Source organism: Oncorhynchus mykiss, chromosome 26, assembly GCF_013265735.2.
Source record: "Oncorhynchus mykiss isolate Arlee chromosome 26, USDA_OmykA_1.1, whole genome shotgun sequence".
Taxonomy (NCBI): Eukaryota; Metazoa; Chordata; class Actinopteri; order Salmoniformes; family Salmonidae; genus Oncorhynchus; species Oncorhynchus mykiss.
In genome coordinates this window covers 50,005,327-50,077,415 of record NC_048590.1, presented here as the reverse complement: position 1 = coordinate 50,077,415, position 72,089 = coordinate 50,005,327, and the positions used below count along the sequence as shown (strand labels likewise).

Below are 72,089 nucleotides of genomic sequence, written 5' to 3'. Positions count from 1 at the left end.
GTATGTAGTGTTCTCATAACATTGAGTCATTTACTGATAGTATATAATCAGTATGTAGTGTTCTCATAACATTGAGTAATTTACTGATAGTACAGTGCCTTGCGAAAGTATTCGGCCCCCTTGAACTTTGCGACCTTTTGCCACATTTCAGGCTTCAAACATAAAGATATAAAACTGTATTTTTTTGTGAAGAATGCACCTGCACTGTGATAGTCTCAGAGGTCCGTTAAAAGCGCAGAGAGCATCATGAAGAACAAGGAACACACCAGGAAGGTCCGAGATACTGTTGTGAAGAAGTTTAAAGCCGTATTTGGATACAAAAATATTTCCCAAGCTTTAAACATCCCAAGGAGCACTGTGCAAGCGATAATATTGAAATGGAAGGAGTATCAGACCACTGCAAATCTACCAAGACCTGGCCGTCCCTCTAAACTTTCAGCTCATACAAGGAGAAGACTGATCAGAGATGCAGCCAAGAGGCCCATGATCACTCTGGATGATCTGCAGAGATCTACAGCTGAGGTGGGAGACTCTGTCCATAGGACAACAATCAGTCGTATATTGCACAAATCTGGCGTTTATGGAAGAGTGGCAAGAAGAAAGCCATTTCTGAAAGATATCCATAAAAAGTGTTGTTTAAAGTTTGCCACAAGCCACCTGGGAGACACATCAAACATGTGGAAGAAGGTGCTCTGGTCAGATGAAACCAAAATTGAACTTTTTGGCAACAATGCAAAACGTTATGTTTGGCGTAAAAGCAACACAGCTGAACACACCATCCCCACTGTCAAACATGGTGGTGGCAGCATCATGGTTTGGGCCTGCTTTTCTTCAGCAGGGACAGGGAAGATGGTTAAAATTGATGGGAAGATGGATGGAGCCAAATACAGGACCATTCTGGAAGAAAACCTGATGGAGTCTGCAAAAGACCTGAGACTGGGACGGAGATTTGTCTTCCAACAAGACAATGATCCAAAACATAAAGCAAAATCTACAATGGAATGGTTCAAAAATCAAATCAAATCAAATCAAATTTTATTTGTCACATACACATGGTTAGCAGATGTTAATGGTCACATACACATGGTTAGCAGATGTTAATGGTCATATACACATGGTTAGCAGATGTTAATGGTCACATACACATGGTTAGCAGATGTTAATGGTCACATACACATGGTTAGCAGATGTTATTGGTCACATACACATGGTTAGCAGATGTTAATGGTCATATACACATGGTTAGCAGATGTTAATGCGAGTGTAGCGAAATGCTTGTGCTTCTAGTTCCGACAATGCAGTAATAACCAACAAGTAATCTAACTAACAATTCCAAAACTACTGTCTTGTACACAGTGTGAGGGGATAAAGAATATGTACATAAGGATATATGAATGAGTGATGGTACAGAGCAGCATAGGTAGATACAGTAGATGGTATCGAGTACAGTATATACATTTGAGATGAGTATGTAAACAAAGTGGCATAGTTAAAGTGGCTAGTGATACATGTATTACATAAGGATACAGTCGATGATATAGAGTACAGTATATACGTATGCATATGAGATGAATAATGTAGGGTAAGTAACAATATATAAGGTAGCATTGTTTAAAGTGGCTAGTGATATATTTACATCATTTCCCATTATTAAAGTGGCTGGAGTTGAGTCAGTGTCAGTGTGTTGGCGACAACCACTCAATGTTAGTGGTGGCTGTTTAACAGTCTGATGGCCTTGAGATAGAAGCTGTTTTTCAGTCTCTCGGTCCCAGCTTTGATGCACCTGTACTGACCTCGCCTTCTGGATGATAGCGGGGTGAACAGGCAGTGGCTCGGGTGGTTGATGTCCTTGATGATCTTTATGGCCTTCCTGTGACATCGGGTGGTGTAGGTGTCCTGGAGGGCAGGTAGTTTGCCCCCGGTGATGCGTTGTGCAGACCTCACTACCCTCTGGAGAGCCTTACGGTTGAGGGCGGAGCAGCAGCTGTGATACAGCCCGCCAGGATGCTCTCGATTGTGCATCTGTAGAAGTTTGTGAGTGCTTTTGGTGACAAGCCAAATTTCTTCAGCCTCCTAAGGTTGAAGAGGCGCTACTGCGCCTTCTTCACGATGCTGTCTGTGTGAGTGGACCAATTCAGTTTGTCTGTGATGTGTATGCCGAGGAACTTAAAACTTACTACCCTCTCCACTACTGTTCCATCGATGTGGATAGGGGGGTGTTCCCTCTGCTGTTTCCTGAAGTCCACAATCATCTCCTTAGTTTTGTTGACGTTGAGTGTGAGGTTATTTTCCTGACACCACACTCCGAGGGCCCTCACCTCCTCCCTGTAGGCCGTCTCATCGTTGTTGGTAATCAAGCCTACCACTGTTGTGTCGTCCGCAAACTTGATGATTGAGTTGGAGGCGTGCGTGGCCACGCAGTCGTGGGTGAACAGGGAGTACAGGAGAGGGCTCAGAACGCACCCTTGTGGGGCCCCAGTGTTGAGGATCAGCGGGGAGGAGATGTTGTTGCCTACCCTCACCACCTGGGGGCGGCCCGTCAGGAAGTCCAGTACCCAGTTGCACAGGGCGGGGTCGAGACCCAGGGTCTCGAGCTTGATGACGAGCTTGGAGGGTACTATGGTGTTGAATGCCGAGCTGTAGTCGATGAACAGCATTCTCACATAGGTATTCCTCTTGTCCAGATGGGTTAGGGCAGTGTGCAGTGTGGTTGAGATTGCATCGTCTGTGGACCTATTTGGGCGGTAAGCAAATTGAAGTGGGTCTAGGGTGTCAGGTAGGGTGGAGGTGATATGGTCCTTGACTAGTCTCTCAAAGCACTTCATGATGACGGATGTGAGTGCTACGGGGCGGTAGTCGTTTAGCTCAGTTACCTTAGCTTTCTTGGGAACAGGAACAATGGTGGCCCTCTTGAAGCATGTGGGAACAGCAGACTGGTATAGGGATTGATTGAATATGTCCGTAAACACACCGGCCAGCTGGTCTGCGCATGCTCTGAGGGCGCGGCTGGGGATGCCGTCTGGGCCTGCAGCCTTGCGAGGGTTAACACGTTTAAATGTCTTACTCATCTCGGCTGCAGTGAAGGAGAGACCGCATGTTTTCGTAGCAGGCCGTGTCAGTGGCACTGTATTGTCCTCAAAGCGGGCGAAAAAGTCATTTAGTCTGCCTGGGAGCAAGACATCCTGGTCCGTGACTGGGCTGGATTTCTTCCTGTAGTCCGTGATTGACTGTAGACCCTGCCACATGCCCCTTGTGTCTGAGCCGTTGAATTGAGATTCTACTTTGTCTCTGTACTGGCGCTTAGCTTGTTTGATAGCCTTGCGGAGGGAATAGCTGCACTGTTTGTATTCGGTCATGTTACCAGACACCTTGCCCTGATTAAAAGCAGTGGTTCGCGCCTTCAGTTTCACACGAATGCTGCCATCAATCCACGGTTTCTGGTTAGGGAATGTTTTAATCGTTGCTATGGGAACAACATCTTCAACGCACGTTCTAATGAACTCGCACACCGAATCAGCGTATTCGTCAATGTTATCTGACGCAGTACGAAACATATCCCAGTCCACGTGATGGAAGCAGTCTTGGAGTGTGGAGTCAGCTTGGTCGGACCAGCGTTGGACAGACCTCAGCGTGGGAGCCTCTTGTTTTAGTTTCTGTCTGTAGGCAGGGATCAACAAAATGGAGTCGTGGTCAGCTTTTCCAAAAGGGGGGCGGGGCAGGGCCTTATATGCGTCGCGGAAGTTAGAGTAACAATGATCCAAGGTCTTTCCACCCCTGGTTGCGCAATCGATATGCTGATAAAATTTAGGGAGTCTTGTTTTCAGATTAGCCTTGTTAAAATCCCCAGCTACAATGAATGCAGCCTCCGGATAAATCGTTTCCAGTTTGCAGAGAGTTAAATAAAGTTTGTTCAGAGCCATCGATGTGTCTGCATGGGGGGGGATATATACGGCTGTGATTATAATCGAAGAGAATTCTCTTGGTAGATAATGCGGTCTACATTTGATTGTGAGGAATTCTAAATCAGGTGAACAGAAGGATTTGAGTTCCTGTATGTTTCTTTCATCACACCATGTCACGTTGGCCATGAGGCATACGCCCCCGCCCCTCTTCTTACCAGAAAGATGTTTGTTTCTGTCAGCGCGATGCGTGGAGAAACCCGTTGGCTGCACAGCTTCGGATAGAGTCTCTCCAGTGAGCCATGTTTCAGTGAAGCAAAGGACGTTACAGTCTCTGATGTCCCTCTGGAATGCTACCCTTGCTCGGATTTCATCAACCTTGTTGTCAAGAGACTGGACATTGGCAAGAAGAATGCTAGGGAGTGGTGCACGATGTGCCCGTCTCCGGAGTCTGACCAGAAGACCGCCTCGTTTCCCTCTCTTTCGGAGTCGTTTTTTTGGGTCGCTGCATAGGGTCCAGTCCGTTGTCCTGTTTGTAAGGCAGAACACAGGATCCGCGTCGCGAAAAACATATTCTTGGTCGTACTGATGGTGAGTTGACGCTGATCTTATATTCAGTAGTTCTTCTCGACTGTATGTAATGAAACCTAAGATGACCTGGGGTACTAATGTAAGAAATAACACGTAAAAAAACAAAAAACTGCATAGTTTCCTAGGAATGGCCGCCTCGCGAAGCGGGTACCCGTGTTGAACTGAGAGACACAGTGGTAATGAACTACCCAGTGTTTGAACTGAGAGACACAGTGGTAATGAACTCCCTATGTTTGAACTGAGAGACACAGTGGCAATGAACTCCCCCATGTTTGAACTGAGAGACACAGTGGCAATGAACTCCCCATGTTTGAACTGAGAGACACAGTGGTAATGAACTCCCCATGTTTGAACTGAGAGACACAGTGGTAATGAACTCCCGTGTTTGAACTGAGAGACACAGTGGTAATGAACTGCCCGTGTTTGAACTGAGAGACACAGTGGTAATGAACTACCCGTGTTTGAACTGAGAGACACAGTGGTAATGAACTACCCGTGTTTAAACTGAGAGACACAGTGGTATTGAACTCCCTATGTTTGAACTGAGAGACACAGTGGTAATGAACTACCCAGTGTTTGAACTGAGAGACACAGTGGTAATGAACTCCCTATGTTTGAACTGAGAGACACAGTGGTAATGAACTACCCGTGAATGAACTGAGAGACACAGTGGTAATGAACTCCCCATGCTTGAACTGAGAGACACAGTGGTAATGAACTTGCCATGTTTGAACTGAGAGACACAGTGGTAATGAACTACCCAGTGTTTGAACTGAGCTTTCTCTGGAACCTCCTCCAGAGAGTCACAAATTCAAACGGAGCATCTTGAGATGTACCACATTCAGATATACTGTATCTAACAAGAGTCACATTGATGGATTTGATATGAGCGCTTTCAGTCATACTTGTGAATAAAGCTTTCCATAGCCTCACATCAATTGCACAAGGAGAGTATAGCAGGTGCTATAGGCAATCGTAGCAGTACTACTAATACATGCCAAAAATGGTTCAAATTGAGTGAGGATAGCTGCTTTTTCAATGACTGACGGACTGGCAGGAGTGTTAGAGGCAGGCCACAGTAATTACAGGTCTGCTGTGCAGTAATGGTCTCCATTTTACCTAGCGTGGTCAAACCACTTTGGTCTCTAGAGGGTCCACCTGACATTGCCCATTGTTACAGACAACGAGCATGACATTTCACCCCGACAAGCTTACAGTGTCTCTGATGCTTTCTGAAACCTTTGGAAAACAACATCTACTATGGTGGTTACAATATTTTTCATATGCATAATGTAGGAATGTCATTTGGGCCAACGGGATCTTTAATGGCGCTGCCAACCATTGAGGCCACTTTTAGTTTGTTTGTGTCACGACTTCCGCCGAAGTTGGTGCCTCTCCTTGTTCGGGCGGCGTTCGGCGGTCGACGTCACCGGCTTTCTAGCTGCCACTGATCTACTTTACTTTGTCCATTTGTTTTGTCTTGATGTCATCTGATGTCCGCGATGTTCGTTTGATATGTTGGGCCCACTACGTCACCCTCCTCTGGTCATCCTGGTATCGGTCGGACAGTGCGCTGTCTTAGTGGGAAGTACTGGTGGCCCACTTTAGCTAAGGACGTGAGGGTTTATGTTTCCTCCTGCTTGGTGTGCGCCCAGTGCAAGGCACCTAGACACCTGCCCAGAGGGAAATTACAACCCCTACCCGTTCCACAACGGCCGTGGTCACACCTATCGGTGGATTTCGTGACGGATCTTCCTCCGTCACAAGGAAACACCACGATCCTGGTCGTTGTGGATCGGTTTTCTAAGTCCTGCCGTCTCCTTCCATTGCCCGGTCTCCCTATGGCCCTACAGACTGTGGAGGCCCTGTTTACACACGTCTTCCGGCACTACGGGGTGCCTGAGGATATAGTGTCTGATCGGGGTCCCCAATTCACATCGAGGGTCTGGAGGGCGTTTATAGAACGTCTGTGGGTCTCGGTCAGCCTTACCTCAGGTTTTCACCCCGAGTGTAATGGGCAGGTGGAGAGAGTTAACCAGGATGTGGGTAGGTTTCTGCGGTCCTATTATCAGGACCGGCCGGGGGAGTGGGCGGCTTTCATCCCCTGGGCAGAGATGGTCCAAAACTCCACTAACCTGTCTCTGTTTCAGTGTGTACTAGGTTATCAGCCGGGCATGGTAGATGAATGGTTTCAGCGCTCGAAGGAGACATGGGACGCTGCCCATGTGCGCCTGCAACGGGCCATCAGGCAGCAGAAGGCGAGCGCCGACCGCCACCGCAGTGAGGCCCCGGTGTATGCACCAGGGGACCGGGTCTGGCTTTCGACCCGAAACCTACCCCTTCGCCTGCCCTGCCGGAAGCTGGGTCCGCGGTTTGTGGGGCCATTTAAAGTCCTGAGGAGAGTGAACAAGGTTTGTTATAGGTTACAGCTCCCCCTGATTACCATATTAACCCCTCGTTCCATGTGTTTTTATTGTTGCAATTAGTCACTGAAATACCCACGCCAGTGTAGGATTCACACAATCAACATTTAGTCACTGAAATATCCACGCCAGTGTAGGATTCACACAATCAACAATTAGTCACTGAAATATCCACGCCAGTGTAGGATTCACACAATCAACAATTAGTCACTGAAATATCCACGCCAGTGCAGGATCTACCTCCACTCATTCATAATTGAAAACTCTGGGCATCGAAAAGCCTCAACTAAACATTTCACATGTTCACCATGGCAACAGGCGTTGTAGCTGGAAGTTACAATGTGCTTTATTTGAGTGAGTGAGACAACTCTGGAGTAGACGTGCCTGCAAAAAGCAAGTCATGTGGGTAGTATAGAGAACTCAGTGGCTCTCGTCATGATTTATTGTATGTTTAAGTGGTCTTAGATGGAAGATCTTGGATTTTGAACTGGTCTTAGATTGAAGATCTTGTATTTTAACTGGTCTTAGATTGAAGATGTTGTATTTTGAACTGGTCTAAGATCTGTCAAATGAAGAATAAGTACAACTACACACCACACGGCTTGACTTACAACAGGTACCACACTACAGTATTTGGTCTATCACACCTCTCTGAACAGTGACTTATGAAGAAATAACATAACTTACTAATACATCAGTCAGCCTGAAGTGTGTGTGTGTGTGTGTGTGTGTATGTGTGTGTGTGTGTGTGTGTGTGTGTGTGTGTGTGTGTGTGTGTGTGAGAGAGAGAAAGGGAGTCTGTGTGTATGTGTGTGTGTGTGTGTGTGTGTGTGTGTCTGATCGTCGTAAACATTAATTTATATCACCATTTGGCCTGTCAGGATGCTTTTACTGAACCTAAAAATCATAAACACATTTACCTCATAATCAATACTTCCCAAAAATATGACACAGCAATGAGTGCTCCTTCTCCCCTGAGGTCTGGATGACAAACCCTTCCACACGACTTACCCATAATTCACTGGCTGAGCGGCACCACTGAGGCTCTGTGGATGCCACGCGTCTCACGCTAGATTTATTAAGCACAGCCAATTAACCTTTCCTGCATTTCTAATCAACTGATCTAATGCATAATTAGTAATGAAGCCAGTCATCAAGGGACTGGTAATGGTTTGAGATTGGGAAATAATCTATGTGGTATTTTGAAAAATAAAAGGTCATAAAAGTCTTGTCTTGATTTCTTGTGGCTGGACAACATATGTGACATTTGATTAACAAATTGTTAGTTGATGATGAATTTGTCAATTTATGTAACTAAATATATATATATTTTTAAAACCATAGGGAGGGACGGCATTCAGCAAGAGGGGAAAATTGGTTTTGGCCACAATGTAGAGGCTAATTGGTTTTGGTCCCAATGTAGAGGCTAATTGGTTTTGGTCCCAATGTAGAGGCTAATTGGTTTTGGTCCCAATGTAGAGGCAAATTGGTTTTGGTCCCAATGTAGAGGCTAATTGGTTTTGGTCCCAATGTAGAGGTTAATTGGTTTTGGTCCCAATGTAGAGGCTAATTGGTTTTGGTCCTAATGTAGAGGCTAATTGGTTTTGGTCGTACCTAGACTGGAGGTTACAACTCCAGCAAACTCACACCGCAGTACTTATGTAGTAACACATTTGTTTCTTCTTGCAAAACCAAATCATTGAGGCGTACTTTGAAACTGTCCTGTTTTCAGAACAAGATACGTGTTTTGGCACAGTTATTGTCATACAGCACAGTAAGAAGTGAATTTGTCCTCCAACAGTGTCATCCATCGGGCCAAGCCTTGGCAGTAGACCAGGAAAACTATGCTGCTCCAAGTCTCCAGTTCACTCTCCATGCAGTACCACCTGGGTGTTCCTACAGCACTTTGTAGAGGTTAGGGGCTCTGAGTCTTCTACTTCTCCCTCATGAAAAAGCAATGAGGTGAGGTGTTGTAAAAAGAGTCTCACTAGAGGTGCTGCACAGCAGACAGAATCTCAGAAGGACTGAATCTGGTTGCATCCAGATTCACTTTCAACCATAAAGGGGAAATCGTTGATTGCTGCATACAATGTTTTGACTTTTAAATTGCTGATATTATACCTCATTGATGCCTCATGAGCTTAGTTCAATTGTCGTACCGCATCAGAACCAAGAATAGAAGCTTGTTTAACGCCATTGTTTGTAAACAAAGTCATTTTAAAGTAACATTGTACTGCCTCAAAACATGGTTAAAATGAAGATGTTGGCATCATGGATGGTCAGTCCTTGCATCCATAGCTGTGTCTATGAATTTTGAAAGTGGTTATATTTCTCCAGGCACATCCCTCTTCGTTTTGTTATTGTTTCAACTGCAGAGTGCCCCTTTAACGTTTAACATGCTCACACTGTTCACAGGATAATTCATTCGGACGCGACACCAGAAAACACCAGGCGCATGACACCACAATTGAGTGTCAAGATGAATATTGTTTCTAACTAAATCCCAGACGACAGTCAGAAGGGCCTATTTGAGGAATGAGAAAATAGGGAAAAGACTGAAGAAAACAGTTTACCCATCTACACAGTAGATATATCATGCCCTTCTATACAGTAGATACACCATACCGTACTATACAGTAGATATACCATACCGTACTATACAGTAGATACACCATACCCTACTATACAGTAGATACACCATCATACCGTACTATACAGTAGATATACCATACCCTACTATACAGTAGATACACCATACCCTACTATACAGTAGAAACACCATACCCTTCTATACAGTAGATATACCATACCCTTCTAAACAGTAGATATACCATACCCTTCTATACAGTAGATACACCATCATACCGTACTATACAGTAGATACACCATACCCTACTATACAGTAGATACACCATACCCTTCTATACAGTAGATACACCATACCCTTCTATACAGTAGATACACCATACCCTACTATACAGTAGATACACCATACCCTACTATACAGTAGATACACCGTACCCTACTATACAGTAGATACACCATACCCTGCTATACAGTAGATACACCATACCCTTCTACACAGTAGATACACCATACCCTTCTATACAGTAGATACACCATACCCTACTATACAGTAGATACACCATACCCTTCTATACAGTAGATACACCATACCCTTCTACACAGTAGATATACCATACCCTTCTACACAGTAGATATACCATACCGTACTATACAGTAGATACACCATACCCTTCTATACAGTAGATACACCATACCCTTCTATACAGTAGATACAGCATACCCTACTATACAGTAGATACACCATACCCTACTATACAGTAGATATACCATACCCTTCTACACAGTAGATATACCATACCCTTCTACACAGTAGATATACCATACCGTACTATACAGTAGATACACCATACCCTACTATACAGTAGATATACCATACCCTTCTACACAGTAGATATACCATACCCTTCTACACAGTAGATATACCATACCGTACTATACAGTAGATACACCATACCCTACTATACAGTAGATACACCATACCCTACTATACAGTAGATATACCATACCCTTCTATACAGTAGATACACCATACCCTACTATACAGTAGATATACCATACCCTTCTATACAGTAGATACACCATACCCTTCTATACAGTAGATACACCATACCCTTCTATACAGTAGATATACCATACCCTTCTACACAGTAGATATACCATACCCTTCTACACAGTAGATATACCATACCGTACTATACAGTAGATACACCATACCCTACTATACAGTAGATACACCATACCCTTCTATACAGTAGATACACCATACCCTACTATACAGTAGATACACCATACCCTACTATACAGTAGATACACCATACCCTACTATACAGTAGATACACCGTACCCTACTATACAGTAGATACACCATACCCTGCTATACAGTAGATACACCATACCCTACTATACAGTAGATACAGCATACCCTACTATACAGTAGATACACCATACCCTACTATACAGTAGATACACCATACCCTTCTATACAGTAGATACACCATACCCTGCTATACAGTAGATACACCATACCCTTCTATACAGTAGATACACCATACCCTACTATACAGTAGATACACCATACCCTACTATACAGTAGATACACCATACCCTTCTATACAGTAGATACACCATACCCTACTATACAGTAGATACATCATGCCCTTCTATACAGTAGATATACCATACCCTTCTATACAGTAGAAACACCATACCCTTCTATACAGTAGATACACCATACCCTACTATACAGTAGATACACCATACCCTTCTATCCAGTAGATACACCTTACCCTACTATACAGTAGATACACCATACCCTACTATACACTAGATACATCATGCCCTTCTATACAGTAGATACAGCATACCCTACTATACAGTAGATACACCATACCCTACTATACAGTAGAAACACCATACCCTTCTATACAGTAGATACACCATACCCTACTATACAGTAGATACACCATACCCTTCTATCCAGTAGATACACCATACCCTACTATACAGTAGATACACCATACCCTACTATACAGTAGATACACCATACCCTTCTATACAGTATTTACACCATACCCTTCTATCCAGTAGACACACCATACCCTACTATACAGTAGATATACCCTCCCCTACTATACAGTAGATACACCATACCCTACTATACAGTAGATATACCCTCCCCTACTATACAGTAGATACACCATACCCTACTACACAGTAGACACACCATACCCTACTATACAGTAGATATACCCTCCCCTACTATACAGTAGATACACCATACCCTACTATACAGTAGATATACCCTCCCCTACTATACAGTAGATACAGTTGTGGCCAAAAGTTTTGAGAATGACACAAATATTAATTTCCACAAAGTTTGCTGCTTCAGTTTATTTAGATATTTTGGTCAGATGTTACTATGGAATACTGAAGTGTAATTACAAGCATTTCATAAGTGTCAATTACATGAAGTTGATGCAAAGAGTCAATATTTGCAGTGTTGACCATTCTTTTTCAAGACCTCTGCAATCCGCCCTGGCATGCTGTCAATTAACTTCTGGGCCACATCCTGACTGATGGCAGCCCTTTCTTGCATAATCAATGCTTGGAGTCAGAATTTGTGGGTTTTGTTTGTCCACCCGCCTCTTGAGGATTGACCACAAGTTCTCAATGGGATTAAGGTCTGGGGAGTTTCCTGGCCATGGACCCAAAATATCGATGTTTTGTTCCCCGAGCCACTTAGTTATCACTTTTGCCTTTTGGCAAGGTGCTCCATCATGCTGGAAAAGGCATTGTTCGTCACCAAACTGTTCCTGGATGGTTGGGAGAAGTTGCTCTCGGAGGATGTGATGGTACCATTCCTTATTCATGGCTGTGTTCTTAGACAAAATTGTGAGTGAGCCCACTCCCTTGGCTGAGAAGCAACCCCACACATGAATGGTCTCAGGATGCTTTACTGTTGGCATGACACAGGACTGATGGTAGCGCTCAACTTGTCTTCTCTGGAGAAGCTTTTTTCCGGATGCCCCAAACAATCGTAAAGGGGATTTATCAGTGAAAATTACTTTACCCCAGTCCTCAGCAGACCAATCCCTGTACCTTTTGCAGAAAATCAGTCTGTCCCTGATGTTTTTCCTGTAGAAAAGTGGCTTCTTTGCTGCCCTTCTTGACACCAAGCCATCCTCCAAAAGTCTTCGCCTCACTGTACGTGCAGATGCACTCACACCTGCCTGCTGCAAATTCCTGAGCAAGCTCTGTGCTGGTGGTGCCCCGATCCTGCAGCTGAATCAACTTTAGGAGACGGTCCTGGTGCTTGCTGGACTTTCTTGGGCGCCATGAAGCCTTCTTCACAACAATTGAACTGCTCTACTTGAAGTTCTTGATGATCCGATAAATGGTTGATTTAGGTGCAATCTTACTGGCAGCAATATCCTTGCCTGTGAAGCCCTTTTTGTGCAAAGCAATGATGAGGGCACGTGTTTCCTTGCAGGTAACCATGGTTGACAGAGGAAGAACAATGATTCCAAGCACCACCCTCCTTTTGAAGCTTCCAGTCTGTTATTCAAACTGAATCAGCATGACAGAGTGATCTCCAGCCTTGTCCTCGTCAACACTCACACCTGTGTTAACGAGATAATCACTGACATGATGTCAGTTAGTCATTTTGTGGCAGGGCTGAAATGCAGTGGAAATGTTTTTTGGGGATTCGGTTCATTTGCATGGCAAAGAGGGACTTTGCAATTATGATAATCTGATTACTCTTCATAACATTCTGGAGTATATGCAAATTGGCATCTTACAAACTGAGGCAGTAGACTTTGAAAATGTAATATTTGTGTCATTCTCAAAACTTTTGGCCACGACGGTACACCATAGCCCACTATACAGTAGATACACCATGCCATTATATGACAAGACAATGAAAGACTATGCCAGACTATGCCAGACTCTGAAAGACTAAGACAAGACTATGCCAAGACTATGATAAGACTATGACAAGACTATGACAGACTATGAAAGACTAAGACAAGACTAAGACAAGACTATGCCAGACTATGACAGACTATGAAAGACTAAGACAAGACTATGACAAGACTATGACAGACTATGAAAGACTATGACAGACTATGAAAGACTAAGACAAGACTATGACAAGACTATGAAAGACTAAGACAAGACTATGACAAGACTAAGACAAGACTATGACAGACTATGAAAGACTAAGACAAGACTATGACAAGACTATGAAAGACTAAGACAAGACTATGACAAGACTATGAAAGACTATGAAAGACTAAGACAAGACTATGACAAGACTATGACAAGACTAAGACAAGACTATAACAGACTATAACAGACTATGAAAGACTATGCCAAGACTATGACAAGACAATGCCAAGACTATGACAAGACTGTGCCAGACTATGCCAGACTATGCCAGACTCTGAAAGACTAAGACAAGACTATGCCAAGACTATGATAAGACTATGACAAGACTATGCCAGACTATGAAAGACTATGAAAGACTATGACAAGACTATGACAAGACTAAGACAAGACTGTGACAAGACTATGACAAGACTAAGACAATACTGTGATAAGACTATGACAAGACTATGCCAGACTATGAAAGACTATGAAAGACTAAGACAAGACTATGACAAGACTATGAAAGACTATGACAGACTATGAAAGACTAAGACAAGACTATGACAAGACTAAGACAAGACTATGAAAAGACTATGAAAGACTAAGACAAGACTATGACAAGACTATGAAAGACTAAGACAGACTATGAAAGACTAAGACAAGACTATGCCAAGACTATGACAAAACTATGACAAAACTATGCCAGACTATTCCAGATTATGCCAGACGATGACAGACTATACCAGACTATGGCAGACTATGCATGACTATGAGAGACTATGCCAGACTATGACAGACTATGCCAGACTTTGACAGGCTATACCAGACTATGGCAGACTATGCATGACTATGACAGACTATGATAACTATGAGAGGCTGTACCAGACTATATCAGACTATGACAGACTATATCAGACTATATCAGACTATATCAGACTATGACAGACTATATCAGACTATGACAAACTATATCAGACTATATCAGACTGTGACAGACTATATCAGACTATGGCAGACTATGAAAGACTATGACAGACTATGCCAGACTATGCCAAGGCTATAAAAGACTATGACAAGACTATGCCAGACTATGACAAGACTATGCCAGACTATGACAAGACTTTGCCAAGACTATGCCAGACTTTGAAAGACTATGAAAGACTATGCCAAGACTATGCCAGACTATGAAAGACTATGAAAGACTATGCCAAGACTATGATAAGACAATGCCAAGACTACGAAAGACTATGACAGACTATGCCAAGACTATGCCAGACTATGCCAGACTATGAAAGACTATTCCAAGACTATGACAAGACTATGACAAGACTATGCCAAGACTATGACAAAACTATGCCAAAACTATGCCAGACTATTCCAGATTATGCCAGACTATGACAGACTATATCCGACTATGGCAGACTATGCATGACTATACAGACTATGCCAAACTATGAGAGGCTGTACCAGACTATACCATACTATGACAGACTATGACAGACTATGCCAGACTATATCAGACTATATCAGACTATGACAGACTATATCAGACTATATCAGACTATATCAGACTATGAAAGACTATGAAAGACTATAACAGACTATATCAGACTGACAGACTATATCAAACTACGACAGACTATGTCAGACTGTGACAGACTATATCAGACTGTGACAGACTATATCAGACTATGACAGACTATATCAGACTATGACAGACTATATCAGACTATATCAGACTGTGACAGACTATATCAGACTGTGACAGACTATGACAGACTATATCAGACTATGACAGACTATATCAGACTATGACAGACTATATCAGACTATGACATAATATATCAGACTATATCAGAATATGACAGACTATATTAGACTATGGCAGACTATATCAGACTATATCAGACTATATTAAAACTATGAGAGACTATATTAGACTATGGCAGACTATATCAGACTATATTAAAACTATGACAGACTATATTAGACTATGGCAGACTATATCAGACTATATCAAACTTTGACAGACTATATTAGACTATGGCAGAATATGACAGACTATATTAGACTATGGCAGACTATGACAGACTATATTAGACTATGGCAGACTATATCAGACTATGACAGACTATATTAGACTATGACAGACTATATTAGACTATGACAGACTATATTAGACTATATCAGACTATGGCAGACTATGACAGACTATATTAGACTATGACAGACTATATTAGACCATATCAGACTATGGCAGACTATGACAGACTATATTAGACTATGGGAGACTATGACAGACTATATTAGACTATATCAGACTATGACAGACTATATCAGACTATATCAGACTATATCAGACTATGAAAGACTATGAAAGACTATAACAGACTATATCAGACTGACAGACTATATCAAACTACGACAGACTATGTCAGACTATGACAGACTATATCAGACTATGACAGACTATATCAGACTATATCAGACTGTGACAGACTATATCAGACTGTGACAGACTATATCAGACTATGACAGACTATATCAGACTATGACAGACTATATCAGACTATATCAGACTGTGACAGACTATATCAGACTGTGACAGACTATGACAGACTATATCAGACTATGACAGACTATATCAGACTATGACAGACTATATCAGACTATGACAGACTATATCAGACTATGACATAATATATCAGACTATATCAGAATATGACAGACTATATTAGACTATGGCAGACTATATCAGACTATATTAGACTATGACAGACTATATCAGACTATATCAGACTATATTAAAACTATGACAGACTATATTAGACTATGGCAGACTATATCAGACTATATTAGACTATGACAGACTATATCAGACTATATCAGACTATATTAAAACTATGACAGACTATATTAGACTATGGCAGACTATATCAAACTTTGACAGACTATATTAGACTATGGCAGAATATGACAGACTATATTAGACTATGGCAGACTATGACAGACTATATTAGACTATGGCAGACTATATCAGACTATGACAGACTATATTAGACTATGACAGACTATATTAGACTATGACAGACTATATTAGACTATATCAGACTATGGCAGACTATGACAGACTATATTACACTATGACAGACTATATTAGACCATATCAGACTATGGCAGACTATGACAGACTATATTAGACTATGGGAGACTATGACAGACTATATTAGACTATATCAGACTATGACAGACTATATCAGACTATGGCAGACTATGACAGACTATATTAGACTATGACAGACTATATTAGACTATATCAGACTATGGCAGACTATATTAGACTATGACAGACTATATCAGACTATGACAGACTATATCAGACTATGACATAATATATCAGACTATATCAGAATATGACAGACTATATTAGACTATGGCAGACTATATTAGACTATATTAGACTATATTAAAACTATGACAGACTATATTAGACTATGGCAGACTATATCAGACTATATCAAACTTTGACAGACTATATTAGACTATGGCAGAATATGACAGACTATATTAGACTATGGCAGACTATGACAGACTATATTAGACTATGGCAGACTATATCAGACTATATTAAAACTATGACAGACTATATTAGACTATGGCAGACTATATCAGACTATATCAAACTTTGACAGACTATATTAGACTATGGCAGAATATGACAGACTATATTAGACTATGGCAGACTATGACAGACTATATTAGACTATGGCAGACTATATCAGACTATGACAGACTATATTAGACTATGACAGACTATATTAGACTATGACAGACTATATTAGACTATATCAGACTATGGCAGACTATGACAGACTATATTAGACTATGACAGACTATATTAGACCATATCAGACTATGGCAGACTATGACAGACTATATTAGACTATGGGAGACTATGACAGACTATATTAGACTATATCAGACTATGACAGACTATATCAGACTATATCAGACTATATCAGACTATGAAAGACTATGAAAGACTATAACAGACTATATCAGACTGACAGACTATATCAAACTACGACAGACTATGTCAGACTATGACAGACTATATCAGACTATGACAGACTATATCAGACTATATCAGACTGTGACAGACTATATCAGACTGTGACAGACTATATCAGACTATGACAGACTATATCAGACTATGACAGACTATATCAGACTATATCAGACTGTGACAGACTATATCAGACTGTGACAGACTATGACAGACTATATCAGACTATGACAGACTATATCAGACTATGACAGACTATATCAGACTATGACATAATATATCAGACTATATCAGAATATGACAGACTATATTAGACTATGGCAGACTATATCAGACTATATTAAAACTATGACAGACTATATTAGACTATGGCAGACTATATCAAACTTTGACAGACTATATTAGACTATGGCAGAATATGACAGACTATATTAGACTATGGCAGACTATGACAGACTATATTAGACTATGGCAGACTATATCAGACTATGACAGACTATATTAGACTATGACAGACTATATTAGACTATGACAGACTATATTAGACTATATCAGACTATGGCAGACTATGACAGACTATATTAGACTATGACAGACTATATTAGACCATATCAGACTATGGCAGACTATGACAGACTATATTAGACTATGGGAGACTATGACAGACTATATTAGACTATATCAGACTATGACAGACTATATCAGACTATGGCAGACTATGACAGACTATATTAGACTATGACAGACTATATTAGACTATATCAGACTATGGCAGACTATATTAGACTATGACAGACTATATTAGAATATATCAGACTATGACAGACTATATCAGACTATGGCAGACTATGGCAGACTATATTAGACTATGACAGACTATATTAGACTATGGCAGACTATATCAGACTATGACATACTATATCAGACTATATCAGACTATGGCAGACTATGACAGACTATATTAGGCTATGGCAGACTAGAGACACACTAAGAGACAAATCAACAGACAGCATCCATGCTGCATAGGAAGGACAACACAGCAGTCTTTCCTGAAGCAACCCAAGGTTCCCTCTGTGCAGTAGGAAGGGTGCGTCACTTGAGTGGGTTGAGTCACAGACGTGATCTTCCGGTCCGGGTTGGAGCCCCCCTCGGGTTTGTGCCGTGGGTGAGATCTTCGTGGGCAATACTCGGCCTTGTCTCAGGGTAGTAGGTTGGTGGTTGAAGATATCTCTCTGGTGGTGTGGGGGCTGTGCTTTGGCAAAGTGGATGGGGTTTTATCCTTCCTGTTTGGCCCTGTCTGGGGATATCGTCGGGGATAGTGTCTCCCGACCCCTCCTGTCTCAGCCTCTAGTTTTTATGCTGCAATAGTTTTTGTTGAGGGGCTAGGGGTAGTCTATTATATATGCAGTATTTATCCTGTCTAATCCTGTGTCCTACGTGACTTTAGGTATGCTCCCTCTAATTCTCTCTCTCTCTTTCTCTCTCTCTTTCTCTCGGAGGACCTAAGCCCTAGGACCATGCCTCAGGACTACCTGTCCTGATGACTCCTTGCTGTCCCCAGTCCACTTGGTCGTGCTGCTGCCCAGTTTCAACTGTTCTGCCTGCGGCTATGGAACCCTGACCTGTTCATTGGACGTGCTACCTGTCCCAGACCTGCTGTTTTTGAATCGCTCTCTACCGCACCTGCTGTCTCTAACTCTGAATGATCGGCTATGAAAAGACAACTGACATTTAGTCCTGAGGTGCTGACCTGTTTCACCCTCTACAACCACTGTGATTATTATTATCTGACCCTGCTGGTCATCTATGAACGTTTGAACATCTTGGCCATGTTCTATTATAGTCTCCACCCGGCACCGTCAGAAGAGGACTGGCCACCCCTCAGAGCCTGGTTCCTCTCTAGGTTTCTTCCTATGTTCCCGCCTTTCTAGGGAGTTTTTCCTAGCCACTGTGCTTCTACATCTGCACTGCTTGCTGTTTGGGCTTTCAGGCTGTGTTTTTGTACAGCACTTTGTGACATCGGCTGATGTAAAAAGGGCTTTATATATACATTTGATTGATTGATTGTCTCCTCTGGGCAGTAGTCTACTCTGGGGAGTAGTCTCCTCTGGGCAGTAGTCTACTCTGGGGAGTAGTCTCAGATATCCCAGACCTTGGAGCAACGTAAACTAGGCAACAGCTGGAGCATTGGTACATCGCCGGAAGCAACCAGACGATATGGGCAGAGACAGAAGGATCTCCTAATACTCTGATGTCTATTTAGTCTGTTCATCATTAGCCAAGGGATAGTCTATGCAGACTGCTCATAATTAGCCAAGAGATAGTCTATGCAGTCTGCTCATCATTATCCAAGGGATAGTCTATGCAGTCTGCTCATCATTATCCAAGGGATAGTCTATGCAGTCTGCTCATCATTAGCCAAGGGATAGTCTATGCAATCTGCTCATCATTATCCAAGGGATAGTCTATGCAGTCTGCTCATCATTAGCCAAGGGATAGTCTATGCAGTCTGCTCATCATTATCCAAGGGACAGTCTATGCAGTCTGCTCATCATTATCCAAGGGATAGTCTATGCAGTCTGCTCATCATTAGCCAAGGGATAGTCTATGCAGTCTGCTCATCATTAGCCAAGGGATAGTCTATGCAGTCTGCTCATCATTAGCCAAGGGATAGTCTATGCAGTCTGCTCATCATTAGCCAAGGGATAGTCTATGCAGTCTGCTCATCATTAGCCAAGGGATAGTCTATGCAGTCTGCTCATCATTAGCCAAGGGATAGTCTATGCAATCTGCTCATCATTAGCCAAGGGATAGTCTGTGCAAGCTGCTCATCATTAGCCAAGGGATAGTCTATGCAGTCTGCTCATCATTAGCCAAGGGATAGTCTATGCAATCTGCTCATCGTTAGCCAAGGGATAGTCTATGCAGTCTGCTCATCATTAGCCAAGGGATAGTCTATGCAATCTGCTCATCATTAGCCAAGGGATAGTCTGTGCAATCTGCTCATCATTAGCCAAGGGATAGTCTGTGCAAGCTGCTCATCATTAGCCAAGGGATAGTCTATGCAGTCTGCTCATCATTAGCCAAGGGATAGTCTATGCAATCTACTCATCATTAGCCAAGGGATAGTCTATGCAGTCTGCTCATCATTAGCCAAGGGATAGTCTATGCAGTCTGCTCATCATTAGCCAAGGGATAGTCTATGCAATCTGCTCATCATTAGCCAAGGGATAGTCTGTGCAAGCTGCTCATCATTAGCCAAGGGATAGTCTATGCAGTCTGCTCATCATTAGCCAAGGGATAGTCTATGCAATCTGCTCATCGTTAGCCAAGGGATAGTCTATGCAGTCTGCTCATCATTAGCCAAGGGATAGTCTATGCAATCTGCTCATCATTAGCCAAGGGATAGTCTGTGCAATCTGCTCATCATTAGCCAAGGGATAGTCTGTGCAAGCTGCTCATCATTAGCCAAGGGATAGTCTATGCAGTCTGCTCATCATTAGCCAAGGGATAGTCTATGCAATCTACTCATCATTAGCCAAGGGATAGTCTATGCAGTCTGCTCATCATTAGCCAAGGGATAGTCTATGCAGTCTGCTCATCATTAGCCAAGGGATAGTCTATGCAGTCTGCTCATCATTAGCCAAGGGATAGTCTATGCAGTCTGCTCATCATTAGCCAAGGGATAGTCTATGCCAGGTGTCAAACTCAAGGCTCATTCAATCCAGCCTGCGGAACAATGTTGTAGAAATCATAATATACCTATATTTATAGCCTCTTCACTCTGTCCAGCTTGCTAACAGTCATAGAAACGAAAGCTAGACAGTCAGGGAGAATACATTTTTATTTTATGTTTTTGACAGCGAGGAAATATAACATTTTAAATGCGGTCCACCGGACCTCGGGGAAGAACGATTGCGCTCCTGTGGAGAAAATTTGTTTGACACCCCTGGTCTATGCAGACAGCTCATCAAGAGAAGGCTTGATTTACTTGGTTGATATGGCAGTATGCACCCCGCTAGAGGCTATACTGATTACTCTGCATATTAATTTGGTCAGTGCATTTATCCAGCCTTTCTCTTTTGTCTATGAGGAGGATGGAGGCTGATGACACTGGGGAAAAGCTGGCAGAGAAAGTACTTTTCTGTAGAAGTATCTTATATCACAAATAAAGGCTTCCCTGTGCTCCTAGGTCTGAAGGAAACATGCTTCACAGTGACTGCTAACGGCTTCCCTGTGCTCCTAGGTCTGAAGGAAACATGCTTCACAGTGACTGCTAACTGCTTCCCTGTGCTCCTAGGTCTGAAGGAAACATGCTTCACAGTGACTGCTAACTGCTTCCCTGTGCTCCTAGGTCTGAAGGAAACATGCTTCACAGTGACTGCTAACTGCTTCCCTGTGCTCCTAGGTCTGAAGGAAACATGCTTCACAGTGACTGCTAACTGCTTCCCTGTGCTCCTAGGTCTGAAGGAAACATGCTTCACAGTGACTGCTAACGGCTTCCCTGTGCTCCTAGATCTGAGAGAAACATGATTGCCAAAGAAAACGTATTTGTTGTATGTTTGTCAGCAAAACCATTATCCTAAAATCATTAATTATTCATATTATTCCTGTGCTTGCTAATTTTGCCAAGTGTGATTAATATTTGGTTTGGTTTAGTTCCATCACAGACTTCAAACTGTCTGATGTGTGTTTTATGTGTGCTGCTGATAATTGCACAGTGAGATAATATTTGGTTGGCTGTATAGCTCAGGACCCTAAGCAGGAAGAAAATGCACACGAATGACAAATGAAAGTCAAACCCAATTAGTTAAGTTCAGTTCTTTGAACACAACTCTTGCAAAGCACAAAAGTTGAGGTTACCCCCTCCTGTAGGTGATCCACAAAGCACTGAACTGAGGTTAACCCCTCCTGTAGGTGATCCACAAAGCACTGAACTGAGGTTACCCCCTCCTGTAGGTGATCCACAAAGCACTGAACTGAGGTTACCCCCTCCTGTAGATGATCCACAAAGCACTGAACTGAGGTTACCCCCTCCTGTAGGTGATCCACAAAGCACTGAACTGAGGTTACCCCCTCCTGTAGGTGATCCACAAAGCACTGAACTGAGGTTACCCCCTCCTGTAGGTGATCCACAAAGCACTGAACTGAGGTTACCCCCTCCTGTAGGTGATCCACAAAGCACTGAACTGAGGTTACCCCCTCCTGTAGGTGATCCACAAAGCACTGAACTGAGGTTACCCCCTCCTGTAGGTGATCCACAAAGCACTGAACTGAGGTTACCCCCTCCTGTAGGTGATCCACAAAGCACTGAACTGAGGTTACCCCCCTCCTGTAGGTGATCCACAAAGCACTGAACTGAGGTTACCCCCTCCTGTAGGTGATCCACAAAGCACTGAACTGAGGTTACCCCCTCCTGTAGGTGATCCACAAAGCACTGAACTGAGGTTACCCCCCTCCTGTAGGTGATCCACAAAGCACTGAACTGAGGTTACCCCCTCCTGTAGGTGATCCACAAAGCACTGAACTGAGGTTACCCCCTCCTGTAGGTGATCCACAAAGCACTGAACTGAGGTTACCCCCTCCTGTAGGTGATCCACAAAGCACTGAACTGAGGTTACCCCCTCCTGTAGGTGATCCACAAAGCACTGAACTGAGGTTACCCCCCTCCTGTAGGTGATCCACAAAGCACTGAACTGAGGTTACCCCCTCCTGTAGGTGATCCACAAAGCACTGAACTGAGGTTACCCCCTCCTGTAGGTGATCCACAAAGCACTGAACTGAGGTTACCCCCTCCTGTAGGTGACCCACAATGTATTCAGCTCCTGTAACACACATGTTCAAAGAGCCCAAGACAGACAAACAATTCAGCATTTTCCATATTCTAAAAAATATACTGTTTCACTCAAACTCTGTTTATGGTCTTTCAAGACGGAGTAGCTCTTGCAGTGGACATGGACATACTGTATAGACATTTAAAAAAAATAAAAAATCTGACTAAAGGATTGCTATCAAATCCATTTGTGTAATACATTGTCAAAACAGGAATTTCTTCACAATTATCAAGCAGTGACGTGCCCGTCACAATCTGTATTTCTAACAGCATTAGCTAAGCAACACAGGGGGGGGGTCTTCTGAATGCAGTGGTATATTTTCAGCACACACAGCAGACAAGACGAGGGAAGTCAGTAGGGCTCATGGAGAAGCATCTTGTAAGAACTCCCCGCTGGTGTGATGATGATGAACAGGGATGAGAGCAGGAGAGTGGCGGCGCCCACAGAGGTGGGATCCACAGGCACCGTCTGTCTGATGTTACTGGAGGCGGCGTGGCACACGCTAGCCAGGGTGGAATTCCATGATGGAAATGAAAGGAAGCAGCGCTGGCAGGAGCGCTGGGACTTCCATTTTGCCACTACACAGGGGAGTGTCCTCAGGAGACGACTGGCTGTGAGGTTGACTGACAGTCAGCCCTGTGTGTTGGGCGCGTGTGTAATGTTTCATTTATCACCTGGGAGATCTGGTGGGAGATCAGTTAACGTAGATCAAAACAGTCCTGATCTACACGTTCTGTGGAGCAAACTAAAACTAACTTCTAAAACATATCAGGCTAGTGTTGAAAGTCTAATGCAGAGGAGAAACCAGATTCTCTCTAGTCTAAATAAATAATGATTCCAGGCTGGCAGAAGCATATCCTCAGAAGAATATCAAGGCTGTACTTTATCTCATTGTCAATTTAGACACATTCTACATCCCTACTTACTGTAGAACAAAACCTGGTCTGATATCCAGCACCAGTCAAAAGTGTGGACACACCTACCCATTCAAGTGTTTTTATTTATTTATACATTGTAGAATGATAGTGGAGACATCGAAACTATGAAATAACACGTGGAATCATGTAGTAACCAAAAAAGTTAAACAAATCAAAATATATTTTATATTTGAGATTCTTCAAAGTAGTCACCCTTTGCCTTGATGACAGCTTTGCACACTTTTGGCATTCTCTCAACCACCTTCATGAGGTGAGTCACCTGGAATGCATTTCAATTAATGCGTTTGAGCCAATCAGTTGTGTTGTGACAAGGTACGGTTGGTATACAGAAGGTAGCCCTGTTTGGAAAAAGACCAAGTCAGTGGAGCATACAGTCAAAGCAACGCTAGAATGGATTCAGAACAAGAATGTGAAAGTCCTTTAGTGGCCCAGCCAAAGCCCAGACTTGAATCCCCATGGAAAATCTGTGGAAAAACTTGAAGATTGCTCTTCAAGGCCAATCCCCATCTAACTTAAGAGATTGAAAAAATCTGCAAGGAAGAATGGGAGAAAATCCCCAAATCCAGATGTGCAAAGCTGATCCAGACATCCCCAAGATGACTCAAAGCTGATCCAGACAAACACAAGATGACTCAAAGCTGATCCAGACATCCCCTAGACAACTCAAAGCTGATCCAGACATCTCCAAGACGACTCAAAGCTGATCCAGACATCCCCTAGACAACTCAAAGCTGATCCAGACATCTCCAAGACGACTCAAAGCTGATCCAGACATCCCCTAGACAACTCAAAGCTGATCCAGACATCTCCAAGACGACTCAAAGCTGTAATAGCCACCAAAGGTGCTTCTACAAAGTATTGACTCAGGGGTGTGAATACTTATTGAAAATGAAACACAGATTTAATTTACATACTGTAAATGTACTAAGATTTCTAAAAACATGTTTTCACTTTGTCGTTATGGAGTATTTTGTGTAGATATATTTAATCCATTCTGAATTCAGGCTGTAACAATAAAATGTGGATTAAGTCAAGGGGTGTGAAAACTCTGATGGTACAACTATATATTGTTTGTAGGCTTGTTGGGCTTTTATGAATGGTTTATTTCTATGCGTTGGTCTGGATCTGAGATTATTCTTTACAGAGTCAAGTATATTTGTCCAGGTCTCAATTGTTCCCTGATTTGCACCATGTATTCCTGCTGTCGCTAATTATAAATGTAGTAAATTCTAATAGTAACTGTAGCCCTTGGCGAATTGGGAGTCAGGTGATCGTCAGCAGTAATCGTCTCTGATTAATTGATTCAAGGAGCCATTATCGTTAAGTAACAGATGCAAAACATTGGAATATTTACATTCATGTACATGAAAATTAATTGAATCACTTTGCCCCAATAGTATTTAACTGCAGGGCTGTCCCACATCATATGGAGGAATGTGTCTACCTGATTTAGGGGACACAGTGAACAGTTGGGAGTTCCGGCCAATTTCATCAAAAAAACGTTTTCTTGGTGTCAAATAGTCTGTATAAGTGTATACATTCATGGTTCTGATTATGGGATGCCAAGATCATATTTTTACATATTCTGTTCCAGTTAAATGGTTGTTCAGATTCAATAAGATCTGTGTACCATACTTTAATGGCTAGCTCAGAATAAGAGCTTTCCAAAAGGGAGATCTTTTCTTTGGGAGCCCAGATCATTTATTTATAAATCACAATCATTGGATGGTTTGCAAATTGTATTTCCCAAGGGACTCTAGGCCAGCATTGCTGACCTACGTTGTAAATATAGAAAAAATAAACAATTTGCCTGGTACAGTATGTCTTTTAAATTTTCAGTCTCTCGATGTGCAAAACTGATAGAGACATACCCCAAGCGACTTACAGCTGTAATCGCAGCAAAAGGTGGCGCTACAAAGTATTAACTTAAGGGGGCTGAATAATTTTGCACGCCCAATTTTTCAGTTTTTGATTTGTTAAAACAGTTTGAAATATCCAATAAATGTCGTTCCACTTCATGATTGTGTCCCACTTGTTGTTGATTCTTCACAAAAAAATACAGTTTTATATCTTTATGTTTGAAGCCTGAAATGTGGCCAAAGGTCGCAAAGTTCAAGGGGGCCGAATACTTTCGCAAGGCACTGTATATCAGTGGAGACCACCTCTTCCAGGGCAGTAGGAGACACCATATTACATTGGTTAAGGGATATATCAGTGGAGACCACCTCTTCCAGGGTAATAGGAGACATCATATTACATTGGCTAAGGGATATATCAGTGGAGACCACCTCTTCCAGGGCAATAGGAGACACCATATTTCTCAATACTCAGCCAGGGTGCAGAATAATCATGTCTAAACCAATTTATGATGGGGTGAAATGCTTGTGCCTGGAAAAACAATTTAAAGTTTGATACGGATAGTCCCCGCTCTTTGTATGTTTGTTCATTTTTATCCGGGCTCACTTAACTTGCTCTCATATATATATATATATATATGGCTCCTGAGTGGCGCAGCGGTCTAAGGCAATGCATCTCAGTGCAAGAGGCATCACTAGAGTTCCTGGTTCGATTCCATGCTGTATCACACCCAGCCATGATTGAGAGTCCCATAGGGCGGCGCACAGCGTGGTCCGGGTTTGGCCGTCATTGTAAATAAGAATTTGTTCTTAATTGACTTGCCTAGTTAAATAAAGTTTCAATTAAAAATACACACTTTTAAACCACATTATGGATTTCATCCCAATAGCCAGAAGGGGGACTCAATTGGTAGAGATGGAGTCTTCCCTCAGGGTTGAGAGAGGCAAGGCAGATTTATTTAGTTGAGATGGACTCTTCCCTCAGGGTTGAGAGAGGTAGTAGGGCAGATTTGGTTAGATTTATTTAGTTGAGATGGAGCTGAATTTGTCTATGATCTTCAAAGCTCTTGGGAGGAATTAGGATACACTGTCTAGATAAAGTAAGATATCGTTGGCGTATAATGATATGCTATGATCCGTAGATTTGAGATATTGGTGTAATTTTTGGATTGTCAAATTGCCTGGGCCAGGGTCTCCCTAGACAAAAACAGCAGAAGTGAGATGGGATCACCTTGCCTTCTACTTCTAGGGTATGAATACTTTCTGAAGGCACTGTTTAAGACGAATATTTGATTTTCTCCAACAAAAATCAGGGAGAGGGTAACACTTCTAATTCAGGTGAACCTAACATTTAACCTGCTATGCTGAACAGTCAAGCAGAGGTTGGTTACCCTCAGTAAATCGCTCTTAATAAAATCCCAGTACTTAATAAAACATACAGAATGCTAGATCTAGACAAACAAGGACACAGCAGTGATCTGAGATTCAGCACCATGGACCACGGCAGAATCAAAATCCTGGAATTGGAGGTTCTGCACAACATGAACGTGGACAGCGACCATGCAATGGACTGGTAGAACCCATTGGATAAAGGAAGGAAGACAAATCCAGGAAGACAGAGGGCTGAATTGGAAGACTCCCACACCAACTATCTTCTATGCAACTATCTGTGTCTCAGAGCAAGTATTAACCAATCTCAGCACACATTTCAATTTCATATTTTGAAAAACAAAAAAAAGGTTTGCACACTAACATCCTTATTGATCAGACATGATTCATGTTTTGCTATATTATGTGAAACGTCTGTTCGCATGTGAACAATCCACATCCGTCAGGCTGTTTGATTTGCAGTATGCAAGACAATAACCCTAGTTGACTCCCGCTAAATTTGAATTCTATAAGTGCAGACAGGCGTTTGCGTGATATGACACACCCACCTATATGTCTAATTCTTTCAGATGCCATTGGATGCTCAAGAGAGAATAGACACTTAACAATCTTGTAATAGTTCAGATGGTAGTGATACAGACTGTCTGGTCAGAGTAAGACCACAGTCACTTTTAACAGCTCAAATGTTTCTTTGACACGCATTTCAACATGAGACAGGCTCCTCACGTTGTTCTACAACTGCACATGTCAATACGAGAGGCCAATACAACTGGCGTTATTGTGGAAAGCATCATCTTTAAAAAGAGATTAACTTATCCCACAAAGAATTTTTAAAAAGGAGCTACACGTCATATTTGTGAGGCCAGCAAATCTCGTCAAATAAAGTCTGCGGCTGTAGCACAATGGGTTAGTGTGTGGCTCAGGCCCTGTCAATTTGACAACAACAGCCAGTCTGTCTTTTAAGGACCAATAAGGTTCTGGGGGTAAAATATTGTATAACATCATTCTACTATTACTGTAGATATGTATTTTAATATACTCTAGACATTTCTAATGATTGTTTGCAGGTCATAAAATGTAGTTTCTGGTACAAAAGCCACTGTGGCAGGAATATTTTTTATTTTTATTTTAAATCTACCAGCCACTCAGATTTTTTTTACCAGCCAGAATATTTTCCACAAAAATGACAACAAAACAAACAGATGAGCATGCTTTGTAATGTTTCTAAAACAAGTGTATTACTAGTAAGAAGTAAAATTGGTATATTAATTTAATTTTTAACCAAAATATCAGACAAAAATGTTCACCTGCACCTTTAAGGGAGGGAGGTTACCATGGCAACGCAAATCAGTATTGTTTCTGCCTGTGAGATTGACTAGTAGAAGCGTGGCCTTCTCTTCCCAAGCAGTTGAAACTCAAACACAGAAAAACAACCTAGTTTGTGAACAAAACAATGTAAATAGCCAAAAAAATACAAGGACAGGGTTTCACTTCAGTAGACTTTCTTTTCAAGTAAATTAGACCAACTTTTATGCCTGTGCACAGCGCTTCTAAAAATGTAATCTTTCACTCAGCTCTTCACGTGCGCACAGTCCCCCAGCCAGGCTGTGTTGCAGAGCGAGGTGGAATAGGCTATATATTACCAGCTATGAAACAAAAACGGCAGAAATATTTTGAAAACAGCTAGTGCAGCATATATGTCACTGTAAATGTGATCAAACTTGACTTTTTATATTCACAAATGTGAGTGAAATACTTGCACTGTGAAGTCCTGACCACCCGGCGACATGGCTGGGGGAAAAAAAAAATCCACATTTGGCAGGCGTTCATTTTAGGCCCTGATTGTTTGCCTCCATTTATTGGGATGGTTGGACATCGTAGTAATGGTTCTCTTCAACGGGTGGTGCTGAAGGATCCATTCCACTCTGCTTCATTTGGACGGCGATGTCAAATAGGTAGTCATAACATTCACACCTGGAACAAGACACGCGGATAACCCACTACCACACAAACCTCTAGAAAGCACCAATGATGCATTTAAAACAGTGATACATTCAGTCTAAATGACACATTCACAGTAATACTTCTACAAACTTTTACTTTTAGACTATTTATAATTATTAGTTATACACTTCTATAAAACATTGTTACACTTCATAATTATTCATTAACTCACATGGTCTTGGCTTTCTCCCAGGACTCCCCCCACACGTAGACGCCGTGGCGCCGGACGAGGACCGCACAGGAGTCTGGGTACTGCTCCATGGCCAGCGCCATGCGCTCCTTCAGGTCCCGCTCCTCCGGGGTGTTCTCAATGATGGGGACCACCAGGGTTTCATCATATCTACAGACACACATGTCAACGTCAGTGTGTGAGCAGAATGCATAGTCAATAAGGCCACTATCTAAAATCAAGTGTCAGCTTCCCCTGGATGAAAATGTGCCAGAATTGACAGGAGTTACAAGGTAACATCTGGATTCCCACATTCATTTCCATAAACTGCCAGGGCTGGACTGTTTCAGTGCAGACATTCACACTGTAGCACATTGGCAGGTAGCTTAGTGATTAGAGTGTTGGGCCAGTAACCGTAAGATTGCTGGATCGAATCCCCGAGCTGACGAGGTAAACATCTGTCGTTCTGCCCCTGAACAAGGCAGTTAACCCACTGTTCCCTGGGCACTGAAGATGTGGATGTTGATTAAGGCAGCCCCCCGCACATCTGATTCAGAGGGGTTGGGTTAAATGTGGAAGACATATTTCAGTTGAATACATTCAGTTGGACAACTGACTAGGAAATCCCCTTTCCCATTGAGCACTTATACGGCCGTCGTTGGCGCTGGAGGTGCCCTCGCCAGGGCCCAGCTCGTAGTTGGTGCTGGAGGTGTCCTCGCAACCTGCCTGCCTGGAGGTGTCCTAGCCACGTGCCCACCTGTAGTTGGTGCTGGAGGTAGGTGTCCTCACAACCTGCCCGCCTGTAGTTGGTGCTGAAGGTAGGTGTCCTCGCAACCTGCCCACCCGTAGTTGGTGCTGGAGGTGTCCTCACCACGTACCGACCCGTAGTTGGTGCTGGAGGTGTCCTAGCCATGTGCCTACCCGTAGTTGGTGCTGGATGTGTCCTAGCCATGTGCCCACCCGTAGTTGGTGCTGGATGTGTCCTAGCCATGTGCCTACCCGTAGTTGGTGCTGGATGTGTCCTAGCCATGTGCCTACCCGTAGTTGGTGCTGGAGGTGTCCTAGCCATGTGCCTACCTGTAGTTGGTGCTGGAGGTGTCCTAGCCATGTGCCTACCTGTAGTTGGTTCTAGAGGTGTCCTAGCCATGTGCCCACCCGTAGTTGGTGCTGGAGGTGTCCTAGCCATGTGCCCACCCGTAGTTGGTGCTGGAGGTGTCCTAGCCATGTGCCTACCCGCAGTTGGTGCTGGAGGTGTCCTAGCCATGTGCCCACCCGTAGTTGGTGCTGGAGGTGACCTAGCCATGTGCCCACCCGTAGTTGGTGCTGGATGTGTCCTAGCCATGTGCCCACCCGTAGTTGGTGCTGGATGTGTCCTAGCCATGTGCCCACCCGTAGTTGGTGCTGGATGTGTCCTAGCCATGTGCCCACCCGTAGTTGGTGCTGGAGGTGTCCTAGCCATGTGCCCACCCGTAGTTGGTGCTGGAGGTGTCCTAGCCATGTGCCTACTCGCAGTTGGTGCTGGAGGTGTCCTAGCCATGTGCCTACCCGTAGTTGGTGCTGGAGGTGTCCTAGCCATGTGCCCACCCGTAGTTGTTGCTGGAGGTGTCCTAGCCATGTGCCCACCCGTAGTTGGTGCTGGAGGTGTCCTAGCCATGTGCCTACCCGCAGTTGGTGCTGGAGGTGTCCTAGCCATGTGCCTACCCGTAGTTGGTGCTGGATGTGTCCTAGCCATGTGCCCACCCGTAGTTGGTGCTGGAGGTGTCCTAGCCATGTGCCTACCTGGTGCTGGAGGTGTCCTAGCCATGTGCCCACCTGTAGTTGGTTCTGGAGGTGTCCTAGCCATGTGCCCACCTGTAGTTGGTTCTGGAGGTGTCCTAGCCACGTGCCCACCTGTAGTTGGTGCTGGAGGTGTCCTAGCCATGTGCCTACCTGGTGCTGGAGGTGTCCTAGCAATGTGCCCACCTGTAGTTGGTGCTGGAGGTATCCTAGCCACGTGCCCACCTGTAGTTGGTGCTGGAGGTGTCCTAGCCATGTGCCTACCTGGTGCTGGAGGTATCCTAGCCATGTGCCTACCTGTAGTTGGTGCCGGATGTGTCATCTCCACGTGCCCACCCGTAGTTGGTGCCGGAGGTGTCCTCTCCACGTGCCCACCCGTAGTTGGTGCCGGAGGTGTCCTCTCCACGTGCCCACCCGTAGTTGGTGCCGGAGGTGTCCTTGCCACGTGCCCACCTGTAGTTGGTGCCAGAGGTGTCCTTGCCACGTGCCCACCTGTAGTTGGTGCCAGAGGTGTCCTAGCCACGTGCCGACCAGTAGTTGGTGCCGGAGGTGTCCTAGCCACGTGCCGACCCGTAGTTGGTGCCGGAGGTGTCCTAGCCACGTGCCGACCCGTAGTTGGTGCTGGAGGTGTCCTAGCCATGTGCCTACCCGTAGTTGGTGCTGGATGTGTCCTAGCCATGTGCCCACCCGTAGTTGGTGCTGGAGGTGTCCTAGCCATGTGCCTACCCGTAGTTGGTGCTGGAGGTGTCCTAGCCATGTGCCCACCCGTAGTTGGTGCTGGAGGTGTCCTAGCCATGTGCCCACCCGTAGCTGGTGCTGGAGGTGTCCTAGCCATGTGCCCACCCGTAGCTGGTGCTGGAGGTGTCCTAGCCATGTGCCTACCCGCAGTTGGTGCTGGAGGTGTCCTAGCCATGTGCCCACCCGTAGTTGGTGCTGGAGGTGTCCTAGCCATGTGCCCACCCGTAGTTGGTGCTGGAGGTGTCCTAGCCATGTGCCTACCCGCAGTTGGTGCTGGAGGTGTCCTAGCCATGTGCCTACCCGTAGTTGGTGCTGGATGTGTCCTAGCCATGTGCCCACCCGTAGTTGGTGCTGGATGTGTCCTAGCCATGTGCCTACCTGGTGCTGGAGGTGTCCTAGCCATGTGCCCACCTGTAGTTGGTTCTGGAGGTGTCCTAGCCATGTGCCCACCTGTAGTTGGTTCTGGAGGTGTCCTAGCCACGTGCCCACCTGTAGTTGGTGCTGGAGGTGTCCTAGCCATGTGCCTACCTGGTGCTGGAGGTGTCCTAGCCATGTGCCCACCTGTAGTTGCTGCTGGAGGTATCCTAGCCACGTGCCCACCTGTAGTTGGTGCTGGAGGTGTCCTAGCCATGTGCCTACCTGGTGCTGGAGGTGTCCTAGCCATGTGCCCACCTGTAGTTGGTGCTGGAGGTATCCTAGCCATGTGCCTACCTGTAGTTGGTGCCGGATGTGTCATCTCCACGTGCCCACCCGTAGTTGGTGCCGGAGGTGTCCTCTCCACGTGCCCACCCATAGTTGGTGCCGGAGGTGTCCTAGCCACGTGCCCACCTGTAGTTGGTGCCAGAGGTGTCCTAGCCACGTGCCGACCAGTAGTTGGTGCCGGAGGTGTCCTAGCCACGTGCCGACCCGTAGTTGGTGCTGGAGGTGTCCTAGCCATGTGCCCACCTGTAGTTGGTGCTGGAGGTGTCCTAGCCATGTGCCTACCTGTAGTTGGCTCTGGAGGTATCCTAGCCATGTGCCCACCTGTAGTTGGTGCTGGAGGTGTCCTAGCCATGTGCCTACCTGTAGTTGGTTCTAGAGGTGTCCTAGCCATGTGCCTAACTGTAGTTGGTGCTGGAGGTGTCCTAGCCATGTGCCTACCTGTAGTTGGTTCTAGAGGTGTCCTAGCCATGTGCCTAACTGTAGTTGGTGCTGGAGGTGTCCTAGCCATGTGCCCACCTGTAGTTGGTTTTGGAGGTGTCCTAGCCATGTGCCTAACTGTAGTTGGTGCTGGAGGTGTCCTAGCCATGTGCCTAACTGTAGTTGGTGCTGGAGGTGTCCTAGCCATGTGCCCACCTGTAGTTGGTTTTGGAGGTGCCCTTGCGGATTCCCTTTATCATCTCCTGGTGAGTTATGCGGAACTCCTTGCCAGGATAAAACAGAGTTGCCATGACGGCAGCCTTGGAGTGGGTGTGGATGACGGCCTGCGCCGCTGAGGAACAGGAGGGAGACGGTTAGCATGTTGGCCTATTCGTGGGTCTGTGAATACAGCTCACCCCTCATAGACTATCACTCATTAACAGAGAGAGCTCACCCCTCATAGACTATCATTCATTAACAGAGAGAGCTCACCCCTCATAGTGTATTATTCATTAACAGAGAGCTCACCTCTCAGTGTATCAATCATGGACAGAGAGAAGTCACCTCTCATAGTGTATGATTCATGAACAGAGAGCTCACCTCTCATAGTGAAGGCATTCATGAACAGAGGGGTGCACTGGCTCTTCTTCAGGTTCTTCCAGGGGGGTGGGGAGCTGATGTCTCTCTCCTCCACATCACAGACAAACATGTCATCTGGCTACAGGGTGCAACACACACACAAAAAACATATCTCCAGAAACTGTCAAACTAAGTAGTCCAAGTTGGCTCTGATGATATGAAGGCAAAACACCAGCCCTGCTCACCTGTAGTCTCTATGATGATATGAAGGCAAAACACCAGCCCTGCTCACCTGTAGTCTCTATGATGATATGAAGGCAAAACACCAGCCCTGCTCACCTGTAGTCTCTATGATGATATGAAGGCAAAACACCAGCCCTGCTCACCTGTAGTCTCTATGATGATATGAAGGCAAAACACCAGCCCTGCTCACCTGTAGTCTCTATGATGATATGAAGGCAAAACACCAGCCCTGCTCACCTGTAGTCTCTATGATGATATGAAGGCAAAACACCAGCCCTGCTCACCTGTAGTCTCTATGATGATATGAAGGCAAAACACCAGCCCTGCTCACCTGTAGTCTATGATGATATGAAGGCAAAACACCAGCCCTGCTCACCTGTAGTCTCTATGATGATATGAAGGCAAAACACCAGCCCTGCTCACCTGTAGTCTCTCCTTCTGCACTCCAGACGGGGCAATGTAGATCTGATCTCTAGATACAACAAAATGGGGAGATGAATGTTCATTAGCTAGCATGCATATATATTTATTCTCTCTCTCTCTCTCTCTCTCTCTCCACGTATGAGGTTTTGAATTAAAAAGAAATGATTCAACAATATTAAAGTCAGAGCACTTACCCACGTCTCAAACTTAACCCTCCTCCTGTCCCAGTAACCCAGCCGAGTTGGTAGAAAAGACGACATAACTCTGGGATGAGAAGCCGTGGATGTTCCTTGTCCTGAAACAAGGTGATGGGGAAACACTACATTACCCAGACACCATAATGGCTCATCATTTACCTTCAGGTGCTTGTGCAAATTATGAATGTTGTGAGATGTGGCCACATCCATTTACCTCTCCTCACTCTTTCTGGGTCTTAAACTGGAGCTGTGTGTTCTCTCTCTCTCCCTGTTAAAGTCCCCCCCTGTTGTTTCTCTCTGGCTTTGGACTCCCCAAAATATCTTCCTCCGACTTCCCTCATCGCTTCTATTGTCCTTAGATTCTTGCTCTACTCACTGTCTAGCCTACAGGTTAAGGTGTGAATCTAGCTCGTTACTTGTTTGCAATTTCAGATTGCAAGACTTGTTTTAAATGTGTTAGCCAGCCTAGCTAGATAACCTACAACGGTTAGCAGTCGTTCTAAAGCACATACCTGAGACTCCGTCGACTCGGAACCATTTTCCTTGTCTTCAATGGTGGCATCACAAACAGATGTCATTTTATTTTGGATAGATGCAGAACGAACTGCTTTTTCAACCGGTGGAACCAGATTCTTCTTGCAAGTTCTCTCTTTTTCACCCGGTGGAACCAGATTCTTCTTGCGACCACGTCCTGGGAGGTTGACTACAACTCCATGGACAGCATGCTTCCTGATAACATTACGAACTGTGGAAACAGCAATGCCAAGGTCTCGGGAGATGGACTTGTAACCTTGCTTAAGTCCATGTTTGGTTATAATCAAATTCCTTACATCCTCAGATAGTTCTTTCCCCTTGGCCATGTTCACAGTGGTAACGTTATAATGAAGCAGAATATCCTGTTCTCTTTTCAACACGATTTGAATGGCTGTTTTTACCTTGTAAAAATACCTGCAACTTACCACAGTACACGTGTGAACACGTTTTTTATTTTAATTTATATTTGAAGACGTATTGAATTATTTAAAATAGACGTACAAGGGTGCCAATACACTAGAACGCAACTGTAACAGGCTGGCCAAAAAGCAAACTAGATAACGTTAGCTCACTAACTAACTGGTGCTACTTTAACATGCGATGTTATTCCTCCTCAACGAAATCTAAAACAACATATCGTTTAAATACAATATTTCGCCACATGTTTAAATGGAACAATTCAGTTTTTATCGCGTTTTAAATACCTTTGTGTGTTTGTTTGACAGCAGAGGGGTCGTCATTAGTGCGACAGGATATAGTAAGGACCTCCAAATCTCTTGCACGTGGCCTTGTATTGTGCCTGAAGACAATTATCGAAAAATCGCAGAGGTCTTTGATAATCGGCGAAAAATAAGATGAAACAATTCTTAGCAATTCAAAATCAAACGTGTTTTATTATTTGTTCATATTTTGGTTTGAAGAAGTATATCCTATATCAGGGTAACTTCAACCTGGAGAGGGTGTTGCACAAGTATGCCTAACAAGCACCAGGTGGTAGCAGAGCTCAAATAAATTAAACCAAATGTATGGTAAGGACAGGTACCTTTTTCTTGTCTAGTCATGAAAAGTGGTCCCTCCCTTCCCAACTAGAGTCACCAATTTACATCATGGTGCTTGCAGGCTGCAGTCTAATTACAGTGTAGATGCTTACTAGTACATTATATTATTATATTATTATATTTGAGTAATTTAGCAGATGCTCTTATCCAGAGCGACTTACAGTTAGTGCATTCAAGAGACCCGAGCTGGCAGAACGGAGTGCTTGGGTTAAGGTGTAGGGCTTGAGCATAGCCTGAAGTGGCAGTTCCTAGTGCTGTTGCGTAGATAAGTACCATGGTCTTGTAGTGGATGTGAGCTTCGACTGGAAGCCAGTGGAGTGTGTGGAGGAGCAGAGTGACATGAGAGAACTTTGGATAGTTGAAAACCAGGCGGGCTGCAGTGTTGTATTACGGTATCTATCAGCATTTGAAAGGATAGTGTGGCTGTGACATGAACTCTTCATAACAAACATCTAGTCCTGCAAACTGAAACATGACCATTAGGCCTTTAATATATTGTTGGTTTACAGCCTTGTTGTTGGCCTATCCATCCCAGGGGGAGGGATGTTTCCCTGGGGCAGCTTTACTTCACCAAAGTCGTTATTAGATACATTGTTTTATAATTGACAGATGACCATGTTCGTTATCAAGAAACATTTTCCACAAGCCTGCCTTTTACTTAGTGTTTATTGGACTGGCAGTGTGTAGGATATCATGGGGAGGTAGCCTATAGATGGCTGGGGTGAAAAGTGGAGGGGTAAGTCCAGGCCAATAGGGATTTCTAGGTTCTCGTCAGACAGGATAAAATGCCTTGTGTTGACAGAAGTGCCGGGGACACGTGACAGGCATTGGATCGTTGCATGCTGAAGGCTTAGGCCTTCACTTAGGGAGTGGATATTTAAAGACATGGTAACAGGCACGTTCACCAAAGCTGAGTTTACTGACAAGGAACAGATAAGACTGATTTAGACACAGTCTTAATGTATACTATGGTGATACTATGGTGATACTATGGTGATACTATGGTGATACTATGATGATATTATTGTGACAGTATGGTGATATTATGATGACACTACGGTGATACTATGGTGATAGTATGGTGATAGTATGGTGATACTATGGTGATATTTACTAGGTGTTAAAATGGCCAGCTCTTATGTAATATTTACATCAACCCTAATCTTGTAGTTCGTTGTACTTGTTCTCATTAGTGGTACCTACAAGACCCCACTTGTATCAGCCAATCACAGTCCACCATTCCCTGTGCACCTCACTGAACCTCGCTCCTGTCTTCAGAGTGAGATCGCGGGTCAGAAGAGAATGGATTCAATAATTATTTTAGCAACAATGTTTATCTTTATTGTACAATCTGTATAAACTATGAGAACAGAAAAGTTCAGAACTTTTGTGAAACATCACAGCACAGTTGAACAATATATATGGCAAATAGAAATCAACACTGGATGGTGTTAAAGTTAGATGGGAGGGGTTGAATGGAGCTGAAGGGTGGGACTAATAACAACAAGATAACTCATTTTAAATACACGGTGTCCGTAAAAAGTATATAGGTTCAGAACTTCTGTGAAACAGCACAGTTAAACTATATATGGCAAATAGAAATCAAACTGGATGGACATCAGAAATAGATGGGAGATGACCATGTTTGTTATCAAGATGTTGCTAAGGCGATCAAGTTCATATTCACCATGTTCATCAGGTGTTTTCCTGTCATGTGTGTCATGTTACTACTAGCCAGCTAAGCCAGAATATGAGCCACTAACGCTAGCTCGTTCGGCTTGGTGATGAAGCTCATATGTACTGTTTCAAGGGAAATATATTCTGTTTATGTTGTCTGTTGATGCGTATAGCTGTGTTTATGTACATTTACAGTCTTTATGTAGCCTTGTGCTACCATGTACTGTGTGTAGCCTTATGATGTATGTATGTAGCCTAAATATGCCTGTGCCTTCGCTTGTGGTGCAGTTGCTATTCCACGTTGGTCGTGGTCTTGTGCACATGTGCAGACCTTAGTTGCATGGCAGTCATGTTGTATATATGCTCACCAGTCACTGGGCCTTTGTCCTGTCAGTGTGTTCTACTAGCTGTGTGTATTTGGCTTTGCCCCGTACGTTGTCTGGGAAACCCCTACTTATGCTTATTATTTTCTTGTATCTTTCCATTGAACAACTTTTAGGAGTGTGGCGTGTTGAACCCGATATCTGCAACAAACCTGTTCTGAAGACATCTGATTAGTTCTTGGCAGACAGACCTGTGGTGGCTGAACCTTATCCACTAGCACTTGTATCTCTCTATTAGTGCTGCTCTACATGGTCCCGACCCAGCAGCCTTTAGTATTGCTCACTGTGGTGGAAGTGTTTCACTTGTCATCTGGCACGGACACACACAGACGCACAGTGTAGCCACGAGTAACCGCATACAGGAAACTTCAGTCAATATGAAGCATGTTTGGAAATTCCCCACAGGATTAACGATCATTTCCACATCCTCCTTCCATGTTACAGACATCTCTTTCACCATCCTCCTTCCATGGTATGGACATCTCTTTCCCCATCATCCTTCCATGTTACAGACATCTCTTTCCCTATAATCCTTCCATGTTATGGACATCTCTTTCCGCATCATCCTTCCATGTTACAGACATCTCTTTCCCCATCCTCCTTCCATGTTACGGACATCTCTTTCCCCATCCTCCTTCCATGTTACAGACATCTCTTTCCCTATCATCCTTCCATGTTATGGACATCTCTTTCCCTATCATCCTTCCATGTTACAGACATCTCTTTCCCCATCATCCTTCCATGTTATGGACATCTCTTTCCCCATCCTCCTTCCATGTTATGGACATCTCTTTCGCTATCATCCTTCCATGTTACATACATCTCTTTCCCCATCATCCTTCCATGTTATGGACATCTCTTTCCCCATCCTCCTTCCATGTTATGGACATCTCTTTCGCTATCATCCTTCCATGTTACAGACATCTCTTTCCCCATCATCCTTCCATGTTACAGACATCTCTTTCCCCATCATCCTTCCATGTTACAGACATCTCTTTCCCCATCATCCTTCCATGTTACAGACATCTCTTTCGCTGAAAAAGCAATACAAACATGTATTGTAGTCAAACATGTTTTGTTCTACTGGAAAACTAGGTCAATTGTGTCTGTCTGTGTACATATGTAAATGTCATGCATCCCACCATCCCCATGTCTGTGTGTACTCACAGGCATGCATGTGTGTGTGTGTGTGTGTGCATGCTTACATGCATGTGATTGTGTGTGTGTGTGTGTGTGTGTGTGTGTGTGTGTGTGTGTGTGTGTGTGTGTGTGTGTGTGTGGTGTGTGTCTTCAGTATGCATGCATGTGTAACCGGTGTGAAATGGCTAGCTAGTTAGCGGTGCAATCATTGACGTCACTTGCTCTGAGACATTGAAATAGTTGTTTTCCCATGGCTTTTGTGGAGAGAGATAGGTAACAATGCTTTTGTCAATGTGTTCAGAGAGTCCCTGGTTGAAGCCCAGGTTGGGGGAAGGAGAGAGACGGAAGCAACACATTATACATGGGAGGTGTGTGTGTGCGTGCAGGAGCAGGCCTTTTATTTTCTCTCAGGCTGTCTAAAGCTTCAAAGGCCTTAGTACCCAGACCAGGAAGTGATGACAATTCTACTTTAAGCCAGAGGGGTGTGTGGTGGACGAGACGGGACAGGTGTCTACTACCCAGCCCACACATGTTAAGTCATCAGAGAAACACACCTCTCTACGTAGGTGCTGTACTGAGTCATCCTGACTTCCTGTTGGTCCTGACAGGGCCACCAAAGACCCTCTACTGAGTCATCCTGACTTCCTGTTGGTCCTGACTGGGCCACCAAATACCCTCTACTGAGTCATTCTAACTTTCTGTTGGTCCTGCCTGAGCCACCAAAGACCCTCTTCTGAGTCATTCTAACTTTCTGTTGGTCCTGACTGAGCCACCAAAGACCCTCTACTGAGTTATCCTGACTTCCTGTTGATCCAGACTGGGCCATCAAAGACCTTCTACTGAGTTATCCTGACTTCCTGTTGGTCCTGACTGGGCCACCAAAGATCCTCTACTGAGTTATCCTGACTTCCTGATGGCCACCAAAGACCCTCTATTCCCATCAGGTACTGCAGCTCAATGACTATAGAGAAGAATGGGGCATGTTGAGCCATGTTGTACATTCAGCATCACTACGTCAAGTGAAATATTACATTCTTTCTAACAAAGATATCTACAGTACATATAGTCTAGGATGTTGTGTATCCCTGGAAATAATCATCATTTATGTAAACATAACAGTTTTGAAAACATAGCTTGGTCTATTGGCATAACAGCGGGTATGGGGTAGGTTGAGCATAGGGACAGAGTAAGTTGAGCTGCCTTGGGGTAAGAGTAATGTGTCCTGTGACATTGGGGGTGATGGTGCTGGTAGGTCAAAGTTTCATTCATGGAATGGAGTTGTGGTATATTGTATATCTTAAATGTATGCATACATTCAGATATAGATTCTCTCTGTTCAATATCACTTACCCTTCCATTTGTTGACCAGTTGTCTGGGACAGGGATGTTGTTTTGATGCGCCAATTCCTAGACAAGTTCTCTGTGTTTGAGGCTACTAAGCCCATGAGACTGATCTGTGAGACTCCATGTCATCAGATATGGACTTGTGTTCCTCTGCTACTCTAGCTTTGCAGCTGTTCCAAAGGACTTCTACCATTCTCTCACTTCCTCTCTCAACAACGTCAAGGGGAACCAGACCACTGCTTGTTTTACATTTGTATACACGAGACACGATGATGTCTGCTCTGTTATAATACAAAATGCACTATCGTGAGTTCATATGCATGACATATCGCAAAAACACTATGCATAAAACTGACCAAATGTAATCAACAAAATAGAATCATCATTTGTATGGGTAGTGGTGGCTATTGGCTCAACTTACCCCGAGGCATGTTAATCCACACAGCTACAAGGATGCACTTTCCTGCTAGATTTAGGACCTCATATTTGAGCCAGTTTTCTACAGCAGGAAAATAATCTTGCAGCAACAGAAAAAGTGATTATAATTAATGGACATTTTTGCAGCTGTTGATACATTTTTTTATAAGGGGAAATCAAGTCTGAAATGTAAAAGTTTAAATGACAAACTTCAGAAGCCTTTTTAAACCTCAAATACACTCCACTTTTTAAATGTCCTTTCATTGCAGGAAAGTTCTCCTGAAACAGCGTGATCAAATGAAGATCTGTAAAACAATCTTAAAACGATCTACTTTGGTTTAGATACGAGCATCATGAAACCTATTAATACATTCATTTGACTTGGTGAAAATTATTATTTTTTAAAAATCTAACTTGCTTACCACTTTTTCCATGTGGTTTCATCCTTCACAGACTCCATGAAATGACAATCTGTTCCTAAATATTTGGTCATGATCAATATGGTTGGATGAAAAAATAAAAAAGTGACCTATTGGTAATGTGAGATAGAGGGATATGGATAGTTAGAGAGAGAGAGAGAGAGAGAGAGAGAGTGTGTGTGTGTGTGTGTGTGTGTGTGTAAGAAAGAGATAGAGGGAGAAAGCCAGAGAGGGAGAGTTTTTGAAAGAGAGGGTGTGTTCTGTGTTCTAGCCCACCTCCGCCAACCAATCGACTGTCACTAGCTATCGATGATGCACTGATTGTGACTCGCATCTCAGTATAAAAAAAGTTGAGCTACACCCTTCAAAGCAGTTCAGTCATCCCACAGACACTCCTAGGAAAACAAGCCAGCCTTCTTGGGAACTGAACCACAGAGCACAGCAGTACACATTCTCTCATCTCTCCCTCGATGCCTATCTCTGATCTCAGGATGTGGACTCTACTGCTTGGGGTTATTTTCGGACTTCTGGCACCTGTTCAGTCCGACCCTGTTCCTGGTGAGTAACAATTTATTACTGTCCCAGGAAACCCTGCTCTTTGGCTCAGTTGGTAGTGTATGGTGCTTGCAAAGCCAGGGTTGTGGGCTCAATTCCCAGGGCCATCCAAAAGTAAAAATGCATGAGAAATTGTGTTCACATTAAACAAGATCAGATATTATTGGGGGTTGTTGGGGTTGCTTGTCACAGTCTGATAACCATCCCCATTGTAACAACATACCCAGTAAGCTAAATTACGTTGAAAAGACACCTAGAAGCCTTATTTTCCAGACACTGAAAAGACATCTATGTTCCACAAGTTTGGACAGCATGGTACAGTACAATGGAGTTTAATTCAGAACAGTACAGTACAGTTCAATGGAGTTTTATTCAGCATGGTACAGTACAGTCCAATTTGCTTCAGTACAGTATATCTCTTTTTTTAACTTTCTTGAACAAAATATATTTCTTTGAGTCATTGTGTTAGTATAAAACAAAATAATTTAAAAACTTTTGGGAGCATATAGCTCAGTATTTATATTATTTATTTTATACAGTCTTTCTTGCTTGTCTTTATCAACGATGTCAATAATTATGGACCTGACTGTATTTTGTATAACTGGACTTGAGGAGACAATAATCAGGGTTATTAAGGCATCCCCAGCTGGCCATTGGTTGTGTATTAATCTGGGTTATTAAGGCATCCCCAGCTGGCCATTGGTTGTGTATTAATCTGAGTTATTAAGGCATCCCCAGCTGGCCATTGGTTGTGTATTAATCTGGGTTATTAACACATCCCCAGCTGGCCATTGGTTGTGTATTAATCAGGGTTATTAACACATCCCCAGCTGGCCATTGGTTGTGTATTAATCTGAGTTATTAAGGCATCCCCAGCTGGCCATTGGTTGTGTATTAATCTGGGTTATTAACACATCCCCAGCTGGCCATTGGTTGTGTATTAATCAGGGTTATTAACACATCCCCAGCTGGCCATTGGTTGTGTATTAATCAGGGTTTTTAAAACATCCCCAGCTGGCCATTGATTGTGCAGCCAAGTAAAATGGGTCACTGTCTAAGACCTCCTGTTGTATCTGAACACAGGCTTATGGAATTCAAGTAATCCTATCCTCGTCTGATGAGTCTGCACTTTTCTACTTCACCGGAGAGCCTCATTGTGTTTCAAACCTACCTGTACTCTAGCTCAGTGAAATCTGGGGGACCTATTCTTTACATGTTTAGTGCCTAAGTCCCCCTTCCCTCCCCCTTCCCCCTCCCCACGTAGACAGACACACAGCAGTCTTTGTAGCAATTGCTGAGCTGTTCCAACAGGTGCATTAATGTGCATATCCAAAGTGCTTTGGTGAGGTTCATACAAGCTTGGGTGAGAAGGGAGAAACCTCATACAGGTAACACTGTTATTGGACAGGGAGAAACCTCGTACAGGTAACACTGTTATTGGACAGGGAGAAACCTCATACAGGTAACACTGTTATTGAACAGGGAGAAACCTCATACAGGTAACACTGTTATTGGACAGGGAGAAACCTCGTACAGGTAACACTGTTATTGGACAGGGAGAAACCTCATACAGGTAACACTGTTATTGGACAGGGAGAAACCTCATACAGGTAACACTGTTATTGGACAGGGAGAAACCTCATACAGATAACACTGTTATTGGACAGGGAGAAACCTCATACAGGTAACACTGTTATTGAACAGGGAGAAACCTCGTACAGGTAACACTGTTATTGGACAGGGAGAAACCTCATACAGGTGAAACTGTTATTGGACAGGGAGAAACCTCATACAGGTAACACTGTTATTGGACAGGGAGAAACCTCATACAGGTGAAACTGTTATTGGACAGGGAGAAACCTCATACAGGTAAAACTGTTCACAAGTGTGTTAGAAATGGAGGCCTGAGATTGCTTGACGTAAAGGATAATGTATTTGGTGTCAAATTTTAAGAACAATGTCAAAGATAAGAGCAGTTACTTCTCCTTTTGTTTGAAAACGGTATTTAATGACACTCAACATTCCATAAAACAGTTAAGCTGCTTTGGAGGATTCAACAAATACCTAAGGAAAGGGGTCAGAGATAAGTTTGGGATTGGGCAACAGTATCCCTGGTCAGCTCCCTAGTAGCCCCTCTCGCCACAGTACACACTTAGAATTAGTGGTGACTTGAGGAACCCAGGAGATCCTCAAGGATCCCCTGAGTTTCTCAAGGAACCATTGCTAGTCAATGGCTCATATGTGCACCTTTGTTTAGTTGAGGGGTTCTTGGTGGAACCTTTAACGTTTCAATGTAGCAACAGGTTCCAGGAGGAACCCTGGAGTGGAGGCGTGGCTTATTAGGGGTGTGGCTTTAAGATATATCTTGTTGGGTCACCGGTTTGAGTAAATGTCCTTCCTGTTCATCTGTTCTGTTGTTCAAGGAAGCTTACAGAGGTGAATGACTTCCTCAGTCAAGAGCCTATGAAAATTGCAAAGTTGGAATAGTTACTACTTTATTACTATATTTAATCAGCAATGTTTATATTGTTCATATTATATTAGAATATGCCATATGCATAAATATTGAAGAAACGTTGAAATTTGCAGTGTACAAGCTGAACATGGTGAATAGGAATGACATTTACTCTATCGGGTGCCCCCCAAAAAATGATCTGAAAGCCACACTTCCAATAATCCACACCTCTAGTCTCCTCATAGGCTGCCACCTCTACAATATATTATTAAAAAGGTTCAAAATGGAACCCCTCCCATCACAAAAAAGGTTCCGGTGGGGTTCCAATAACCTTGTTGAGCTGGAAAGGTCCTGCCGGTGTGACAACCCAAAAGGTTCTTCCAGGCATCTTCACTGCTAAGAGTGTATCCCTGGTTAGCTCCCTAGCACGCCCTCTTGCAGGAATAAGATATATGAACATCTTATTCACGTGAAAGCCTCTGTTGGGGCATAACATTTGGGCACCTCTTCAAAGCCTATCCTAAACTCTTTTGAAGTAGCACTGTTGACTAATTATGGCAACAGAACAGGGAAAAGAGACAAGCCAAGACATTGTTTATTTAAAGGCTTGGGTGTGTTGATTTTGCGGTTGAATAAAACCAAATGATTTGATGAAACTGCCTCTGTCAAACACAAAGGCAGACGATTAGTCATCCCAGTTAATAATCATGTTTCCTGTATGGTGAGTCAAAACACGACAGGTTCACACAGGTACTCCAGGGAGGAGCCTGAAAGGCCACGATACTCCCAGGCCTTCCTTTGTCATGCAAAGACATCAAAGCTCAGTAATTTTCCTCTACTGTAAAGGTCAGGACATGATGTTAGTAGGTAATCATTGAGCTGAGGTCTTTTCTTCCCTTTGGCACAGCCTCGACAGAACTTCCCGCTCTGGCTGCTGGGGATTTTCTTGGGGAAACTTTCAAGATCTTCAAGAAGCTTGTAGTGGGTCCCCCGGATGCCACAAATGGAACATCCAGCAGTGACGAAACAGTGGACCTTGATCATTTGGTGACCCCTGACCCTGTGACATCTGACCCGGAAGACCAGCTGCCCACCTTTGACCCAGAGGAGGGCAGCACAGATGAGACAGAGGGCAGCACTACAGAGGGAAGTATGAAACACCCCACTTCAGGACAAGACGATGAAGGGGAGCTGTTTGACGCCAACCTTAAACCTAGCTTTAACCTCCGCCCCAGTCCAACTCCTCGCCCCAGTCCAACTCCTCGCCCCAGTCAAAGCAACACAGAGGACAATTATGAAAAGTACGACTATGATTCCAGTCCAAGTGATAGACCTGATTCACCAGAGGAAGATGAAATTATCCTGGATACTGAAAGCCCCACAGTAGAGGTTGTCCCCACAGTAGAGGTTGTCCCCACAGTAGAGTTTGTCCCCACAGTAGAGTTTGTCCCCACAGCAGAGTTTGTCCCCACAGTAGAGTTTGTCCCCACAGCAGAGTTTGTCCCCACAGTAGAGTTTGTCCCCACAGCAGAGTTTGTCCCCACAGCAGAGGTTGTCCCCACAGTAGAGTTTGTCCCCACAGTAGAGTTTGTCCCCACAGCAGAGTTTAACCCCACCACTGATTTTCAGATGGATTTGGAAGATGTTAACGCAATCCTTGATGCTAACCCCAGTCCCAGTCCTTATCCAACTCATGATGCTAGCACCAGAACAGAGCTAGAGGAGTTTCAGGATGATAAATTCAGACCAAACTTTGTCGCCAGCCCTAGTCGTGTACCGGATCCCAGTCCCAGCCATAGTCCCATCTCAGAGTTTGAAGAAGAAGACCTGTTACCTCTTAGCCTTGATCCAAGCTTTAGTACCACCTCCAGACCTAGCCAAAGTTCAGGCACCAGCCATACACCTAGTTCTAACCTAACCAGTATGACAGGCTTGGAGGAAGGCGGGGCTGCAAAGATGAATACAGAGCTGGCCTTCACCCCAACCACCAGTTCTGCTGCACCTACAACAGTCAGGATGAATTCAGACATCGAAGGGTCAGGGTCGGGATTCCTGCCTCAGAGTAGCACCACAGTAGCAGCCCCTGCTGGCGAGGAGGACCAAACATACAACTCCCTAGTTGATAAGCCATTCATTGAAACAAAGACAATAATTCAAGGCAGCAATAGGCTTGCTCTACCAAAGGAGGAACCGGCAGTGGATTCCTCTACAGGTACAGTACTGCTTATCCAGGAGAAGTGTACTAATATTCTGTCCCTTCAAAGCTCTTGTGTTCATAATGGGTGGCATTCAGCATTGAGATCCTTGTACTTTACTCATACTTCTGTGTAAATCATTCATTGATGTCAATGGAAGGCTTGCACAAAGGTATTGGGTGGTCCAGTCTGAATACATCCCATTGTATCTGTTAGCAGAGTGGGCTAGGGCATGTCCATTGTATCTGTTAGCAGAGTGGGATAGGACATGTCCATTGTATCTGTTAGCAGAGTGGGATAGGACATGTCCATTGTATCTGTTAGCAGAGTGGGCTAGGACATGTCCATTGTATCTGTTAGCAGAGTGGGATAGGACATGTCCATTGTATCTGTTAGCAGAGTGGGCTAGGACATGTCCATTGTATCTGTTAGCAGAGTGGGATAGGACATGTCCATTGTATCTGTTAGCAGAGTGGGATAGGACATGTCCATTGTATCTGTTAGCAGAGTGGGATAGGACATGTCCATTGTATCTGTTAGCAGAGTGGGATAGGACATGTCCATTGTATCTGTTAGCAGAGTGGGATAGGACATGTCTGTTGTATCTGTTAGCAGAGTGGGATAGGACATGTCCATTGTATCTGTTAGCAGAGTGGGATAGGACATGTCCATTGTATCTGTTAGCAGAGTGGGATAGGACATGTCCATTGTATCTGTTAGCAGAGTGGGATAGGGCATGTCCATTGTATCTGTTAGCAGAGTGGGATAGGGCATGTCCATTGTCGTAATAGTCAGCTCTCTGGCACCTGCTCTAATGAGAACATAACTGTTTTGTTACTATTGAACACATCTCTTTGAGTGTGAATTGTAGTTAATCTATCTCTATTTCCACAGTTCTTCATGATGCAGCTGCTGTAAAACCAACCCCATCCAGACAACATGATTCATATACATCGGGTCAGTTCCTGAATCATACACGCCCAGCTAACAAGATATTCTACTGATACATCAGGGAACGTTCTGCTCCTTTGTGCAGTTTAAATTTGAAGACAATGTTTTGTGAACGTACTAGAGGACCCAGTAGACACGGTCACTTCCCCTCACTGTCTGCTTCGTCTTCTTCTCCTCCTCCTCCAGGTTGGTTGATCATCGTTGCCTTCGTCGCGGGCGTGGCGGTCTTGGTCGTAATCTGTGTCGCCATAGGTACCAGAGACAGGTAAAATCCACCACTTTCAAACCCATCCAGGAAAATATGTTCATGAGATTGAAACATGTCACTTAGTTACAAACCATGGAATTAAACCATGTCAAATCATCTTGCAGGTGGAATGCACCGGCCCAGGCATCTGAGAAGAAGGTCGCCAACGCGAGCTCAGGAGATGAGAAGGCGGAGCGGGAAATGGAGAGGTTTCTGTCTAAAGAGAGGCCGAGGGAAAACATCCACGCTGGAGAGTACACTGTTATACTTCTGGAGGACCTCCCAGAGAAAGAGCCGCTGGACTGAGACGGGCCAAGGAGATGCAGAACGGGAACAAAATAAGAACAATGGACACCTTAGAAATAGAATGGAACGGGTCTCCCCATTCTAGTCAATGGTTGCATAATGGGTGGCATAATGGGTGGCATAGTGGGTGGACTCCCCCCCATTCTTGACACACACAGGAAACTGTTGAGTGTGAAAAACCCAGCAGCGTTGTAGTTCTTGACACAAACGGGTGCACCTGGCACCTACCCTGTTCAAAGGCACTTAAATATTTTGTCTTGCCCATTCACCCTCTGAATGGCTCACATACACAATCCATGTCTCAATTGTCTCAAAGCACAATCCAGTCTCCTCCCCTTCTTCTACACTGATTGAAGTGAATTTAACAAGTGACATCAATAAGGGATCACGGCTTTCACCTGGATTCACCTGGTCAGTCTATGTCATGGAAACATTTCTCACAGCAGGGAAAGAATCCTGCAGCAACTGGAAATGTGAATGATTGTGTGGTTTATAATTAATGGACATTTTTGTAGGGGTTGATAATGCATTTTTGTACTTACGGCAAATCAAGTCTGACATTTTTAAGTGGAAATTACAAACTTTAGAACTCTTTTTAAACTTTGAATAACTACAAGTTTGCATTTCCTACCTTGCAGGAAATTTGCTGCAACAACCGGGTGATCAAATTAAGACCCTACATCTGTAGCTGTCCCTTTGACCTTTGGTAGCCCAGATAAGTCAGATTGGTAAACACCTGTTCCGATGGGCCATGGATAAACACGTTGCAATATCTCTGTTGACATTATGTATATTATCAAAGTTGCAAACACTGTCAGAACCATTGATAGAAAAAAAGAAAACAAGGTCATACTGAATTTCTAATTCTCACTCACCGACCAGTGTTGTTGTTGTTGTTGTTGTTGTTATTGTTATTGTTGTTGTTGTTGTTGTTGGTGGTGTTATTTTTGTTTTGATATTGCACTATTTTTTATCAACAAATCTTATTTGTGTACATGTTTTTGATCATCCTGTAAAAGAAAATACAGAATCCATACAGAATATAAAATAATGTCTTTCTAGATGTTTCATAGTGACACATACACTCAGGGACTCACATAAGTGCTACACAGCCAGAATAAGTCAAGTATAGTAGAAAGACTGACTACCAACCTACTTAGAGCCCTGCTTTTCACTACATTTCCCCTGGGGGTAAAATCCTGCTGACTGTGGCATTACGTATTGTTCAGATGAATGCCGGTATGTGAGTTATAGTAAGTATAATACACTTTATACTTCATATGTATTCGTTTTAAACACTCAGAGTTCTTCTAGTGTTAGACTGCTGCAGTATAATGGAAGCATTTTAAACACTCAGAGTTCTTCTAGTGTTAGACTGCTGCAGTATAATGGAAGCATTTTAAACACTCAGAGTTCTTCTAGTGTTAGACAGCTGTATGATGCTCAGGGCATAGCTACTGCTGCAGTATAATGGATGCATTTTAAACACTCAGAGTTCTTCTAGTGTTAGACTGCTGCAGTATAATGGAAGCATTTTAAACACTCAGAGTTCTTCTAGTGTTAGACTGCTGCAGTATAATGGAAGCATTTTAAACACTCAGAGTTCTTCTAGTGTTAGACAGCTGTATGATGCTCAGGGCATAGCTACTGCTGCAGTATAATGGATGCATTTTAAACACTCAGAGTTCTTCTAGTGTTAGACTGCTGCAGTATAATGGAAGCATTTTAAACACTCAGTGTTCTTCTAGTGTTAGACTGCTGCAGTATAATGGAAGCATTTTAAACACTCAGAGTTCTTCTAGTGTTAGACAGCTGTATGATGGTCAGTGCATAGCTACTGCTGCAGTATAATGGAAGCATTTTAAACACTCAGAGTTCTTCTAGTGTTAGACTGCTGCAGTATAATGGAAGCATTTTAAACACTCAGAGTTCTTCTAGTGTTAGACAGCTGTATGATGCTCAGGGCATAGCTACTGCTGCAGTATAATGGAAGCATTTTAAACACTCAGAGTTCTTCTAGTGTTAGACAGCTGTATGATGCTCAGTGCATAGCTACTGCTGCAGTATAATGGAAGCATTTTAAACACTCAGAGTTCTTCTAGTGTTAGACAGCTGTATGATGCTCAGTGCATAGCTACTGCTGCAGTATAATGGAAGCATTTTAAACACTCAGAGTTCTTCTAGTGTTAGACAGCTGTGTGATGCTCAGTGCATAGCTACTGCTGCAGTATAATGGAAGCATTTTAAACACTCAGAGTTCTTCTAGTGTTAGACAGCTGTGTGATGCTCAGGGCATAGCTACTGCTGCAGTATAATGGAAGCATTTTAAACACTCAGAGTTCTTCTAGTGTTAGACAGCTGTATGATGCTCAGGGCATAGCTACTGCTGCAGTATAATGGATGCATTTTAAACACTCAGTGTTCTTCTAGTGTTAGACTGCTGCAGTATAATGGAAGCATTTTAAACACTCAGAGTTCTTCTAGTGTTAGACAGCTGTATGATGGTCAGTGCATAGCTACTGCTGCAGTATAATGGAAGCATTTTAAACACTCAGTGTTCTTCTAGTGTTAGACAGCTGTATGATGCTCAGTGCATAGCTACTGCTGCAGTATAATGGAAGCATTTTAAACACTCAGAGTTCTTCTAGTGTTAGACAGCTGTATGATGCTCAGTGCATAGCTACTGCTGCAGTATAATGGAAGCATTTTAAACACTCAGTGTTCTTCTAGTGTTAGACAGCTGTATGATGCTCAGTGCATAGCTACTGCTGCAGTATAATGGAAGCATTTTAAACACTCAGTGTTCTTCTAGTGTTAGACAGCTGTATGATGCTCAGTGCATAGCTACTGCTGCAGTATAATGGAAGCATTTTAAACACTCAGAGTTCTTCTAGTGTTAGACAGCTGTATGATGCTCAGTGCATAGCTACTGCTGCAGTATAATGGAAGCATTTTAAACACTCAGAGTTCTTCTAGTGTTAGACAGCTGTATGATGCTCAGTGCATAGCTACTGCTGCAGTATAATGGAAGCATTTTAAACACTCAGAGTTCTTCTAGTGTTAGACAGCTGTGTGATGCTCAGTGCATAGCTACTGCTGCAGTATAATGGAAGCATTTTAAACACTCAGAGTTCTTCTAGTGTTAGACAGCTGTATGATGCTCAGTGCATAGCTACTGCTGCAGTATAATGGAAGCATTTTAAACACTCAGAGTTCTTCTAGTGTTAGACAGCTGTATGATGCTCAGTGCATAGCTACTGCTGCAGTATAATGGAAGCATTTTAAACACTCAGAGTTCTTCTAGTGTTAGACAGCTGTATGATGCTCAGTGCATAGCTACTGCTGCAGTATAATGGAAGCATTTTAAACACTCAGTGTTCTTCTAGTGTTAGACTGCTGCAGTATAATGGAAGCATTTTAAACACTCAGTGTTCTTCTAGTGTTAGACAGCTGTATGATGCTCAGTGCATAGCTACTGCTGCAGTATAATGGAAGCATTTTAAACACTCAGAGTTCTTCTAGTGTTAGACTGCTGCAGTATAATGGAAGCATTTTAAACACTCAGAGTTCTTCTAGTGTTAGACAGCTGTATGATGGTCAGTGCATAGCTACTGCTGCAGTATAATGGAAGCATTTTAAACACTCAGAGTTCTTCTAGTGTTAGACAGCTGTATGATGCTCAGTGCATAGCTACTGCTGCAGTATAATGGATGCATTTTAAACACTCAGAGTTCTTCTAGTGTTAGACTGCTGCAGTATAATGGAAGCATTTTAAACACTCAGAGTTCTTCTAGTGTTAGACTGCTGCAGTATAATGGAAGCATTTTAAACACTCAGAGTTCTTCTAGTGTTAGACAGCTGTATGATGGTCAGTGCATAGCTACTGCTGCAGTATAATGGATGCATTTTAAACACTCAGAGTTCTTCTAGTGTTAGACTGCTGCAGTATAATGGAAGCATTTTAAACACTCAGAGTTCTTCTAGTGTTAGACAGCTGTATGATGCTCAGTGCATAGCTACTGCTGCAGTATAATGGATGCATTTTAAACACTCAGAGTTCTTCTAGTGTTAGACTGCTGCAGTATAATGGATGCATTTTAAACACTCAGAGTTCTTCTAGTGTTAGACTGCTGCAGTATAATGGAAGCATTTTAAACACTCAGAGTTCTTCTAGTGTTAGACAGCTGTATGATGCTCAGTGCATAGCTACTGCTGCAGTATAATGGATGCATTTTAAACACTCAGAGTTCTTCTAGTGTTAGACTGCTGCAGTATAATGGATGCATTTTAAACCATTACAACACTTCATTAGTCAGCAACACTAAATGGTTCCCAAATGTAGTTTCTCCCTTCTATTTCCACGTCTGTTCATATAAAGTGTACTGCAGATCATTTTAAACTATGAACTAACTACAACTACTGGGGTTTAAATACAACAACTACTACCTTGCTTTTTTACTCTGGGACCATACGTCATGAAAGAAACAATCCGTTTTTCATTTCAACATTTATTGGTTTCCATAATTATATGTACACAAGAAGTAGTAAAACACTTTACCACACTTTTAGTCCATTTGTCTGACAGAGAAAATTACATTTTTTACATTTTAGACAAATTAAATTCATACTTTCTTTAGTTCACTCACACACATTCAACATCAGACAGATTCTAGAATCACACATTCACAGTCAACATTAGACAGATTCTAGAACCACACATTCACACAGTCAACATCAGACAGATTCTAGAACCACACATTCACACAGTCAACATCAGACAGATTCTAGAACCACACATTCACAGTCAACATTAGACAGATTCTAGAACCACACATTCACACAGTCAACATCAGACAGATTCTAGAATCCCACATTCACACAGTCAACATCAGACAGATTCTAGAACCACACATTCACACAGTCAAAATCAGACAGATTCTAGAACCACACATTCACACAGTCAACATCAGACAGATTCTAGAATCCCACACATTCACACAGTCAACATCAGACAGATTCAAGAATCCCACATTCACAAAGTCAACATCAGACAGATTCTAGAACCACACATTCACACAGTCAACATCAGACAGATTCAAGAATCACACATTCACACAGTCAACATCAGACAGATTCTAGAACCACACATTCACACAGTCAACATCAGACAGATTCAAGAATCACACATTCACACAGTCAACATCAGACAGATTACACAACAATGAGGAAGAATGTTCCAACACGTTCTTGGACACATATGTGCATTGAATGAAAATCCAGGATAGAAAATAGACAGAAGAAGAGGGTCTACATGTACATTTCAACTGGTATTCATAGAAAAATAAAAAGAGGAAAAAGCCAAACTGAGACAGAAAACATTTAAAGTGAATGTATGAAGCACTGATGTTTAACAGTGTTCCGCCATGTCTGGACAAGACTCAAGAGCATTTAGCATAGGTGCATAGGTTGCCTGATAAAATGTTGCCTGAACCTGATATTCAGCTAACGTACATACATACAGTAGCTGCCAGCACCAAAGCTCTGTTGATGCCTGCCCCTGTCGTCTTGATTCCACTCTGAGAAAGCTACACCTTTAATTGGACTTTTCCCTCTTATCTTGTCAACCTAAGAACAAAAGTACCAACGATACTGTAAAACAAACAATAAAATAACACCAACCAGTCCATATGGGTGAAAAATACAGCACTTCTTTCTCTTATTTTTCCTCTCTTTCCAGTCCCATTTTCTGGATCATTCTGTTTCTGCATTAAGAGTATTAACTACATCTGTCTCCCTGAAAAAGACCAAACAATTCCATATGTATATTGGTGTTGGATTCGACATTTTGAACATTGAGACATTAAATAAATGATGGAGAAGAAGCATAGAATCAAAGGAGAACGTTAAGGGTTCTCTGTGGAATGTGTTTGATGGAGGAGAGGAGAACGTTAAGGGTTCTCTGTGGAATGTGTTTGATGGAGGAGAGGAGAACGTTAAGGGTTCTCTGTGGAATGTGTTTGATGGAGGAGAGGAGAGCGAAGTGTTGATATAGGGAAGACAGATGGACATCTGTGGATTAGGTGAAGGAGGGGTTGCGGTCAGCAAATGAGAGGTGAGGTCAGTAATCAGGGTTTCTTATCTGGTTACCTTCTTCCTGTTGGGCATATACTGTAAGGATTGGAGAGAGGGAGTGTCTTAAGTGGGATATAAATACCTGGATGGGACAAATGTTGGGTTGTCTGATTACAGCTGTACAGAACCTTTGGGAAGAATTCAACTTGGTTAAAGCTTCTCTAGTGTCCGTGGGTTATTTACTCTGAAAAATAAGAACCTAACATTGGAAAGTTAATATCTCTGTGAGACTAGTAGACTACCACCCAAAGTAAAAGGACACACAACGTAGTTCTACATTTGCATATGGTTTTCCTATCGTTATAGAAACCCTGAGCAGAACCCTCTGGGAGATCATATTCGTTTAGGATGTTTCACCTAAATATCTACCTGGATCTAGTATATGTAATATCCACAAAGTGCAAGGAGGCACTTTGAACATGGAGATGTAAGATAACGCTGCTCTTCAACAGGTTCCGTCCAGAGTGTTTCTGAGACCCAGTACTGCTGTAAAGATCAGTTCCCTATTGAGATTCTACCCAGCATCCACTGCAAGGTTATGGTCTTGTTGTTATATAACCTTACTGGTCCAGGTACAGAGGTTTGTACAGTGCAGTGCTGGACACACACACACACCTGGCTCCAAATAGTCCTATCTGTAATTGCAAGCTACTTTTTTGGTCTTTGTATTTATCATGTTGATACGACATACATTAGAAACAGAACTTTATAAAGGGAGAACCGGCCTTCCTTTCTTTCAGAGTCACAAATGAGCATGCTGGAGATGGAGCTGAACTTTTCAAATCCAAATTGAAGGGCAAATTTTCTGTTGATATGGATTATTTGACTGTAATTAACATTGTCGTAATCATCACGCTGACTGACTGAACAGATTGTGGTTGACAAGGCAAGGTTGTCGTTTAGCATAGAAATACAAAGCACTGACTTTCAGGGCCGACCGGCTTACAAGCCTATATTCCCTCTACCATCTCCTACTCTCCCTCTACCATTTCTCCACCATCTCTTACTCCCTCTACCTACCATCTCTTACTCTCTCTACCATCTCTTACTCTCTCTAACTCTCTCTACCATCTCTTACTCTCTCTACCATCTCTTACTCTCTCTAACTCTCTGCCATCTCTTACTCCCTCTACCTACCATCTATTACTCTGTATTTTGTTCTCTCTCTCTACCATCTCTTACTCTCTCTCTCTACCATCTCTTACTCTGTCTTTTGTTCTCTCTCTCTTTTTCACTCTTTCTTTGACACACACATTCACACACACTCGAATGCACGTATACGTTATATACAGACACACAAAAACATATAGAATATATTGATTGTTGGTGTGTTTGTCCTCTTACAGCCAGGGGAGGGAACACATTCAATTATCTTCCTGCCTCTGCACATGTCTTGTTAATGCTGTCCATATGCACCTTGCGTCGTTGGCTGTCTATAAATACGCAGCAGCCGCATTTGGAGGCATTTAGTGATGTTAAGTCCAGAGGTAAGCTCCAGTGCTTAGAGGCTGATCATGTGTGCCGATGCCAGAGTTTAATCCTCTAAGTCAAAGGTATTGTAGCTCCTTCAACACACCCAACACTTGTTTTTATTCTGTCACTAGGGGGAGCCACATGGTCAACATTCTGTTTCCCTTTGCTGCGGGATGTTGTTACGTTAACGATTTCAGAACCTGTTTGCTGCTATAGGTTGACTGCAACAAGAGGCAGTAGTAAAGTCAAGGGCTTTTTGAGATAGTTCAGTGTTTGCCTCGACGTTTTTGCAATTTTTTATATTTGTAAGAAAATGTGCATTACCAAGGCTCTTTAAGTTGTTTTATTCTGAGTGCTATTAGAAGGCAGCAGGTTTTAGATAGCGTCAAAGCCACTCTGGAAACCAAAGAAAAGTGAATCGACCACCGCTGAATATCTAGCAACCCCTGGAACATCAATCGTTTCTGGAACATGTTGTTATAAGGTTGTGCAGGGTCAGGAATAGGAATAGTAGTGACTGACAGGAGGGTTCTCCATGGAGGGGCATCATCATTCTCATCATAACACTCCTCAACTGGTCCTTGTATACAACTGGCAAGGCCACATCCCATAAGCACACATTCTCTGAACTGCCTCTGGCGCTAACAAAACCCCTACATTTTTTATACATAAAACAGACAGAAGGATTGCTTTTTCCCCAAAAGGTTGAGCAGCAACAAAAGTGCGGCATTGCGTACATCAGAGAACATGCACTGTCGAGTAAGGTTCAGAATACAACCACCTGAATGGGTCCATCATACTAAACAATGCCTTAAAAATCACCAGCACAGCTTAAGCAATGTCATTTGGAAGTCCTAATCTAATTGTTTAAGATAGGTACAAGTGGATGCGTACCTACGTTGTCTTTGTGGGAGGGGAGCTTCATCCCATAGTCAATGAACTGACCATAGTCAGACCACAGGAAGTAAGACTGATGCACCAAAGCTTGTGATTACAGGGCTAAGTGTGGTTACGTTCTTTATTTTGGTCAGGAAGGGAAGCTTGTGGAAGTCAGGATGAGGTCGGAGCAGGGTGCTGCTTTACTCTCGTTTCCATGGTTCCTCCTCAACAAGAGAGAAATCTGCAGTGTTGGGGTGGCCGTTGGGGTGGCCGTTTCCATTGCCCATGGATACCTGCAAGCAATTACCAGGGACATCTAACTGTAAGACCAAGGCACAGTCATATTGAAGCTGTCAAAGGGTTTGAGCAGAGAAACCAAGGGGGTAATACTTGCAGGCCATCCTTTTGGTTGAATTTGGTTGGTCGGTTGAATTTTGGTTGAATTGGTTGAATTTACTGGGATTCCCGCAAATTTGGTCCCAATAGAAAGAAAAGAAAAGAAAGAATATTCTCTGAGTACTGAAGCGACAGCAGATACAGAAGACAGATTGAATCCTCTCTGAATACTGAAGCGACAGCAGATACAGAAGATAGATTGAATCCTCTATGAATACTGAAGCGACAGCAGATACAGAAAGATAGAATGAATCCTCTCTGAATACTGAAGCGACAGCAGATACAGAAGATGGATTGAATCCTCTCTGAATACTGAAGCGACAGCAGATACAGAAGATAGATTGAATCCTCTCTGAATACTGAAGCGACAGCAGATACAGAAGATAGATTGAATCCTCTCTGAATACTGAAGCGACAGCAGATACAGAAGATAGATTGAATCCTCTCTGAATACTGAAGCGACAGCAGATACAGAATATAGATTGAATATTCTCTGAATACTGAAGCGACAGTAGATACAGAAGACAGATTGAATCCTCTCTGAATACTGAAGCGACAGCAGATACAGAATATAGATTGAATCCTCTCTGAATACTGAAGCGACAGCAGATACAGAATATAGATTGAATCCTCTCTGAATACTGAAGCGACAGCAGATACAGAAGATAGATTGAATCCTCTCTGAATACTGAAGCGACAGCAGATACAGAAGACAGATTGAATCCTCTCTGAATACTGAAGCGACAGCAGATACAGAAGATAGATTGAATCCTCTCTGAATACTGAAGCGACAGCAGATACAGAAGATAGATTGAATCCTCTCTGAATACTGAAGCGACAGCAGATACAGAAGACAGATTGAATCCTCTATGAATACTGAAGCGACAGCAGATACAGAAGATAGATTGAATCCTCTCTGAATACTGAAGCGACAGCAGATACAGAAGATAGATTGAATCCTCTCTGAATACTGAAGCGACAGCAGATACAGAAGATAGATTGAAATGTGTTTTCTCACTGACAGGAGAATGTAAAACAGTGATGAGTCAGTTTTGTTTTCTATCTTGGCCATGTATTTTATGGATTCTCTGCCCAACAGAATTACCGGGACAATAATGTTGAATAAATGGATTGTAAGAAAACAACTAAATGACAGTATAAAACAGGGATTAGTAATTGTCCCATGCAAGCAAAGCAATGGAACAATGATCCATGACAAATGGATCAGTAAAATGCTCTGAAAGTAAGAGCATGGACTTTTCTTTGAGTTTTTGGTCTAAAAAATAGCTAGCTACAGTAGAAAAAAGGATTTTTGACAGGTCCATAATATGTCTGCCACTGTTTGGATAAACATGATGAAATAGCAGTCTTCATGTGTACCACTAGCCATACAATGTTGATTTAAAAATGCGCCCTAAAACTGAATCGAATCATGTAAGCAGGGCTGCCACAAATACATGTCCAATTAAGAAGAAGAATCCCACTCATGTCACAGATTAATACAAGACACAGGAAGAAAAGTAAAGTGAGGAAAAATGTTTTCAAAATAAAAATGGTGTCAAAAACATACCGTCAGAATGATAGTAAACTGTCGAGCAAAAGTACACAGGTATCACAAAAAACTGCTTTTCCATATAGTTTAGTGAGTGAGTAAATAAATATAAGAGCATATTTATTTAGTTTCTGCACCTTGTGATATTGTTTTCTCCAAAAGAACTGTATAAGGTGACATGAATGTATGTCGACATACCAAATGACAAGAGAAGGAAAGGCAGCAATTAGGGGGGGAAGTCTACATGCACGTCTCTATATCCTTAAAGATGAAATGTACCTTGCAATCATCTATCATGATTGTGCTGTGGGCTGCAGCGTAAACACACTGGTTGGTGTTGTTCTCGAAGAAGGATTGGGATTTTGTCAACTCAAATTCATCAACTTTTTGCGCGGCGTCAAACGCATCGAGCTCATCTTTGGACAGGTGGTAAACGATACCGGCCCCGTAGGAGTCCCCAACCACGTTGACGGAGGTTCGGAACCGATCCCTGTATTTTTTTTTTAGGGTGGGGAGGCAGACACAGAGACAGACAAGTGCAGAAGGTAATCTCTCGGGGGAACAAAGCTGAGGACAATATTTTGAGGAAGACCAGAGTTTTATCCTGAGGTAACAAGAAGATATTCTGTGTGTGTGGAAACATTCTCTGTACGTGTGAATGCAGGTACAAGTGCAAGATTGAGTACTCACAGCAGCCAGTCAACAGCCACCAACAGACTGATGTCTTGGGTGGGTAACCCAACGGCTGTTAGGATCAGTAGCATGGTCACCAATCCAGCACTGGGGATACTGGCCGCTCCCACACTGGCCAAGGTTGCTGTCAGGCTACAGTCAGGATGAGAGATCTCAGTTAATTACACACTGGCCGAGGTTGCTGTCAGGCTACAGTCAGGATGAGAGATCTCAGTCAATTACACACTGGCCGAGGTTGCTGTCAGGCTACAGTCAGGATGAGAGATCTCAGTCAATTACACACTGGCCGAGGTTGCTGTCAGGCTACAGTCAGGATGAGAGATCTCAGTTAATTACACACTGGCCAAGGTTGCTGTCAGGCTACAGTCAGGATGAGAGATCTCAGTTAATTACACACTGGCCGAGGTTGCTGTCAGGCTACAGTCAGGATGAGAGATCTCAGTCAATTACACACTGGCCGAGGTTGCTGTCAGGCTACAGTCAGGATGAGAGATCTCAGTTAATTACACACTGGCCGAGGTTGCTGTCAGGCTACAGTCAGGATGAGAGATCTCAGTTAATTACACACTGGCCAAGGTTGCTGTCAGGCTACAGTCAGGATGAGAGATCTCAGTTAATTACACACTGGCCAAGGTTGCTGTCAGGCTACAGTCAGGATGAGAGATCTCAGTCAATTACACACTGGCCAAGGTTGCTGTCAGGCTACAGTCAGGATGAGAGATCTCAGTCAATTACACATACATTAATTTCAACCTTATATTGTAGGTACATGAATACATTTTTTTTGTCAAGGTCAATAGATCATGTATAGGGCACCTTGTTTTGAACAATCATGTCACATGACCTGAATTTTAACCTTTATTTAAAGGGTTTTCAACAAACGGTCCCTTTTCTTATTATGTCAGATGGGCCAGCACCATCCTCCAGCACCATGTTCCAGCACCGTCCTCCAGCACCATCCTCCAGCACCATCCTCCAGCACCATCCTCCAGCACCATTCTCCAGCACTGTGCTCCAGCACCGTCCTCCAGCACCGTCCTCCAGCACCATCCTCCAGCACCATCCTCCAGCACCATCCTCCAGCACCATGCTCAGATAATTGCTTTTATTTTTGGTGTAAATCTAACGTCTGGAACAGGCTTAAAATAAAGATGAAATCCTAGGTCATGTGTCATGATAGTCCGAAACACAGGGCCCTAGTCATGTAGGATTAGAAGTGTCCTACCTGACAGTGACGATCTGGCCGTAGTCGAGGTCGATGTTATTCATCTGGGCGATGAAGATGGCTGCCACGGCCTCGTAAAGCGCAGTGCCGTCCATGTTGATAGTGGCGCCCACGGGGAGCACGAATCGCGTCACTCGCTTATCGATGCCCAAGTTCTCCTCCAGACAGCGGAATGTGACTGGCAGGGTACCAGCACTGAGAGACGGGTACAGAACTTGTACTTAATACATATCACAAGACTTGGAATTGTATTAAACACTGAATTTACATAATATCTATATTATGCATTGAGCATTATGTTCCCTCAAAGGGTGACTTTTAAAGGGTCTTACTTTAAGCAGTAAGATTAGTCGACAAGAGTCTAACTACATTGTGGTAGCTAAGCTCTACAAATCTGGTGTCGTGCATGAAGGTATCAGACGACCCGTGAAATGTGGACACCCCTCTAGGGCATGAACCACATCTCTGTTGCTGTTATCATCTCAGTGTGAGCTTCGGCTGTGGCTCAAAACCTACTCTGTCATACAATCTATCCAATAGGTTGGGTAATGCAGAGCCCTTAATATAAATGAACTATTTATCCTAACCTAAGCTAAGGTTTTTAGTCTTTGAAAGCAACTTTGCGCTGTGTGCACCACGAATAACATTACTCTTGTTTTTAGTTTATCTGTAGAGTGGAGACAAAACAAGCAAGGTCAAGGCATCTTGTTTTGTCTGTCTTATCGTAAAGAAGCAGAATGGGTTCTAGAATGGGTTCTAGAATGGGTTCTAGAATGGGTTCTGGGAAAGGCAATAATAAGTATGACAGAGGGAAAAGGGAGGGTGACAGAGAAGAAGTGAATAAGTTAGAGAATGGGTTTGGGTCTTGTACCTAGATGCTGTCCCAATAGCGGTGACCCAGGCCTGGAAGATTCCCATGAAGAAGACATAGGGGTTTTTCTTCACGATGACTAAGTATATTAGTGGTAGAAATATGGCACCGTGGATGACAAGGCCCACGATCACGGTCACCATGTACATTCCCAGTTGCCTGGCAACCATTTCCAGATCATCGATTGAGATGATCTTCCCACAGATGAGACAGGCGATACCGAAAGGGGAATACCTGGGAGAGACCTTGGTGAGATTAGTTTTGCAGTTTGGTAAAACTAATGAAAGGTCAATAGTGGTATCTAATTGGGAATATTGGGGCAAACATGTACATTGGGGGCTAATTTCCTGTAATAAATAACACTTTTCTCCTTTGGCTACAGTGACTAGAGTGGACTTGCTAGAATGCCTGTTATTTTAGAGGAGGGGGGGGGGGGGGTGGAGGTATATAACTCTAGAGAGGATAAGACTTACCACATAATCATGCCAACAATCCTCATGACGATCTCGTTGAGAACGTTAAAAAACTCCAGCATGAGCTTGGCCTTTTCTCCCATCTTCCCCATGATTATCCCGAAAGCCACAAAGAAACCGATCAAACCTACAGTTTCAAAAGGAGGCAAAAAGTGTCAAATCAATTATTTGGACTGCTAAGACAATCATTCATTCCAGTTAAGAGCATGTTTTCTATAAGTGTACCAACCTAGCACATTCATCCCACTCTTGTACTGAAGACCCCTTTTGATGGTAAACTGTGGTGGACCCCTGGTCCTGTTGGTAGGTACGGGGACTTTTGTGGTGACTGTCTGGATCTGCTGGAAGCAGGCCTGAACCAGGTTTTCTGGGAAAAGGTTTCGAATTAGATCGAAGAAAGCGTCCAGACTGGAGACGTCGTCGTTCTTCTTGCCAGGCCCAAGGTTGGACTTCAGCTTGGGGTTACCAGGGTGGATGAGCAGCACTAGAATGACACCCAGAGCGGCAGCGATGACTGTGGTGGACATGTAGTACACCATGGCTCGGGTGCCCAGGCGGCCACTGGACTTGGCATCCAACCCTGCCAGTCCTGGAGTGGGAGAGAGGTGAGAGAGGCCCGCAGTTCAACAACCGGTTACGTAAACTACAGAAGATATGCATTCCAGATACTCTAGTGATAAATGCAGTGGCGGCTGCTGAGGGGAGGAAAGCTCATAATAATGTCATAGAACAGAGGAAATGGAACGGCACCAAACAGGTGTTTGATGTGTTTGATACCATTCCACTGATTCCACTCCAGTCATTACCACGAGCCTGTCCTCCCTGATTACGGTGCCACCAACCTCCTGTGGATAAATGCTATAATAACACTCTAACGTACAATGCCTCTAGTGCTACTACAGACACACGCTAGCAAACGCACTCTACACACACGTATACTGTAGTACATTATCATATTGTTGTATGGCGATATTATACATTTTGTATTGTAGATATGTAGTGGTGTAATAATGTTATATGATGTACTGTTTATCTATATTTGTATGTGTGATGTAAGTGCCTAAATGTGTTTGGACCCAAGAAAGAGTAGCTGCTGCCTTGGCAGGAACTAATGGTTATCCATAATAAACACCAGGAAGAGTACCTGCTGCCTTGGCAGAAACTAATGGGGATCCATAATAAACACTAGGAAGAGTAGCTGCTGCCTTGGCAGGAACTAATGGGGATCCATAATAAACACCATGAAGAGTAGCTGCTGCCTTGGAAGGAACTAATGCGGATCCATAATAACCACCATGAAGAGTACCTGCTGCCTTGGCAGGAACTAATGGGGATCCATAATAAACACCAGGAAGAGTAGCTGCTGCCTTGGCAGGAACTAATGGGGATCCATAATAAACACCATGAAGAGTAGCTGCTGCCTTGGCAGGAACTAATGGGGATCCATAATAAACACCAGGAAGAGTAGCTGCTGCCTTGGCAGGAACTAATGGGGATCCATAATAAACACTAGGAAGAGTAGCTGCTGCCTTGGCAGGAACTAATGGGGATCCATAATAAACACTAGGAAGAGTAGCTGCTGCCTTGGCAGGAACTAATGGGGATCCATAATAAACACCATGAAGAGTAGCTGCTGCCTTGGCAGGAACACATGGGGATCCATAATAAACGCCCAGGAAGAGTAGCTGCTGCCTTGGCAGTAAGTAATGGGGATCCATAATAAACACCAGGAAGAGTAGCTGCTGCCTTGGCAGGAACTAATGGGGATCCATAATAAACACCAGGAAGAGTAGCTGCTGCCTTGGCAGGAACTAATGGGGATCCATGATAAACCTCAGGAAGAGTAGCTGCTGCCTTGGCAGTAAGTAATGGGGATCCATAATAAACACCAGGAAGAGTAGCTGCTGCCTTGGCAGGAACTAATGGGGATCCATAATAAACACCGGGAAGAGTAGCTGCTGCCTTGGCAGGAACTAATGGGGATCTATAATAAACACTAGGAAGAGTAGCTGCTGTCTTGGCAGGAACTAATGGGGATCCATAATAAACACCATGAAGAGTAGCTGCTGCCTTGGCAGGAACACATGGGGATCCATAATAAACGCCCAGGAAGAGTAGCTGCTGCCTTGGCAGTAAGTAAAGGGGATCCATAATAAACACCAGGAAGAGTAGCTGCTGCCTTGGCAGGAACTAATGGGGATCCATAATAAACACCAGGAAGAGTAGCTGCTGCCTTGGCAGGAACTAATGGGGATCCATGATAAACCTCAGGAAGAGTAGCTGCTGCCTTGGCAGTAAGTAATGGGGATCCATAATAAACACCAGGAAGAGTAGCTGCTGCCTTGACAGGAACTAATGGGGATCCATAATAAACACCGGGAAGAGTAGCTGCTGCCTTGGCAGGAACTAATGGGGATCTATAATAAACACTAGGAAGAGTAGCTGCTGTCTTGGCAGGAACTAATGGGGATCCATAATAAACACCAGGAAAAGTAGCTGCTGCCTTGGCAGGAACTAATGGGGGTCCATAATACACCCCCAGGAAGAGTAGCTGCTGCCTTGGCAGGAACTAATGGGGATTCATAATAAACCCAAGGAAGAGTAGCTGCTGCCTTGGCAGGAACTAATGGATATCCATAATAAACACCAGGAAGAGTAGCTGCTGCCTTGGCAGGAACTAATGGGGATCCATAATAAACACCATAAAGAGTAGCTGCTGCCTTGGCAGGAACAAATGGGGATCCATAATAAACACCAGGAAGAGTAGCTGCTGCCTTGGAAGTAAGTAATGGGGATCCATAATAAACACTGGGAAGAGTAGCTGCTGCCTTGGCAGGAACTAATGGGGATCTATAATAAACACTAGGAAGAGTAGCTGCTGTCTTGGCAGGAACTAATGGGGATCCATAATAAACACCAGGAAAAGTAGCTGCTGCCTTGGCAGGAACTAATGGGGATTCATAGTAAACCCAAGGAAGAGTAGCTGCTGCCTTGGCAGGAACTAATGGGGATCCATAATAAACACCATGAAGAGTAGCTGCTGCCTTGGCAGGAACAAATGGGGATCATAATAAACACCGGGAAGAGTAGCTGCTGCCTTGGCAGGAACTAATGGGGATCTATAATAAACACTAGGAAGAGTAGCTGCTGTCTTGGCAGGAACTAATGGGGAACCATAATAAACACCAGGAAAAGTAGCTGCTGCCTTGGCAGGAACTAATGGGGGTCCATAATAAACCCCCAGGAAGAGTAGCTGCTGCCTTGGCAGGAACTAATGGGGATTCATAATAAACACAATGAAGAGTAGCTGCTGCCTTGGCAGGAACTAATGGGGATCCACAATAAACCCCCAGGAACAGTAGCTGCTGCCTTGGCAGGAACTAATGAGGATCCATAATAAACCCCCAGGAAGAGTAGCTGCTGCCTTGGCAGGAACTAACGGGGGTCCATAATAAACCCCCAGGAAGAGTAGCTGCTGCCTTGGTAGGAACTAATGGGGATCCATAATAAACCCCAGGACAAGTAGCTGCTGCCTTAGCAGGAACTAATGGGAATCTATAATATACCCCAGCAAGAGTAGCTGCTGCCTTGGCAGGAACTAATGGGGATCCATAATAAACCCCAGGAAGAGTAGCTGCTGCCTTGGCAGGAACTAATGGGGATCCATAATAAACACCAGGAAGAGTAGCTGCTGCCCTGGCAGGAACTAATGGGGATCCATAACAAACACCAGGAAGAGTAGCTGCTGCCTTGGCAGGAACTAATGGGGATCCATAATAAACACCAGGAAGAGTATCTGCTGCCTTGGCAGGAACTAATGGGGATCCATAATAAACACCAGGAATAGTAGCTGCTTCCTTGGCAGGAACTAACGAGGATCCATAATAAACCCCCAGGAAGAGTAGCTGCTGCCTTGGCAGGAACTAACGGGGGTCCATAATAAACCCCCAGGAAGAGTAGCTGCTGCCTTGGCAGGAAGTAATGGGGATCCATAATAAACCCCAGGACAAGTAGCTGCTGCCTTGGCAGGAACTAATGGGAATCTATAATAAACCCCAGGAAGAGTAGCTGCTGCCTTGGCAGGAACTAATGGGGATCCATAGTAACCCCCAGGAAGAGTAGCTGCTGCCTTGGCAGGAACTAATGGGGATCCATAATAAACACCAGGAAGAGTAGCTGCTGCCTTGGCAGGAACTAATGGGGATCCATAACAAACACCAGGAAGAGTAGCTGCTGCCTTGGCAGGAACTAATGGGGATCCATAATAAACACCAGGAAGAGTATCTGCTGCCTTGGCAGGAACTAATGGGGATCCATAATAAACACCAGGAAGAGTAGCTGCTGCCTTGGCAGGAACTAATGAGGATCCATAATAAACCCCCAGGAAGGGTAGCTGCTGCCTTGGCAGGAACTAATGGGGGTCCATAATAACCCCCAGGAAGAGTAGCTGCTGCCTTGGCATGAACTAATGGGGGTCCATAATAAACCCCCAGGAAGAGTAGCTGCTGCCTAGGCAGGAACTAATGGGGATCCATGATAAATACATATGATGGCAGGGTTCTGGTCCCCCACCTGTGATGAGACTGGAGATGATCAGGGGCAGGATGAGCATCTTCAGCATCCTCATCAGGATGTCTCCTGGGAACGAGATGATCATGACTACATCAGGGGGGAGCGGCGACATGGGACGCAGTAGTATTCCAGAAACAGAGCCTGTGATCACACCTAGAACACAGAGAGAGAACCCACAGTCATATCAACTGGACCTCTCATTGGTTTTCTGTTGCATGATTTAGAACCACACACACCGGGCTGTTTGTATTCATACACATCAGCTGGTGTTTATACCCTGAACACAACAAGCTCTACCTCGGCTCTCGCTACACTTTCACCCACAAGTTTTAGGCAACCTTATGCACTGTGAGGGATGGGAGGTGACTAAAGTGCAGAAAAACTAAATTATATCAAAACTAAATTATATCAAACCCCGCACTTTTCATTGTTAAAGATACAATCCGGGATCTTAAGAACTTACTAATTTGTAACATATTGTACGAATTTGAATTTGTAACAGAAAATATGAGTTGCAAAAAACAAAAATACAAATAAAACTTTCTTTTTGTAACTTAACAGACAAAATAGATGACGTAGAACACAATTGCGCACAATTTTCAGGAACCCATTTTGGCTCATTAGCATTAGTTTCAAAACTACTGACTGAAAGTATACACATCTAAACAACAGGCTAACTTACCAAGACAGTAACAACCAGACACATCTAAAAAACAGGTTAACTTACCAAGACAGTAACAACCAGACACATCTAAACAACAGGCTAACTTACCAAGACAGTAACAACCAGACACATCTAAACAACAGGCTAACTTACCAAGACAGTAACAACCAGACACATCTAAACAACCGGCTAACTTATCAAGACAGTAACAACCAGACACATCTAAACAACCGGCTAACTTAACAAGACAGTAACAACCAGACACATCTAAACAACCGGCTAACTTATCAAGACAGTAACATCTATACAACAGGCTAACTTACAAGAACGTAACAACCAGTCACCTCTAAACAACAGGCTAACTTACCAAGACAGTAACATCTATACAACAGGCTAACTTACCAAGACAGTAACATCTATATGACAGGCTAACTTACCAAGACAGTAACATCTATATGACAGGCTAACTTACCAAGACAGTAACATCTATATGACAGGCTAACTTACAAGACAGTAACAACCAGTCACCTCTAAACAACAGGCTAACTTACCAAGACAGTAACATCTATACGACAGGTTAACTTACCAAGACAGTAACAACCACAGACACATTTAAACAACAAGCAAACTTAACAAGACAGTAACAACCAGTCACCTCTAAACGACTGGCTGACTTACCAAGACAGTAACATCTATACGACAGGCTAACTTACCAAGACAGTAACATCTATACGACAGGTTAACTTACCAAGACAGTAACATCTATGCAACAGGCTAACTTACCAAGACAGTAACATCTATACGACAGGTTAACTTACCAAGACAGTAACATCTATGCAACAGGCTAACTTACAAAGACAGTAACAAGCAGACACATCTATAGGACAGACTAACTTACCAAGGATGGTGAGGAAAAGGACCAAGTTATTCATGATTTTGCTGCATATTCCCCAACACATAGGCTGAGGAGGCTCCACGATGGGCTCCAAATGGCTTTCATGCATTCTGACCTCCACTTGCCTCTGCATTGTGTTGGCACTAGAGAGAGAGAGAGAAAGATAGGAGGTTTATTCATTTACTCCTCCTTGACCCATAATGCCTAGCTGTGTCGACAGGTATTACCATATTTGCTCCAGTGAAAAGGTCACTGATGCAGCACACCACAAGAGTTTGATGTGGCTTCTTGTCCATCTGTAATAATGGCTCGGGAACTGATGGCAAACAGAATGATAATGTATTCATACTATCACAAAGATGTATGAGGGAGAGGAGACTGAACGAGTGGGTAGAGAGAGAGACATGGGAGATGTGAGTAGATGTATGAGGGAGAGGAGACTGAACGACTGGGTAGAGAGAGACATGGGAGATGTGAGTAGATGTATGAGGGAGAGGAGACTGAACGACTGGGTAGAGAGAGAGACATGGGAGATGTGAGTAGATGTATGAGGGAGAGGAGACTGAACGAGTGGGTAGAGCGAGACATGGGAGATGTGAGTAGATGTATGAGGGAGAGGAGACTGAACGAGTGGGTAGAGAGAGAGACATGGGAGATGTGAGTAGATGTATGAGGGAGAGGAGACTGAACGACTGGGTAGAGAGAGAGACATGGGAGATGTGAGTAGATGTATGAGGGAGAGGAGACTGAACGACTGGGTAGAGAGAGAGGCATGGGAGATGTGAGTAGATGTATGAGGGAGAGGAGACTGAACGAGTGGGTAGAGAGAGACATGGGAGATGTGAGTAGATGTATGAGGGAGAGGAGACTGAACGACTGGGTAGAGAGAGAGACATGGGAGATGTGAGTATGTAAATCATTCTAATTATATTTTTCCAAATCATTTGTATATTGTCAAAAACAATTATCTGCACTCTTATTTGTTGTATTATTTTGGGAGGGTGACCCCATTTCCCCGACTTTGAATACTACTGACGTAGCCCCTCGTATTAGTGAAAAGGCTCCACTTGAAACAAATATTTATTTTTAGACGGTTCACCCATTGGGACAATTCAAGGTGTGACACCTTCTTTTCTAAGTGTACCTTGGGGCTTGATACCTGATATCTTGGTTTCAAAGCACACCAGTTATTTATTTAATTTTTTTAACTAGGCAAGTCAGTTAAGAATAATTTCTTATTTACAATGACGGCCTACCCCAGCCAAACTTGGACGATGCAGGGCCAATTGGGCGCCGCCCTATGGGACTCCACCTCGTATTAGTGAAAGGGTTCACGGCCGGATATGATGCAGCCTGGATTCAAACCAGGGACTGTAGTGACGCCTCTTGCACTGAGACGCAGTGCCTTAGACTGTTGCAACACTCAGGAGCCCACCATGACTTGTGTGTTAGTACAGTATGTGTGTGTGTCCAGTGTCTGTCGACAGCAACTGACTTAAACTTAACGTCTGTTATCTCTGCCCTCTGATCTGGGCCAGTCTGAGGATGCAGTGATTTTCCAGTGAATGGAGCTTCTTCGTAATCTTATTCCTCTGAGATGGAAGTCTTCACTTTCAGGTCATGCCCCCATCTCACACTCCTCCCTCCATCTCTCTACCTAATCGCCTCATCACGTCACCACAGCAACAAGTCTCACAGCTTTGTTGTGGTCTGGCTTATTAAAAGCTCTTCAACTTAAAGGTCCCCGACAGTCCCTACTCCTAGCATCATTTAAATCACATCTCTTGGGGTGTATAACCTTGTGTGCTATTGCGTAACTTTGTCCCCTCCACCATTCTGTAACATCCGTGTGTTGTCACCGTGTCCCGTATTGTTTCATATTTACACTAACACACACTGTCAATAACGTCCATTTCCTGAGATGGAACTTTCTACTGGGTCCCCCTGCTACACTGTTACACTGTCCTAAAAATCAACAGCTCTGTACTCACTGGCAAAATATCTCTCGGATTGAGAGGAAAATGGAGGTTTGGCGAAATTCCCTGTTTCTAAAACCATATTGAGTGAATTTGTAACCGGAGTAACTGCTTGTATTGCATACTGTTTACATCCACAGAACCAAAGACGTGACGGCGAGGCAGTTAATAGGTTGTGACTGGCAAATCAATCAGAGGCTGTCTGAAACACAGTGCCCGGACATAAGCCTGTTAAGGCCGACAAAATTAGCCTGTCAAGCACACCAGTGGTTTAGTTACATAACCTCTCAGGGGTGACCCAGGAACTGTCAAGGTGTGCCAAGCTGCGATTAGACCGTCTTGAGCAAGGGATTACTGTTTGATTCACAGATTCAGAAATACAGATTCACAATACATACAAATGAAATCACATATTTAAAAAACACAATTATTCACACAGCTCTTTGGCAAGAAATGGTCCCCTCACCAAGAGTCATCCATACAGCCTATCTGCTCTATGGTGCATCAGTACCAAAAGCTTTTACGTTCAAAGCCTACACAATATATCGCTACAGTCAACTGAAGCCTGACTGTAGCAATTGTAAAGCACTTGAATCAGGATCCAGGGCACATACGATTTGCTAATGTCATTATGTGTCTCATTAGATAGGGTACATCTCATTGAGCTGGATGGTTCTCAAGGCCACCTGGCTGGGTTGGTGCAGATGAGGTCAAATGGGAGAGTGTCTCAGCTCTCTCACCAGAAAGGGATGACCTCTGATTACCAAAGGTCAAATGACAATACATGAAGAATGATCAGACAAGTCACAGACGCCGGAGCATTTTCCCTTTTTGCGTCAGGGGACAACAACAATACTGCAGCATAATACTGTGACGAAGAAATTCTACTCAACAATACTGTTGCATAATACTGTGATGAGGAAATTCTACTCAACAATACTGTTGCATAATACTGTGATGAGGAAATTCTACTCAACAATACTGTTGCATAATACTGTGATGAGGAAATTCTACTCAACAATACTGTAGCGTAATACTGTGATGAGGAAATTCTACTCAACAATACTGTTGCATAATACTGTGAGATGCAAACTTTCAATCAGGCCTTCAAAAATACATGACAGCAACTGCCTCTAAAATAAATACAGCACGGTAACAGTAGAACGTCGAAGGTTTGAAGAGAAACATTCTGGAGCGCTTCAAGAAAATGTTTCAAACCTTTCATATTCAATTAAAACCTTCACATTTAGCTTACCTGTAGTTGTTGTCTGGAATTTGGAATGGAAGGTGGCGTACTAAAGAGTCACTACTCAGTCAGCCATGGGCTGCAAGGATAGAGTCAAAGAAAGGAAGGGAAATTCACGGTCTATCCATCTTGGAGATTCAGTGAAGATCCACAAACGTATGAAGGTCCCCCCTTGCCCCTTAAATAAGGGAATGTAGAAATCTGGAGGCTATGCGGGAGTAGATCTCAAGAAGAAAGCCAGCAGCACCTTCTCAGCATCCAATCGAAATACAATGAATTAATCAGCAATGCCCATGGAAGACTAAGAATGGTATCCGCAGTCACTGAAGTCGACTCATCCAAGCATGTGTGTAGACCTGAAGTGACCAACCTGCAGGCTGGA

The 72,089-nt window shown here is 43.5% G+C and overlaps 3 protein-coding genes across 6 annotated transcripts; 1 reads left to right on the top strand and 2 right to left on the bottom strand.

Annotated features, from left to right (window-relative positions):
- Positions 1-28,828: 28,828 nt before the first annotated feature.
- LOC110526794 (methylthioribulose-1-phosphate dehydratase) lies at positions 28,829-36,308 on the bottom strand. 4 transcript variants are annotated; one of them, XM_036963839.1, is made up of 9 exons: positions 36,218-36,304; positions 35,648-35,724; positions 35,492-35,605; positions 34,977-35,077; positions 34,783-34,831; positions 34,138-34,255; positions 33,754-33,889; positions 29,908-30,075; positions 28,829-29,705 (listed from the first exon to the last, which is right to left on the bottom strand). In XM_036963839.1, exons 3-9 carry the CDS (start codon positions 35,555-35,557, stop codon positions 29,588-29,590), a joined length of 756 nt encoding a protein of 251 aa, XP_036819734.1. In that variant the 5' UTR covers positions 35,558-35,605; positions 35,648-35,724; positions 36,218-36,304; the 3' UTR covers positions 28,829-29,587. The 4 variants fall into 4 exon arrangements, with proteins under 4 accessions (XP_036819734.1, XP_036819731.1, XP_036819733.1 ...); XM_036963836.1 differs by having other exon boundaries at positions 35,492-35,724; positions 36,218-36,308; XM_036963838.1 differs by lacking the exon at positions 36,218-36,304 and adding an exon at positions 35,810-36,194 and having other exon boundaries at positions 35,492-35,724.
- Positions 36,309-42,303: 5,995 nt separating this feature from the next.
- LOC118944538 (cell surface glycoprotein 1-like) lies at positions 42,304-49,983 on the top strand. Its single transcript, XM_036964465.1, has 5 exons — positions 42,304-42,509; positions 45,869-47,173; positions 48,051-48,113; positions 48,294-48,372; positions 48,480-49,983. Exons 1-5 carry the CDS (start codon positions 42,422-42,424, stop codon positions 48,658-48,660), a joined length of 1,716 nt encoding a protein of 571 aa, XP_036820360.1. The 5' UTR covers positions 42,304-42,421; the 3' UTR covers positions 48,661-49,983.
- Positions 49,984-56,870: 6,887 nt separating this feature from the next.
- Positions 56,871-68,622, bottom strand: LOC118944446 (excitatory amino acid transporter 2-like). Its single transcript, XM_036963834.1, has 9 exons — positions 68,489-68,622; positions 66,927-67,079; positions 62,584-62,943; positions 62,355-62,481; positions 61,882-62,115; positions 61,011-61,205; positions 59,783-59,917; positions 59,372-59,582; positions 56,871-57,437 (listed from the first exon to the last, which is right to left on the bottom strand). Exons 1-9 carry the CDS (start codon positions 68,616-68,618, stop codon positions 57,345-57,347), a joined length of 1,638 nt encoding a protein of 545 aa, XP_036819729.1. The 5' UTR covers positions 68,619-68,622; the 3' UTR covers positions 56,871-57,344.
- Between the last annotated feature and the right edge of the window lie 3,467 nt (positions 68,623-72,089).

Bases quoted from the DNA above. Each gene is read 5' to 3' on its own strand.
- LOC110526794 (XM_036963836.1), bottom strand. From the start codon at position 35,557: ATGACATCTGTTTGTGATGCCACCATTGAAGACAAGGAAAATGGTTCC. The intron at 34,256-34,782 runs GTGAGCAGGGCT...TGCACCCTGTAG, and splicing joins TGCAGAAGGAGAGACTACAG to CCAGATGACATGTTTGTCTG. The intron at 30,076-33,753 runs GTGGGCACATGG...GTGTGTCTGTAG, and splicing joins ACCTCCAAAACCAACTACAG to ATATGATGAAACCCTGGTGG.
- LOC118944538 (XM_036964465.1), top strand. From the start codon at position 42,422: ATGCCTATCTCTGATCTCAGGATGTGGACTCTACTGCTTGGGGTTATT. The intron at 42,510-45,868 runs GTGAGTAACAAT...CCTTTGGCACAG, and splicing joins TCAGTCCGACCCTGTTCCTG to CCTCGACAGAACTTCCCGCT. The intron at 48,373-48,479 runs GTAAAATCCACC...ATCATCTTGCAG, and splicing joins GCCATAGGTACCAGAGACAG to GTGGAATGCACCGGCCCAGG.
- LOC118944446 (XM_036963834.1), bottom strand. From the start codon at position 68,618: ATGCAGAGGCAAGTGGAGGTCAGAATGCATGAAAGCCATTTGGAGCCC. The intron at 61,206-61,881 runs GTACAAGACCCA...CCCGTCTCTCAG, and splicing joins GCTATTGGGACAGCATCTAG to TGCTGGTACCCTGCCAGTCA. The intron at 57,438-59,371 runs GTACATTTCATC...AATTGCTTGCAG, and splicing joins TCATGATAGATGATTGCAAG to GTATCCATGGGCAATGGAAA.